The 72089-nt window shown below is 39.2% G+C and overlaps 3 protein-coding genes and 1 long non-coding RNA gene across 4 annotated transcripts; 1 reads left to right on the forward strand and 3 right to left on the reverse strand.

Annotated features, from left to right (window-relative positions):
• Positions 1-7698: 7698 nt before the first annotated feature.
• LOC140246711 (uncharacterized) lies at positions 7699-8766 on the forward strand. The gene has a single exon (XM_072326049.1). It carries the CDS (start codon positions 7699-7701, stop codon positions 8764-8766), a length of 1068 nt encoding a protein of 355 aa, XP_072182150.1.
• A 5836-nt stretch (positions 8767-14602) lies between these two features.
• On the reverse strand, positions 14603-17254 carry LOC140246712 (uncharacterized). The gene has a single exon (XM_072326050.1). It carries the CDS (start codon positions 17252-17254, stop codon positions 14603-14605), a length of 2652 nt encoding a protein of 883 aa, XP_072182151.1.
• Positions 17255-20796: 3542 nt separating this feature from the next.
• LOC140226518 (uncharacterized) lies at positions 20797-24674 on the reverse strand. The gene is made up of 3 exons (XR_011900977.1): positions 24579-24674; positions 22557-22715; positions 20797-20842 (listed from the first exon to the last, which is right to left on the reverse strand). It is a non-coding gene; the product is annotated as an uncharacterized lncRNA (long non-coding RNA).
• A 19422-nt stretch (positions 24675-44096) lies between these two features.
• LOC140246713 (uncharacterized) lies at positions 44097-45023 on the reverse strand. The gene has a single exon (XM_072326052.1). It carries the CDS (start codon positions 45021-45023, stop codon positions 44097-44099), a length of 927 nt encoding a protein of 308 aa, XP_072182153.1.
• Between the last annotated feature and the right edge of the window lie 27066 nt (positions 45024-72089).

Below are 72089 nucleotides of genomic sequence, written 5' to 3' on the forward strand. Positions count from 1 at the left end.
TAAATTTGAGATATATTTCAACATTAGTATACCTAAGACCGAGGCAGGGAGAAAACGTAATAAACCTATAAAACATTGGATAACAAGAGGGATTTTGAATTCTATAAATAAAAGAAATAGTTTTTACAAAATAAGTCTTTATCAAGCTAGCCCTGAAAATGTTTCTAATTACAAGACATATCGAAATAGATTAACCAGCATTATCAAACAGTCCAAACAAATGTATTTTTTCTAAAAAGATAGATAATGCTCAAGGTAAACGTTCAACTATATGGAAAATAATCAGTGAAATTCTCAATAAGAGTAAATCATCATCTGATTCTCAAGTATTTTATAAAGATGGCAATACTGTAAGTAATCCGGTAGATATAAGTAATATGTTTAATGAGTATTTTGTGCATATTGGTCCACAACAGGGCTCTGAAATTGATAAGAGTAATTGTGATTTCGCAGATTTTCTGCCACAACCAATAGATTCATCCTTATTTTTAAACTCATCTGATTTTATTGAAATATTAAGAATTGTTTGCGCTTTTAAAAATAGTTATTCTGTCAGTCATGATGAAATCAGCACCAATTTACTTAAGCAGATTATAGGTAGTATTTGTCTTCCTTAGTCCATATCTTTAATCTATCTCTTTCTTCTGGTATTTTTAAAAGTTCCTTCAAAATTGCTAAAGCAATACCGATTTATATATAAAAAAAAAAATGATCCCACGTGTGTAACTAATTACCGTCCCATTTCTATTCTCTCTAGTTTCTCCAAAATACTCGAGAGAATTGTGTATAATAGGTTGTATGGATTTTTGTGTCAGAATGATTTCTTCAATCCTGATCAATTCGGTTTCCGAACCAATCATTCTACTGATCACGCGCTAATGCAGTTATTTGATAGAGTATCGAGTGCCTTGGCAGATCGCAAACATGTAATTGGTATATTTATGGATCTGAGCAAGGCATTCGATACTCTTGACCACAAAATATTATTATATAAGCTACGACATTATGGGGTTCGCGGTACTGCACTTACATGGTTTGAAAACTATTTGTTATGTAGAAAACAATTTGTTTCCTTTGATTCAGTATCCTCCAATACACTACCTGTAACATGTGGAGTTCCCCAGGGTTCGCTCTTAGGGCCGTTATCGTTTTTAATTTACATTAATGATATTTCAAACGCATCATCTATGTTTCAGTATATATTATTTGCCGATGATACAAATGTGTTTTACTCACATGCTGACCTAAACCACCTAGTTGCTACTTTGAACAATGAATTACCGAACTTATCTACATGGTTTAAATGTAATATACTGGCACTTAATTTAAGCTAAACTAATTTTATTCATTTTAAATGTAAAAAAGCGGATCTACCAGAATATGAATTGTATGTTGATGGTGTATCTCTTGAAAGGAAAATATGTAATAAATTTCTTGGTGTGTATATAAATGAAAACCTAAAATGGGATGATCATGTAAAACACATCATTTTGCCTATATCCCAAAACGTTGGCCTGTTAACTAAGCTTCAGTATTTTTTACCAACTCATGTATTGTTTACCCTGTATAATGCCTTAATCTTACCATATCGTATTGCAACATTATCTGGGCAACCCACAAATGTAACACAGACCGTATACTTCTCGTACAGAAAAAGTAATACGAGTGTGCAGTCGAGCACGCTCTCGAGGTCACACCGACCCATTGTTTTTCCAGCTTAATCCCTTAAGATAAATGATATAAATTTCCTCCAAAAAGCTGTATTTATGTTTTGTCTCAAGTGAAACCTATTGCCTCCAATATTTTAACATAATATTTCGGTCAAATTCAGAGATTCACTCTTATCCAACCAGACAATCCACAAATTTACATTTATTCTTACCCCAAAACTGCACTCGCGCATCATTCTATCAGACACTCCGGCCCTGACACTTAGAATTCCCTTCCAATTGAAATTAAAAACATGACCACAATGTATCCATTTAAGAAGGCTGTAAAACTTCACCTCCTTAAGCAGTATTCCCCAGGATAACATTCTGATTCCTTTATTGTATTATATTATATGTATATGAATATGTTCGTGATATATAATGCATGGATGTGTGCATACATATATCGATTTATTTATCTATCCATATTATGAATATGAGTATGTATATGTATGTATAGGATAGGTACATCATTTATATTATATGAGCATGTATGTGTATGATGTGCCTTACCATTACTGCGTACATAAAACAAGCACGATATATTTTATTCAGTGTCAGATAACAATATGTATAAGATATTTTGTATTCACACATTATTATTTTCATAGTGCATATTCGGTCATTACTCCGGCAAAGGCAACTGAACGTGTTAACTTTAATATAATTATCATATTGTATTTATCATCATTATATTATTGTAAAGTTGTTGGAGTGGTACCCATACACTCTTTAACTTTCCCTATTCCCCCTACCCTTACCTATTTCTCTCTTTCTCTATTCCCTATTCTATTCAGAGTAGGTAAGCATATAGTCTCCATACCGTCAAGCCTCGGCTTATTTTGGAGACCCTTCTGTTTAAGTTCCATAAGCTATTAGTATGTTTGTATTTGTCTTGTACAATTGTACTAAAAACTATGTGTCGATATACTGTTTGTCATAAATGACATGTACATGATCCTATCTGATGTAACGGAATGAAGCAGAAATAAATCAAATCAAATCAAGTTCAGCACTTTCACTTGCTCTTTGACCTTTTGACCTTTGAGGCAAAAAAAAATAAAAAATAAAAACAAAACTTTCAAGTGAATCTCTATGACGTTATACATCCATACACCAAGTGTAAAAATATAATCCTGTTGGCATAGTGAAATGTTGACGTGTTGCCCTTGACCGTTGTCCCCTGACCTTTGACCAGATGAACCCTAAATTCTCTAGATAATCACTGCCTGTCAGGACATGTATATATACTTTGTTCCATGAAGATATGTTGAACAATTTCCAAGGTACGGAGAAAAAAAGTGAAGTTTTAATATTTTTACTTGACGTTTTGACATTTGACCTTTGACCTCATGACCCAAACTTTCACCACATAATTTTGATTGGGTAATACATGTATACACTAAGTTTCAAGAAAAGATTGAAATTTTATGTATTTCATCTTGACCTCTTGACCTTTGGCCTTGCGCATGTGCACCCAAAAGTTGATATGCACAACTTCACCCACTAATACACATACATGCCAAGTTCCATTAGGATATCTCAAAAGGTTTTGATAGTTACGCTGTCCACAAAATTCATAACGGATGGACGGAAGGACGGAAGGACGGGCGGAAGGACGGACGAACGGACAACCCGAAAACATAATGCCTCCGGCACCACTTCGTGGCGGAGGCATAAAAAACCCGTCGGGATATGGGAAGGGAGAATGGGGAGGGGGGGGGGGGAGGGGCAGAAAACCAAATCAAACAAGATAAAAGCAAAACAGGATGATGACGCGGTCAAAAAGACAATGTTTATTGTGTTCACACAATATAATTTTTCCATATTTTGTAAGCCGAAATACCAACAAATTTATCAAAAAGAAAAGAAAAAAAAAACCCAAAACAAAACGTGATGATGACGTGGATACAAACAATATATTTCGGCTCACTTGCTCGTACTAATTTCGAGTATAATGTTCAAGTCCTCAGTTTGTTGGTCTAAATCGTTATCTATGAGGCCGTCACTATATCTTGATTAGAATTGTCAGATTTCATAACCACACAAAATATGACATGAATTCCATAAGCTGAAATACAAAAATTTTCGGCTGGCTCGCTGAGCTCGCTCGCCAAAATTTATCAAAACAAAAAGAAGATACGAACAAAACATAATGATGACGGGCGGTTTTATACAATTTCGACTCACTCGCTCGTTCTAATGTAGAATATTTATTCAAGTCCTCAGTTTGCTGGTATAAATCGTTATCTGAAAGGCCTTCACAATCTTGATTTGAATAGAAATATTTAATAACCCCCCCCCCAAAAAAAAATGACAAGAATTCCATGTTTTGTAACATGAAATACAAAAATGTTCTGCTCGCACGCCAACATTATCTTATCAAAATTTATTACATTCATATCAAAAGATCCCTTTTAAGTGCTTGAAAATACATAACATGGGGATGCTTTTTTTAAGTCCCTACAGGAATGGGGTTGGGGTTGGCAACTTTTTCAGAAATGAGGGGCGTCGGGCGCCGTTTTCCCTAGATACGTCACTGATGTTGCTAGACCGTTGACATTTCTTTCTTCATATCGGTCCTAATTATCGCTTACATGCAGATTTACCCAAATGTTTCTCACTTTTATGCACAAAATAACTTTCAATTATGCCCTATGTTACTTCACAAATTTAAAATTCTCTCTCTCTATTTTTTTTTTTTTTTGGGGGGGGGGGTTCTGATTGATAAATGATTAACAGCCGAATGACGTTGATTAAAGGCACATAATTATTCTTCATTGAACTCATCCATTATATTTGAAGATCGTGAAGTCCTACAACTTTATTTTGACTGCGTTCAGAATATCAAAGTCAGCAAGATAGGTTTCAAGTTGACATTGACTCAAGGTTTGAAGCAGTCTCTATTTTCTCTCAAACATTTTCCGTGATATGTCAAATCAAATGCATTACGGCCACGTGATAGTAAGATGACACATTTAGATTTCCTAGTACTATTCGAACCTTGACGTCATGGGTTTTGGTTTTAAAAGCTTCTACTTATTGTCTCCTTTTTCAACTCAAAGTTCACTCATAAAGTTTAATATCCAACAGTTTATCACAGCCGATGCAAAGTCATATCGAATATACTTTACTGACCCATAATAGCGAATCTGATCAAGGCTGCCCTTTTTTTTGCCGGTAAAACCTTCAACTACAGTGTAATATGAGACACTGCACCTCAAAACAAACAAAAAGTCGCCAGATATGAATTTTTAGTTAAGACCATATTCTGAAAGAGCAGACTTTAAGCTTTAAAGTGATGTATAACTCAAATCAAATGGACTCTCCTAACATACCTAAATATTGGAAAGAAAGCACAAACTCAGGAAAAGTGTGAAGTGAGAAGAGAGGCTCCGAAGTACAGTGTCTATTCAAGCGCTTAATCTTTACCAAGCCGTACTGGCTGTGCAATGAATGGGACAAGAGACAGGAAGTAAATCACCAGAGTAACAACAATGAAGGGATTATCAAATTAAACTGAAATTAAGCATGCCTCATTAACACATTCTGTCCATAATTAATGCCAACTTTCAAAGCAGTAGCCCTATCCTTTCAAAAGTTATTAGAGTTGAAAGTGAAGAGTGTGGACAAGGTTTTTCAGAAATGAAAAAGGGATTCTAAAGACACACCTCATCACACTATTCTACCAAAAATGTTCGAGATAAACTGCTAAAAAAACACACTTTCCTGCCCGTTTTATGATACCAAATTTCAGCATAATGTAAAAGAAGACCCGCTCTTTCAGAAAATATGAAAAAGTCAAGTTTGGCTAGGTTGACCCATTTCACTTATTTTCAGTCCTCACGCAAAATCAGTGTGTGCGACTTTATGTTCGTTTTGAGGTGGACGGTGACATATAGGTGATAATAATTATGCATGCTTCCATACATTTTGTTGAGATCTCTGCAGTTCCTCAGTATTCACAACAATCTTACACCAGCCATGATAGCAAACTGACTGAAAAACTTGCATTTCCGAAAAACTCGTTGTGCTGTCATTGTAGAGGGGTGAGGTTATTTTTCCAAAAGAAGATGATGATCTTTCCGACCGTGAAATATTATGATTGATTTTGCTTTCCTTTTTGATGTGCCTCACACCTTCTTACCTGAAACACACCATTTGCATGGTAAATTCGTGGTAGCAAAGTAGTTCGAATTTGTTTCGCCTTTGTGTCTATTGTTACATAGAGTTAGGCAATTTTCCATTACCTAGCTATGTAATATAGTTTCCATTCGTGCTTTAGTCCTTTCCCTTATACAATGTAGTTCAATAACCCATAGCACAGTAACCCCAACACCTGTCCATCACCCATCATGTCAATAGGAGTCTTTATGTCAGACCACCAAGGTTAGTTTCCTCCTAACAACCCCACATCAAAGTATCCACTCCCATTGTGGTCAGAAAGTTATCACCCCTTGTCCAGTTCCCTTCCTGCAAATCCATCTCCCATTACCCTCAACACTGTTCCTTTGTTTCAGGCCCCAAAATGAGTAAGACCACACCCTACGTTTCCATGCCTACACTGAATTGACCAATCATATTGTGTATGGACCATGTGCTTCTCAGGATGAGAATTTCCCCCAAGTTTTAGAGATAGTTTCAGAAAGTGGAATCGACACACTTCTACTCCAGGCTTCAGCCAGATGAGAATGTAGCATTTCATCTGCTCTTTGAACATGTGATTTTATCTGTGTTACCGGCATTGGAGATATTTGTAACTCTTGTAACTTCTATGTTACACGTTTACTATTTTGCTGTCTGAGTTTCGGAACTCAGAAATAAACACTTCAACTGCATATTATATTTGGACTCCACAACATCTTTATTTCGTTGATGACTTCAGGGTAATTGCATGTTTGAATCTGTACCTCTCCACAATGTCATAACACATGGCAACTTCGATCCCAAATGGCGCCTAGCGCGCCAATACACAACATGGTGGAGAACCCGTTTTTTCTTCATCGTTGATCATCTATACATCTTGGATGTAGGCCTACTGGACAATTTAGCACAACCTGGAGTGGAGGACCTTTCATGACTTTTTATCATCAATCAGTTATGTGTTATTGCCTTTATGTTACTTGATGTAACATTTCATCACGGTAATCGTGGAAAAATATTGTGGTGGAGAGCATTGAGAGGAGTCGAGTTTATCTTGAACTCAACGAACTTCATGTAAGAGTATACGCCGATTGCCGCACAACCTTTTCTCCTACGGCATGGACATCGGACTGCATCATGAGACGCCGTGACCGACGCTAAAGATTACGCAAAACACCGAATCGGAGGCAATTACGCCACGACTACAGCTACAGCCCCGCGACATCGCCAATGACAACGAGGACGACCCCTGGGCGATAACGAAGATGACGAGGACGACCCCTGGACGACAACGCCGATGACGACGAGGACGAGTGACAACAACGGAACAACACTTCCAAAGACAAAGACAAAAGACGCTCAACCTGGACTTGAATCACACACACACTGGACTTGATATTGGACAACAAACTGGAAAAAAAAAATACTACCACACTTTATAAACACGAACAGAATTAGTTTTAAAATTTTTCGCTTTTAATCATTTGGTGATTTAGAATTTACACTGCTTTTGTTTTTGGATTGCCCCCTCCGCCCCATCCCTGACTCCTGGTCAGTAAGTGAAACTTTCTTTATTGTTCCATATGAAAGTGTGAGTAGAAAGTGTGTGAATAAGTGGATTTTGGGTCTATATATAATTTTTTTAAAACAATTTCTGGCCTGTTGTCTATTTTGTGTGTTTGAATTAACATTATACACATTTTTATACTTGTTCATGTTACTTTGCACTTTTTTTGTTTTGTTCAAACCCTTTACTTTGTTAGATATCTCTTTGTACTTCTCATACTATATAACTTGTTTCAATCATACCCTTTTGAACTACCCGATTACTTGACTCATTACCACAATGACTACCACCACCACGACCACACTTAGACAAACTGACTTCCAACCGTCCAAATTTACCGGTGACCGACTTGACTGTGACGAGTGCACAGCGCACATGCTGTCATTCGAAGACTACTTAGACGCACATGATATTGACCAGTCCAAAAATGACAATTTACCGACCATACTTAAAACATTTAAACGGACGTTAGCCGGACAGGCGCGACTATGGATCGACAGTATTACCCCAAAGACATACGATGACCTAAAGACCAGTTTCAGACGTCGATTTAGTCCTGCTAAGTCGTCATATGCTAGGGTGACCGACTTCAATACGATGACAATGACCGACGGGGAAAGTGCAGAAACTTTCCTGCAAAGACTCCGACAGACCGCAACCCATATTGACTATGGGGAGACTCAAATTAGGGATAGACTACTTAACTCACTGACCCCCGACTGCCGTGCCGCCGTTCTCATGTCGGCACCGACCACAACTCAGACTTCGGACCAAATAGCTGCAAAAGCGCAGCTATTTCTGGACTTGCGTAAGGACACGACCCAGACTACACATAAAGAAGTCACATTTGCGACTCAAGGTGACTTAGACAGACTGACTGAGGAAATATCCTCATTAAAATTGACAAGACATGACGACAAAGTGAACCCTGACAATAGATATAGCCGACATTCCCGTCCCCCAACCCCCCACCGCAGCACTAGTCATACCCGTAGCACTAGTCGTGACAGACCCCGTGACACAAGTCGTGGACGTGACACTCACAGACACGATAGAACCTACCGCACTGACCGGAGTAACAGCCGCGGACGTGACCGACAACCCCGTCCAAAATGCTACCACTGTGGCATTGCCGGTCACATGTGGCGGCAATGTAGGAAACGACTTCGAGACTTAGAATACGCCAGTAGACAGTACCATCCCCAATCACGCCAATACGGCCCACCAGGACATGATTACCATTACCCCACCCCACCACCACCCCACTTTAACCAACAACAACAACAACAACAAAACTTACATGCGGGACAATACTATACCGGACCACAAAATCAGGGTTTTCAGTAAGGGAGGAAACTTTCAGCGCTCAGAACTTCTCCTCCCATGCTAACAGGCCCAGTAATGACTCGAAATCGACATACTTAGGGAATGACGATGTTGACATACAACTAAGTGACAGAAATTTTGTGAAGGGACGACTTGACACTGGTAGGAACATTTTCATTTTGTTTGACAATGGCGCGACTAAGACTCTCATTTCTGACAGATACGTGAAATCTACCCCTCATCTTTCCAACCTGAAAAGACAAAAGGTAGCCCCTACACGGTTTCGATTAGGGAACGGGCAGTTTCTTCAATCGCAGTCGGCGATTACATTCAGAGTTACTATTCAGGGACACAAATTTGAAATTTCTGCCCTCATTGTGGAGAATCTTGTTGGTGTTGACCTGATTTTAGGGACGAATACTTTATCGGACTTAGACGGGACTTTGACATTCAGGAACAATAGGTTCAAGATCAAACGGAAACGAATACCTTTCTCCCCGACAAACAATGTGACTATCAACCCTAAGGACTCAACACTCATGACCTTACAGGGACAGGCGCCCCCACAATTCCGTAACACTGACGTCATACTGACTGCAAACGACTACCTTGGTAGACATTGCCCCTCTACCATGGTTGTAACATTGATGAAGGGCAGGACTCAAATACTTGTGACTAATACTTCTGACCGACCCCTCCAATTCGCAAGAGGCAGACCAATTGCATACCTCGACATGGCATGCCCTATAACTGTGTCTGAGCCCCTTCCCACTGACAAATTGAATGTGACCTTAACTGACCAGCACACAGACAATATTTACAGCACCCAACTCTCTACCCCAGGCCTAGACGGTAACCATGGATACCAGACTAGACAAGACAACCTCAAGAGATACCCCCACCTTGACCCCAGCGACCCGATTGCAAGCATGAATGAAGACCAGATAATTAAGGAACACATTGACTTAAACAACAGCATACTGTCCCCTACTGAGAAGGCCCAATTGAGACAATTACTAAGAGACAATAGGCCTGCATTTTCCTTGTACGGCGAACTTTCCAGCTGCCCCGACTTTGAAGTTGGCATTGAATTGACTGACGACACACCATTTTTCATACGCCCCTACTTTGCCACAGAACCCGACAAACGACAGATTGAAAAGGAACTTACGAAACTTGTGAAGCTAGGAATACTAGAAATCGGACCACAATCATACACATCACCAGTACTACTAGTAGCTAAAAAGGACAAATCGGAAAAACGTGTTGTGACTGACTTTCGACATCTGAACTCAAAGATCAGACGAATAAACCACCCCTTTCCCCTACTGACAGAGACCCTTAAACGAATCAGACAAGCAGAGACTAAAGTAATGAGTGTCATTGACCTCAAATCCGCCTTTCACTGCATACCCCTCTCAAAATCTGCGCAAAAATACACCGGAATTGCCTCATTCCATGGAGGTAAACACTACTACTACAAACGACTAGCACAAGGACTTAATGTTTCCCCCGGACTTTTTCAAGCGAAGATTGATGACATTTTAGGAACCATCCCCAACTCTAGGCAATTTTGCATAGCCCATCATGACGACATAATCCTGTTCAGCCCAGACAAAAACACTCACAGACTACACTTGACTAAAGTGTTAAAGGCCCTCTCTGACAATGGACTGAAAGTGAGCCCAAAGAAATGTAAACTGTTCAGGAATGACGTAGAGTACATGTACATGGGACATAGAATTACTATTAATAAGGACGGTGAGGCATGTTTTCAACCTATGAATAACAGATGTGCCTCCATACGTAACATGACTAGACCTAAGACCCCCAGACAAGTAAGGAGACTTGTTGGAGCAGTGAATTATGTGGCAGGATTCTTCCCACACATTCAAGCCATACTTAAACCCCTGCACCAACTGACAAGAAAGAAAAACAAATTCATGTGGACTGACGAACATGAAAAAGCTTTCAACAAGATTAAGGACCTAATGACCAATCCCCCAGTACTACACATGCCCCAGAGCACAGGACGCTTCACTTTGTACAGTGACACCTCACGGACTGCAACTGGTTCGTACTTGACCCAAATCATAAACGGACAAGAGAGAATCATTGGATACTATTCAAAGGTCTTACCCGACGCATGTCAAAGATACAGTGTTACCGTCATAACACATGGCAACTTCGATCCCAAATGGCGCCTAGCGCGCCAATACACAACACTATGACAATTGGTCATACAAGCCAAATTGCCTGTGTCTCTCAGGACCAATTAGCCACTTCTTGGACCGCATCTGCCTTCTATGTTGCTTGCTTTCCCTCCTCCACACTGTTAGAAAAAAATCAACAAGGTTGTTTAAAATTTTAAACAACCACAAGTTAACCGGTGAATCGCTCAACTTTTGTTTAAAAATTAAACAACACGTAGTTGTTTAAACTTTTAACCCTTTGTTGCTTAAAAATTCTAAACAACTGTTGTTTAAAAGAAATTTAAACAACTAGGTTGTTTAAAAAAGTTGTTTAAAAATTTAAACAACTGTTGTTTAAAAGTCATTTTATACAACTGGGTTGTTTAAAAAAAGTTGTTTAAAAGTCTAAACAACTGTTGTTTAAATGTAATTTTATACAACTGAGTTGTTTAAAAAAAGTTGTTTAAAACTCTAAACAACTGTTGTTTAAAAGTCATTTTATACAACCGGGTTGTTTAAAAGTAATTTTATACAACTGGGTTGTTTAAAGCAAATATTAAATATTCATGTTTAGAATTTAAACAGTTCTTAATCCCATATTACTGTACAACTCACTTGTATATAAACACAATAACACAAATGTTTATTTTTGGGGCCAATTATATATTTCAGCACATTTTCACTGTCTATATTGCTGACATCGTATCATTAGAAAACCTTCAATCGGTCAATATGTCCATCGATGTGCAAACTTATTACAAATAACAAATTGAACCAATCAAGAATTGTCTCATCCATTTTCAGAATATATACAGAGTAACAATTCTTCTTATACAGTTAACCTTTGATAAGTCGAAGTTCTCGAGAACCGAGAAAAATGTGTCGACTTGCGCGGATTTAGTAAAAAATATGCAGTTTGACTGCAAAGGAAAAATCACGAGCTTTTGTTATGCTTGAGTTAAGTGATTTCCCAGCTAAATTGACCTCGACTCATCTAAAGATTAGTGCATTGTCAAATGTACATTTTGATTCCACTTACATACAAATTGGGCGCTTAACGCCGTAAAAATCATATTTCACAATATTTCAACTATACTGCAATGGCAAATTGAATTTGAAACATTCAATAATTAAAGAATTATTATTATGCATAACATGGATGTGTTCAGCTTGAGATTATCTATACCTGTGCCACATTGAATATTTTGTTGCTTCATTTCTCATATTGTGTGGGTGCATGTGGACCATCAGTTGCCCTCAGATGGGTCCAAAAGGGCTAACTGAATGAACAGTACACAGAGAATGTAATTTTTCAGAATGCTTTTACAGTCCAATGCACACCTTACAGACACATTATCCAGTTTTATAGTGATCATACCCTGTATTACGGAATGAGGGAAATTCGTGACACTGAATTACATCACCATCACACGAAAACTTAAAGTTATAACAACTTTATTCCTCCCTCTGAATTCCTCGGACGGCATGGTCCCAGCGTCACTCGAAAATGAGCCATCTTCTTCTCACAATGGGCCAAACAGGCCACACCTCTTTGTATAAATGCATATTCATGACATATCTCCCCTACAGAAGAAAGTTTGCCTATCTTTGATGGTCATCACTTTCTAACAAAAAATAGAAATGAATATGCGCTTCTGTATTTGATTTACTTACTTATAACGCAACGTACAACGTCTGCATGTGTATATTCCTACTTTCCAGTCGGATTATCAAACCAATAAAATCGTTAGCTAAACTACTAAACTATGCAGGCTTCAAACGAGCGATTACACACAAAGAATCGATCGTTCTTTTTAAATCGATTAATTTCGATGATCGATCAACTCTTTACATCGATCTTACATCACTTGGAAACAATATACCCACTACGTTATACCGGTTGTACTGTAATCGATTATTACCTCGTTAATTTCATACAACAGTGTAGACCAACTTACTGTACCGCCTTTACATTTTATACAAGAGACATCATCAAACTTTCACTGGTTGGTGCAAACGAACACTTATTGTAACGACATTCACATCTGTATGAATATTTATGACGGCAATGGCATGCTACGTGCGCGACGGTACCTGTACGCAAGTCGCTTAATGAATATGCAAAAAAAAACGAACGAGAACGGCCTAGCACTTACTACGTTGCTACGCAACAACCTCATTACCTATGTCGGAATGCGGGTACCTCATTAAATATGTTCGCACTCTGAAAACGGATCAACATCATACCTATACACATAAACATAAGCATTACAGGTAATTTACAGGGATGACAAACGTCTGTATGGTTTCCAATGCACTGAATATTGGCAATATTCACTCAAATAAAGTCAAGTGTATGTTATGATGCAATTAAAACAATGTCAAAATCCTGCATTGAACTTGAAAACATACAATAAAACATATTGTAGCTGTATATCACAATTTAAATGTGTACAAAACATGCATACATAATGGTAATGCACTATAACAGGATAATTATACCTCCTGCATCATGCTTGAAGCTTACTGCTCTAAAAAAAGGTATATGTGCAGTTGTATGTACAGCCTGTACTTTCACGCATGTACAGTACTGTGCATAATTATTCATGAAAATTTTTAAACATACATTGGAACAACAGGTTCACTTTGACATTTTCTTGCACACATGTAACTTTCCACAAACTGCTTCTATGAAATACACGGTATGGCTTTCTCTGTGTGCATAAAAATATAGCTGTCTATGTATACTATCATTATACATTACACAAAATAATGCTTTACACACGTGTGATGAGTCAATCTTTTCCATGCCATAATCTTCCTAACCTTCACCTGGAATTATGAAAGATGGTATTTTTTTTTTTAATAACACTTTTCGCATAGAATCTTTGACTCATCGTACTGACCTTGTATCAGTATGACAATAGGAAACAGAAAAACATATTTTTGTGACACACCTCGGTACAAATCTTATACACGAAATACACTTTGAATCAACTTCTGACAGCCCAAAATTAAATAATATTTCTGACACAATTTCCCTTCTATCTTTTTCATAAAGAGAAAAATACAACCTTGAATTTCCAAATGGATGACCTTATGTCACAAATTGTACTAAACAGCATACGCATCCTCTGGTTTTACAAGCAAATGAACTTTGGAAGTTAAAATCTCTTTCTGCATCATAATCTGCATCTTTTCTTCATACAGAATTTGGTTGTGAAGATATATGTATGAACTACATTTTGTACATACTGTACAACTAAATACAACATTCCATTTGTGGGTTTTTTACCTGATTTGACAAAATGTGAAATCACAAACCAAAAAAACATTTACTTCTGTATGATCTAAAATTTGTTTACACAACATGACTATACATTATGTTCATCTTTATGACTGCATGCATAGCCTCACAAAAATGATAATGTTGACATATGAATATCAAACAAATTATACACTTGGTATGCAAAAACACAAAACAAACAAACGTGTATCATACACCAACACATTCCAGTCTTTTGGAAGTTTGAACAATGTATGAACATTGACTTCCAGCTATTAAGCGTCCAGCGTTGAATTATTTTAACGGACATTGTCACAATGTTTGTCACAGTTATCAACGTTCATTTTTTCGCTCTTACAGAAGTCTGCGTTCATATCATTTATGCTCTGGAAAGCGCATCAGCGATTATGTTGCCCTTTCCTTTGATGTGAGTCACTTTCAGTCCATATGGCTGCAGAAACAGGCTCCATCGAAAGAGTCTCTGGTTCTTACTGCGAAATCTCTCTAGGAAAGTCAACGGGTTGTGGTCTGTAAATACAGTTACTTCAGGCGAGTTGCTCAGGTACACCTCGAAATGTTGAACTGCTAACACCAGACCCAAGCACTCCTTTTCTATGGTGGAGTATCTCCGCTGATGTCTGTTCAACTTCTTGGAGAAGTAGCTGACAGGTTTCAGGAGACCAGATTCGTCCTTTTGTAGGAGTACAGCTCCAACCCCCACATCGCTGGCATCCACGGCGAGCTGAAAAGGTGTCTCGAAGTTTGGCGCCTCCAGCACTGGATCCGACATCAGCACCGCTTTCAGTCTGTTGAATGCTGTCTCACAGGCTCCTGACCAGTCAAATTTGACCCCCTTCTTGAGAAGGTCCGTCAGCGGGGCTTCCACATCACTGAAGTTTGGCACGAATTTACGGTAAAAACCGCACATCCCAAGAAAACGGCGGAGCTCTTTCTTGGAGGAGGGGGAGGGGTAATCTATGATTGCCTGGACTTTGGCACTACGTGGAGACACACTACCTTGACCTATCTCAGACTCTGGCAATTGATCAAGCAATATCTCTGGATTAGACATCACCTTGGAATTGTCTACCCTGGGAATCATACCTGACTTGAAGTCTAATTCAGGCAGACTCTCTGCATCACTGGGTACATCATCCTGTACATGAACCGCAGCAACAACAGGAGAGTCATTCATGCTCTTACCACCTGCATCGATATCTGTTTCTCCCTGTGCTTCAATCAAAGCAGACTGACTGAAATTTGGCTCAGAATGAACAGCTTCATCCATACTCTCACTCGTTACGGCGAGAACTGTACCGTTCAATGTAACTTCAGCTTCATCATCTCCAGTCTTGTTCTCTTTCTCTCTCACTGCTTGTGCCCTTGACACGACACACAATGGAACAATACCTGGGATTTCCTGCTCCGAAGTTTCTGTAGCTGAATCGCTAACAGGTTGAAAACACACAACGGGTGATGGCACTACTTTACCACCAGCCAAATCATTTCCCAACAAAAGAGAAATACCTCTCATCGGCAAATTGTCAACAACACCAACTGTCACCAACCCAGACACAAGTTGACTCTTCAACTCAACACTGCACAGCGGGATGGGTTTATATCCCATATTGACATCCTGGATAAGAACCCGTTTGCCACTGAAATCGCTTTCATCCAATGACGACTGGTCTGCGACGAGAAGAGTTTGTGTGGCCCCTGTATCTCTCAAAATGGTGACAGGAATCTCATCACCCCTACTGAATCTGACCACACCACAGGACACAAAATCCTTGTACCTCTCATCAATCTCATCATCATCTTTCATGCACTGAGTCTGAGTTGGTACACTCTGACTCATTCCATGCACTCCACTTGACACACGTACAAAACCATTTGGCTCTGACTTCTCTTGTTTTCCAGCATTTTTCAGCTTTAGCTTAGGGCACTGAGTTTTTACATGTCCCTCAGACTTACAGTAGTAGCAAATGAGCTTTCTTTCATTCCTAACACCACTACTCTGCTGAGCACTACCACTTGCTGAATGAGCCTCACCAAACTTCTCTCCCTGGGAAAATTTCCGCCTAACAGGGGGTGACCTCTTCACCTTATGCATTAGCTCATAACTGTCAGCCACCATCGCAGCAGACTTTACGGTGGATTCCTTGGAGTCGTTTACATGCGTCCGCACGTCAACTGCCATGCCACGTTTGCACTCTTCAAGGAGCATAACTTCTCTCAGTGCCTCGTACGTAAGATCTATCTTCAAAGATCTAATCCAACGATCGAAAGCGACCTCTTTTCTTCTCGCCAATTCAACATGAGTTTCACCTTCGGATCGTCTAATGTTTCGAAACTGTTGTCGATATGCCTCTGGCACCTGCTCGTAGGACTGCAAAATTGCATCTTTCATTTTCTCGTAATCGAATGCATGTTCACAACTCAGAGAGGAGAAAACCGCCTGGGCCTTACCTGTCAGCACTTGCTGAACTAACAACGCCCATTCATCCTTCGGCCACTCTAATCTCATTGCTATCCTCTCAAATGTGAAGAAGAATGAATCTAAATCCTTCTCATCAAATTTAGGCATCAACTTTGTTCTACTTGCCAAATCAGAACCAATCGACCTCTGACCTCTGTTCTGCATAGAGTCTCTAGCCTGCAAATTTATTGCTTCAAACCGCATCATTTCCAACTCCATTCTCTTTCTTTCCATTTCACGCTCATGCTCTGCTGCTCTGAGCCTATCTCTCCGTTCTTCCAACTCTAACATTTCCTTTTCACTCAATTCATCTCTCTGACTCTGTGATTTAGGCCTACCTTCCCCTTCACTGTCTGACAATTCGACAGCAGGCACAGTGCTTAACTTTGCATGCTTAACTACGGCATCCAGAATCTCTGCTTTACGTGTGCAACCGGTCAAATCTACACCTAGTCTACTAGCTACAATCTTCAAATTATCCTTGACCAGCCCTTTCAACCTGGTCACGGTCAAACCCTGACCAACGAATGCTTCCACATCAAAATCGGCCATGATAACTAGCAGCTGCGTATGCTGTGGCTACATAATACGACCGTACCAAAAATGGCAAAATACACACCACCAAACGCTGTCACAGCAAGCAAACGAATGGCAAATTCAGGCGACCACGAATGGGTCCGGGAGACCAACCAATATTAGTAAACTTAGTCACAAAACGTCATCTGCAACAAAGAGGCATACAATCAACTCCAGGTCACCTTACCCTAGAAATAGAGGCAAATTACACCAAACGCCCCACCAAACGATTGTCATGCATCATCCAGTGCAGTGACCACAAACGTGACTACAATCTACTCACCACATCAAAATGCGTAGCTGGGACCAAGCCAACGTCTCCCCAACGACGATACCGTCGACGAACCTCAACATCCAAACACAACATGACTGGAATGTCCAGTTCCTTTGGACAAGCCCCCAATTATTACGGAATGAGGGAAATTCGTGACACGGAATTAAATCACCATCACACGAAAACTTAAAGTTATAACAACTTTATTCCTCCCTCTGAATTCCTCGGACGGCATGGTCCCAGCGTCACTCGAAAATGAGCCATCTTCTTCTCACAATGGGCCAAACAGGCCACACCTCCTTTGTATAAATGCATATTCATGACACCTGACAAGACAGATAAATCTTGAATGAGTCTTATTTCCTGGAATAATTATCTGATTTTCTTAGAACCACTGACTTTGTTCTTGAAGTGTTTGTCACTATTACATCCGCTTGGAAATCTCATAAGCGAAGCATAAGGGAATGACCCTCTAAGGATTTGCTTTTCTGTCCCAATACTGTACTTTGTTGCCCCACTAAGAAAATATTACTGAAGGTATTGCACTACACAGCTTCTCTATTAACTAGATAATTTTTAACAATGTTCAATTTGATGTAACATTTTGAATCATTTCAGTTGCAATGCTTTGGGGGAACATCTGCAATAGTAAGTCAGGGGTTATTAGATTATATTTCCTTGACAGTACAATGATGACTGTAAATATACTGCAGATGGAGAAATCATTCACATTAAGAAATAAGTTTTATCTCTTGTGAAAATTCTACTCCATACCCATATTCAGCATATCTGAACAGACCAAATAACATTAAACAGTACATTGTAATCATAATGAAATTTACTCCTGTTTACTGGTGTAATTTGAGAAGTCATACCTGCTACCAACACATAGAGTTGTTTTTTTTTTTTTTTTTATAACTGGGATGTGCCAAGTACAGCACATCTGTCCAGCAAAGATCATCTCTGTCACTCCTGTGATAGAGATGACAGTAATGAAGATTACTCTATATACAATGAAATGAATTCATAATGGAAATATACATTCTACGAAACAGTTCATCTTGAATTTTATGAAGGCCACATTCAGTACAGAGTGTCACCTCCATTATGCTCAACAGATATGAGGTTTTAATTTCACAATTGCTATATTTCTGAAAATTGACTGTCATGCTTCAGTATAAACCTGTGAAGATCTTGCCCAATATTTCATTAAGTCACTACTATGCAAAATACCCTTTTTAATTCATTTCTAGCCCATCTTTATCACAAGTTTTCAAGGGCCAACATTACCCACTAATAGAAGAATCTTCTCATGACCTTTGATCTTTCCATGTGACATGTATCCATTACTTATTGAGTTATAAACAAATAAAACATAGATACCAAACCTTTGCTTTGATGAATGACCTAAAAGTCAACTTTGTCAATTAAACTTCTGATGACCATGAAAATCTCATTCTACGCATCTAATCTTCCTGATTTGAAGAGTTCAGGTATGTCCTGATCTCTCTCACAGAATTGGATGTCACTTTACCAGGCATTTTGTACACAACTGTCTCCAAGAACTGCCAGGCAGCAAAACATTGAGCCTGGTACTCTAAATCTAGGACATAATGCACTTTGAATGCACAGTCCACAGCCTTTGTCAAAGTTGGAAACAAGAATCCCTGTCTCTCTACAATAGGGAGTTTTCGCAAGCACAACGCGGCCGGGAGTTGAGCGTGTCGTGTGCGAAATTTGCTTCTGCACATGATCAAATATGAGGAACGTCCCGTCCGGGGGAAAACGAGTACGGTACTTGGCCAAAATAGCGTTCGGTCCCAATGCTGGGCAGGAGTGAGCCAGCCAGTCAGCCAACCAATCAGCGATCTTGTCCCCACGCCTCCGTCTTGTACAGGAAAGCAAAACTGCATAGATATGGGGACGGGAGTCAGAGTACTGGGACTGTCACATGTGATCGCTTCCTCGTATTCTCGGTCTTCGCGTCGTGTAGCGAAAACTTCCTAATGACAAAGGTTTGCAGTGGCTTCTTCCAGGATCCTCCCATCAGCAAGATGAAGGGCTGTGGTCTCTGCTTCCTGTCAATTTGTCCAATGCAGAAAGCCAGGTCTGTGCCCTCCTGTAAAATGAAATGGAAGTGGAAAAGAAACATGCATATACATCTCGATAAAATCTTGAAATAATCTACGCAGAAGTGTTGGGTTGAGGCATTGGTATAATGAAGTCCATCAGAACAGATATATTTCCCACACCTCTCCAGTGTTCAAGGTAGAGTTCATAATAAAGTGCCTGGCCAAATTCTGCAACATTTCATTTGCAAACATATACCCTAAATTGGGTATTTTATGTAGTATATAACATCCATGTATTACATTTTCTATTCTTGCAAGGGCTAACCATGACCTGGCTGAATGAATTTTCAACTGTGTGGCCTACGGGAACTTCTGAAAGGCAATTAATTTTATTGCTGGCAAGACCAGGCAAAAAGTATTATCAAACAAAAACTACTTCTGAATTGTATTTCATTATTTTGGGTAAGTTACTCTTTCCAATACTAGTAGTATATCAATTTTGTCCACTTACATTGTAGGAACATTAAGGAGTATGCGAGGTCTTTTTTCTTTTTGGTATGGGGGGGGGGGGGGAGACACCCTGTATCACATTGGATGTATATGAGTGGTATGTGGTATATTTCCAGCATCTTGCTGAATATAATGATACCATAGGTCAAGTGCAATATTTATTAATGAATGGAATATTCCTTATTGGCGACATTTGGGACCAATTTTGCATTTCATGCGAATTTTTCCCCCTTTTTATCAAAATGAAAAGGACATATTGATATTGGACAAGTGTGTGATTGAGCAGTCAGGCACAAAATAAAGTAAATATGTATGTTGACTATGTAATATAAGATTTTTTTTTTCATACCAAAAAAATTATTGTGATTCACAGCATACATTCGCAACATAGTAAATTTGCATAAATATGTAGAATCCATGGACTAAACTAACAAATGAAACAGCATAAACTGGGAATTTCTGTAACTATGGACCACAGCTTGATGATTTCTATATTTTGTATTGCAATGTCAAAGTCCATCTCATCATTTTAATAAGAGGGTAACACATCACTTGTTTTAGAAGATTAGCCTCCGAACAGTTAGGTACTTACAGGTTGAAAGTCGTAGAATAACTCCGACTCCTGAAAGGAGCACTTGCCCCACACCCTCGCAGTCCAGCCTCGGCAAACTAGCGGCAGCATACTGAAAGCAAGCGTCTCTTTTTCCTCTGTGGAGCAAAATGTATGACACAGGGGGAGTATTTTGAATGATAAGTACAAATATACCCTTTAAAAATATTAACACAATCAAGGCTGATAAAGAGAAATGCTGACAAGTATCAGCTCATATTCAGATGCTAGCTTATGTACTTATATTGTACTTGATTGCAACCAGGATTACTAACTGTGTGTGTGTGTGTGGGGGGGGGGGGCTGTTTTAAAGTTGTTTGGAGGGTATTGTAGAAAATACTACACATTTTGAATGAGGGACTGATTCTGGCAACGGCATTTACTACCAAGACGGGCAATTGTGGATGAGTAGAGCCAAACTTGTAAGGCCAAGCATTAGAATTATAATGCTGTAATAATCATCATGCTATTCTACAAAGCAGCAATCAGAGTTACCATGAACTTGGATGAAAGAAAGTTGAATGGTGTTGACAGCCAGTGCCTTAATAAGAATAATCTTGCACTACTGTTAAGTGCTTAACAAAGACTATTGCAATATGAATGACATTTGGGCTTTTGCAGGAGGTTCATGTCATATTCTGGCATTGCATAAAGCAAGATCAGTTAATATGCATATATATCTTAATTAGATTAGCAAGAGCAAGGGATGTTCAAGGTCCAGTGATTTTTATTCCAAGTAGTAGGAAAATGAATGCAAAAACTTTAATAGTTCATAAAAGACTTCTCTGTTAATGTTATCCTATAATGACAAAAGCTTGATTATCATGTGAGTTGATCAGGCAGTGGAGAAGAAAAGGGGAATGGTAGATGAAGGAGGCAAGGACAAACCGTCCAGAAGTTTCAGTGTACATGAACTGTGTGGCCGTGGGGTGCTATAATGTGAGAGAGGGGCAGGAGACAGCCTCTCCCACATAATTGTCCAAGCTGTAGTTACAGTCATTAAAGCTGCACTACCGCATGTGATACAAGGAGCGAAAGAAGCTTGTATGAGCACAATTAAAGATGTTCTGAATCCACATGTCGTCTCTTGAGGATTCAGTTCCAGCAGGACGAGGTCCAACATGAGCTAAGGAGGGACAATCTCTGCCTGACTGGCCTGCCAGAGGGGGCTGAGGAGACAGAGGAAGAGCTTACTGAGGGCGAGTCAAATGTTGCCAAGGAAGTTGGCTTAGACATTTGGAAAGAGGACATCTCATCTTCATGATCTTGTCATCATCTTGGGGAAAAGGCAAGAAGGAAAGAGCAGGCAGATCAAAGTCCACTTTATTGCAAACAAAAGGAACAAACTGTATTCTCTGCATTCTAGTCTGAAAGGAAAAGAGAACATGAAAAGTGTGTACATCAATGAAGATCTAAAGGCATGCAATATGTCACTCGATCAGTGCATGATAAATGCCAAGGAAGCTCATGATGTCGAATCGGCAACAAAACCAAATACGGGAACATGACATGCAAGTTGAATGATGGACAAAGCAGAGTCATCAAGAGCCCGGATGATCTCTTTGATATTGGCTTTGAAATTACAGATCCACTTCAGTTTTTGCAGGTTTTTGCGAAAGTCTTAGAAATTAATTAACAAGCATTGAATGAATTTCTCGGTCTAACAATTTTTTTTTATAGTCATGTACATACTGTAAGTATTTTGTTAATGTTGTTAATAAATTCACCTCAACTCAAATGCAAAAAAGGAAAGGGTGGTACTGGGGCTGTAGATTAAAATCTCTACAAAGAGCAATACTATTTAAAATGTACCTTGGGAAAGGCCATCGGTGTCACCCGTGTGACGAATAAGCAGCGTTTGCTACGATGGACATCTTGATTCCCCATACTAGAGTACTTTGTCAGCATACATGGCCATGCTGCAAACATCCTGTCTTCAGCCATGATCTCCTGGCTGAAGTCTTGCTTGATCTGTACAAATTAGGGAACAAGATTGCATTTGTAATCATATTAAGGGTGGCTCAGAAAGAATGCTATAAACCAAATGGAAAAAAATATAATACTCAAGTAATAACAAAAACATAAATGATGGAGTGAATTATGCATGATCATTAGCTTCTGCAAAAATGTTCATTCTATAAACATTTTTCTCACAAGTTTGTGTGAATTTGCACAATGTGCTTCGTTTGGCATGGAAATCTTGACAGACTGAGAAGAAAGCTCCTAATCTTTGCATAGAAACTTATTTGAAAGTGACAAAAGTGCCAAAAATTGGTTCCAAACCACCTACCTACACGAAACAAATAGAACTCTACTAAGGTGGTACATGTATATTATTACTACAGGCATTAAGTTTACATGTGGTGCATAGACTATATTGTGCGTTAAAAACACCACAATCTGTTTTCTGTCTTTATCTTCATTTTCTATAGGGGTTCTAGGCCTTTTTTTCTACTGGAAGCTTACGTAGACCTTAATTCATCGAGCATCATTGATGGCAATGATGCTCAGTAAAGAATGAATTGCTCCAGCAAAAGTAGCAGAACTTAACTTGCACTTTACTATTGGATTTTAGGGGGTTCGTTATGTTTACAGCAGATTTTGGTTGTACGGTTGGACCTACTACTCATCGACCGCCTAATGTTTATTTGCTTGATAAGAATATTGAACACTGAAATGCATGCAAAAATCTTGACCTACGTGATTGAGAAAATCCAGAGCTAGGCTATCAAATGCCTTTGTTCCCTTTTCAATTCGAAGTTTGAGTGCAAAAATATCGCCATCGAACTTGCGTGGCCTCGTTTCAGCTCCCCGCGGTAACGCTCCTTTAGATCGACCGCTGTTTTTGCATTGACAATGCACGCAAACCGAGTTGTATTGAACACCGTGTTGTACGAAGCTTTTTAGAAACTTCCATAGACATTACATTACGATTCGGTGAAAATATTCATTCGAAATTTTGTCCTTGATTAAAACCATTAACTTTGTTAATGAACGGTGAATTTTTGCGTTTTCCCACACCATCCTCATCAACAGTCAAAGCCAATCCATTTTTATGTGCTTTGCGTGCAGTGAAGTGCGTACTCAGTACTACTCTACCGCGTTCAGTGCGGCAATTAATACACGGTCGGTTTATTACAAGAGGGTGGTCGATGTAGTAGGGCTATCATACAGCCGACCATGGCATAAAAGTTCTAAATTATGAGGTAGGAAATGAACGAGACAGGTCATTGTGTAATTGAACTTAGTTAGCACTAGCACTAGCAGTCTAAAATATAGGCCCTAGCCCTTGACTAGGCCCTAGCATTGCCCAGCTAGGCCCTAACCGTCACGTTAGACCCTATGCCTAACTAACTTGTTAGATTTCTACATCATCGAACTCGGACACTGCGCCTACACTAACTTGTGCATGATGTGATACGGTGCCTGTTACCATGGTTACAACTTAGAATACTGTAGGCCTACAACGAATAGGCTACTGTACTGTGTCAACAATGGGAATATTCCGTAGGCCCTACGCTGATTTAGATGATTAGTTTTTGTAAAAGAAATTCGTATTTTATGTGAAGTTTTGAAAATGTATGTAAGGATTGAAGTGTTTATACAAGCACGAGTTGGTTGAAAAACATAATGTACGTACCGGTACAAACGACCTAACTTAACGTTTAAACGTTAACATTAATAGTTAGATCTAGTATTACGTTACATGCATGAAGGCGAGACGTAGCGCAGCCCGGCCAAGAACCCAAAGCGTGAGCCGTGACTAGCTTCATACATCATGCAAATTACAGATGGGCATGAAGCAATGTAACTATCAGTTAAATAAATAAATACCTTGGAATGACTGGCAAAGTTCTTCTATAGCTAGACCCCATTTGCTGAGAATGTTCGTGACTCCATATACACGTAGCTGCATTGCAGTCATCGTCACCGCCGTCCATCATGATGAATAGCCGCGCTACTGTATAGCTAGCTATACGTACATAAACGTGTGATGTACGTGTGTGTGTGAGGCGCGGTGGCCGCCCGGCGGCGGCGATCGATTGCCATGCGACGAAGGATACATGCAGGCCCGCTGATTGGTTCATGACTATCACATGACTTTTGCCCATCAATTTCTAAACAACCGTTGTTTAATTGTTTGGACAATCATTCCGAATTGTTTTTAAACAACCGCGGTTTAAGGCAATCAAGCTCCAATTTTCTATATTTAAACAACATTGTTTAGAATTTTAAACAACAATATTTTAAACAACGAAATTTTACACAGCGTTCTAACAGTGCAGGCGGCAGTATACTTTTGGAGGGCCACGTTGGCATTCTGCAGCAACGTACTTTACTTGAATCCTGGCGGATCGAAACGCGAGGAAAACGACAAGTTCAGTAAAGATACAGAAAAAAAAAATGCAACTAAAGCACAAGGGTCGGATCGCGCTATCCGTTTTTGGCGAGAAAAAAAAAAGAAAAGAAAAAAAAGAAAAAAAAAACAAACAAACTTGTGCATGCACAAAGTTTTCTGACCGCTCTGACGAACATCACGGGAAGGCAAACATCCATCCAAAGGAAAAAAAAAGGACATGAAACGGATTTCAACGGATATCAACGGATGAAAAAAATCGACCTTCGGTATCCATGTGTTTGCCTTATCCGGCAAATTGTGACATGCAGGGGCATTAGGAATAATATGCACGATATCCATTAAACGTTCATATCTGAAAGAAATATTCAGTGTTGATGCTGCTTTAACTTACGTTCTCTCATCCGACTGGAGTCGACAATAATCTCGTTCTGTATCATTGGTGGGCCGTCTTTCCCTCCTACGTGTTAAGGACCATATATTACCCATGCTTTTTTGTGATGCATTGACGACTGTGATGACTCGGATACCAAAGCCCAAACTTCACGAAGACGAAACAGGACTAATGGAAACTGTTAAGGAAGGCGATACGTCTTTGTCTCCTACCGGCGATTCCAGATGGCCAGTTAGTCTAGAAGAATCGGAACGTGGCTATATTCCATGTCCTGGAATGAAAGAAACATGAGGACCAAATTTTGAGGAAAAACGAAATAAAAAGATGCAACATCTATTAACTTGTAGCACTAGATTGGCTTTTCCTTCTGGTTCTGGAAAAAAATAAATGTAAAGATTCCTCAACTTTGAGGTTTTCTACAGCCTCCCTGATACACACACACACACAAACACACACACACACAAACACACATACACAAACACACTCATACACGTCCATTGTCCCTTTGGGCCCCAGGAGGGCATGGTTTCCACGTGAACAACGTAAATTTCACAATTTTATGAATACTTTACCTGGGAAAAACTAACTTCTGTGAAAAAAAAAAAAAAAAAAACTGACCATGCGTTTCAGGATGCAGTTTAAAAATGTTAATATTTGGTCAAAATTTAGTTTTTTTTTTTTATAAACCCTGGCCCATTCCCCGATCTGTCATGAACAACATTAAAACTATAGCCACAATCGTACTTATAGGTACGGCGCTAACTTAAATCTATCACTTTTGGTTCTATTAAAGAACATTATTATATATTTTTTTTTTCAAGTTGATCGCGCTTGGGACATGGTGTCCATATTTAAAAAGTTTACTATAAATTGAGAACCCATCCCTTTAGCGATAACACCTGCTATGTTTGGCAAAAATCAGCCCTGGGTTTTCAAGAAGCTGTTATGGTTATATAAACGCAAAATGTTCACCCACAATGCACTACAGCAGCAGCTGCTGCAGACGAATGATGGAAGCCGGACAATAAATGAAGGTTATTCATTGTACATTGTATTAGGAATAAGCGTTTTTACCTTGGCACCTACATACTATACATTCCTACTGTACATTCCTACTCCTAAAATTCATGCAGCAAAGGTAGATCATCAATGCATGGATCTATCTATTTATGAGTGGCCATGGCTGTGGGTGACAATGTAAAGAGTCTTTTTTTTTTTCTTGATGAAAATTAATCGATACATAATGTGATTTAAGATTCGTGGAACAATATAAAAATGAATCAGTTTGTAAGAAACACAATATAGCTAGGATTATTTCAATGGGAATCAATGTTTTACTGTAAAAACCGATGTCTTATCTCGCTTTGTTATCTATGGCAAATTGCAACACACCACTTTAACTACATACAGTGCATCAAACAGGTATGTAAAACTAGACTAGTTGAGTTAAATGTTCCATTTTTCCGTACTAAAAAAACCCGGAATATTTAACTCAACAAATAAAGACCTTCTTGAGTTCACAATTTACAGGTTTCCAAATGTGACCGTCCATCGCAAAACAAACAAAATAAAAAGTCGCACCCCTTGATTTTATGCGAGACTAAAGAAAGGTAAAACAAGTCAAGAGAGTCAATTTTGAGTTTTCCATATTTTCTGAAGAACTTTTCTTTTTCTACATTATCCCTTAGTTTGGAATCATATATTGAATGGAAAAGAGTGTTTTCAGCGGTTTTTCTACAACCTCTTTTGTTTTCGAAAGGTAGGCCTGGTAATCAGGTTTTGGCTAAACGCCCACTTTAATTCAATTAAAATCCGTTGCACACTTCTCACTTTCAACCCTAATAACTTTTGAAAGGATGATGCTAATGCTTTGACATTTGTTATGAACAGAATGTGTCAAGAGAGCACGCTCAATTTCAGCTTGATCTCATAATCTCTTCATTGCTGTTGTTACAGTGGATTACATCAAGTTTGTTGTTCCATTCATGGCACGAGAAGCACGGCTTATTACAGATTAGGCACTTGAATAGACCCTGTACTTCACAGCCTTTATTTTTTTTTCTTTATTTTTCTCAGTTCAATCTTTTCCTGAGTGTGCGCGTTCTTTCCAGTATTTATAAGGGTTAGGAGAATCCATTTGGATGAAGTTCATTTTACATCATTTTAAAGCTTAGAGCCTGCTCGTTCAGAATCTTGCCTTACTAGAAATCCATGCTAGGCGACTTTTTCTATGTGTTTTGTGGTGCGAAGTCACAAATACTGTTTTATTCTATACTAAAGTATTCTTACCAAATAGAAAAAAAAAAATGCATGCAAAAAGGATGATACATGTATGTCTTTATGTTTCTTTTTTTATTTCTGGTCAGTGGGAACAGTTGCTTGTTTCAGGCAAATTTACTTTCCACTTGTAATTATTTCGTCAATACGAATTTGCCTATCCCTGTTTTGTAGTCCTCATTACAATTTTCCCAAAAATAATTCTGTATTGAGGTGGGCACGCTAAGTCTACATTCAAGGCATCGGAGGCCTTATTCAAAGACTAATATTGAGACTACCGCGTGCTTCATGGGCGTATATCCGTGTCTGGAGGGATGCACCTTTCTTTCTCTCTCTCTCTTTCTCTCTCTCTCTCTCTCTCTCTCGTTTTGTTACAAAAAACAAATCAATAGGAACAAGTTAACCAATTAATACGTTGTATATAGGTCAGGTGATTTATAAAGAGATCTTCCTGCAAGTTACGCTGTGTAATGCATGTTGTATAGTGTCACGCATTTTGATTCAGATATTTGATGTAACATTATATATACATAGAATTGAGTGTTTTTCAGTGCTTTCATGATAATCGTACAAGTCTATGTGAAGGATGTCTCGCTAGCGCTATTGCAAATGACTAGTTTAGCAAGCCCAATCCCAATTGCTTTGCATACAGCGGAGTACTCTCTTTGCCCATCATCTTTTTTCTTCTGACCTTCACATGTCTATTCTATACTTTCACCATTTTGACCTAGTGCTCACTAACCTTGTTCTTCTGACCTGCACATGCCATTCTGTCCTTCCCTCGCTTTGACCTTGCTCTCACCTTTAGTACTTTCACTTTTTCCCTTCTCACTGTGACTATGCCTTGTCTTTAAGAACTCTTGCCTTGCTCTCCTCAGTTCAACCTTGTCCTGACTTTCAGAGTCCTTATACCCTTACCTTTCGCCCTTGCCTCTCAATGCTTTTCAGCCTGCTCCTTACGTCCTCTACACTCACTGTCCTTCAGCCTTTTCAGCTTGCTCTCTTTCCCTCTGACTTTCACTGTCCTTCAGCCTTTTCAGCTTGTTCCCTTTCCCCCTGACTTTCACTGTCATTCAGCCCTTTGTGTTTGTTTCTTATCCTGATCTTCTCCAGTCCTTGTATCCTCTCCATGCCTATGACTTTCAGCTCCTCATCTATGCGCTTAAAGACGTCCTTCTCCTGATACTCCGCAGCGCGATAAACGTCTTTCTCGCGACCTTTACGACTAGTCCTCTCTATCTCTCTCTCGAACAAGAGGGGTTTGTTTGGAAGCGGTATATAAAACAGAATCTATGCTTATCTTAAAGTTAACTTGCATGAAAACGTGCTTGCTTAGGAGACGGAGTGGAGAGTGTGTCCGCTATAAAATGAAACCCGTGTTTGAACAGCGAGAGAATAACCAACGAAAGGTATAAAGAGCCAACCAGTCCAAAAGCGGTCTCCTGTCATGTTAGCTTTTCGTATTAGTTAGTCTAAGTCCTTCACCGCATCGCACCTCTAATGCCTGGCGAGACATTCTCAATATCCATCTTTAGCTGTAACTGTGTTCAAGTGATTTACCGTAATAAACCTCCGTATCCGTTATTTCTGCCTGACGACTGTAATTTCTATTTGACCCTCGGCATCCTTCGACAATAAACTTCATCATATAGCGGGACTATATTTTGGGACATTCACAGAATAGAAAGTACATTCTTCACATCTTAGACAATGATAAATAAGTCGCCGTTACAATAGTATGTACATAAACCGTGAACACGCACGACACGGATTACGAAGCATCCAGACTACAACGGCTACATTGCGGTAGCCTTTAGCCAACTCCGTCTGCACGCTTTAACCATCTGCTCTGTGACTGAAAAGAGACTAATCGCGAAACAACAAACGACCACACCCGGGTGGCGTTTTTTTTTTTTTCCATACCACAGCGAGGCAGGAAACCAATGGGCTCATTTATATATTTTTGCACATGCGCACTACCTTTACCAAAACTCCTGTTGCTCATGAATATACATGAAATTTGCTCGAACATTGGAATAGCATGTGTCCATTGGCCAAGACCCGAAAAATGGGTTGTTGGTACCACCTGAGGTGGCAAAACCTTTTTGGTGTCAGTTTGTTTGTCAGGCATATCGTCGGTGGTTTCACGAACCGACGCTATTTCGTTTTTGCAATTCTGAGAAAATCACGTTTAAAGATCTCACAAGTTTTAGACAACGTTTTCAATGACTTTTCCTGTCTTGTGTGTGAAAATTTTGACAGGGTGATGAGAGTGGAAGTTGTTCTTCCTATCCACAGTGTAATTTTAGTGTGAATTCAAAAAAAAAAAAAAATACGATATTTCTGTCCACAAACTCACTGCTTCGGTTCGTAAATCCATCGTTTCTTGCGCGCACCATTATAGGTTAGGTACTTAAGCGCGGGTCTCACGAACCGACGTAAGTTGTATTACGCCGGTTCGTGAGACCCGCGCTGTAGGGCCTGTACAATAGGTAACGTGCAATACGCGTGTATTTACGAACCGTCGCTATTTCATTTTCGTATGTGTTTACATACAAATACTAGGGTTATACCTGCTTACCAACAATAACCTTATTAATTGAAATTAATTGTCATGTAATGATTGTTGTGATGATTATAATACATTTAGTGATAATTAAGATGATAATACAAGCCAGTTTCTCTTAATTGTTCTAAAAAGCGTGTTGTCATTGTTTTCATCTTCATTTAGTATTGTTATTAGAGCTGTCGTTGATCGTTCCAAAGATTTCTTTGCCCCCCCCCCCCTTTTTGTGGATATATTATTTAACATTTTTGCATGTGGACATCTATCATTTGGTAATACATGTACTCGGTGTACTGTGTTTGATATTTTTTACTTTTTCCTTTTTTTTTCCTTTTTTAACTTACTTTTTTATTTTTTTCACATTATTTTTAATTCCAATTCAGTTCATTTCTTTCATAATAATTATGAATGTTTGTTCTAAGATAAAGGATACCGCTTAATATTTGAAAAAAAAGACGTGCCAGTCAGTAATAATTACTTGCATTTACTCATCTTTCATACTCATGCACTCTGTTATTTCTTTCTCTGAAATAATATATTAATTTCTTTATTTCTTAGTATTCCACATATTTGTGACTTTTACTTTGTCACAATTTTTATCGATGTCATTTGGCTCGCATGCGAATTCACTCATAATTCCTCATTTTCCATCTTTCTCTTTCCTGCTGAACAGATTCTATGATAGCTGCACTTGATCATATAAAATCATAAAACTCATCCTGCATGCACTCTTCGAAACTGATAAACTCCTAAAAATACATAAATATCAACACTATCAGAATTTCAAGCTTCATTTTAAATGTATAATAATGGTCATGATTTATCATGCCTTTTGCAGCAATATATTGAAGAGGTACATTATGTAATCGAAGAAACATAGGTCCTCAATAAAATATCAAATTTGAATTATTCAGAGATGAGTAATGACAATGGGAAGGATAACAATTGTGGAAGAGCTCCATAAATCAATAAATATCTAATGGCAAATGGAGATGGAATGAAGATTCAAGAATATGTGTAATTCAAGTTCATTATTATATCAGTTCTTGTGTTTTCACAAAAAGAGGAACACAGTTCGAACATGCACACCAAATCTTACAATGTACATTTACATCTATAGAGTGCGAACGGAACACATACAAGAGAAAGAATAACATTCTCAAATTAATATATGAAGAGCTCAGTTGCAAAAGGTACTGCATCCATTTTCTATCAAAATCCACTTTTTGGTCTTGATGTACTCATTTTTAGAACCTCTTTACACCTATACTAACAAAAAGCTGAATTTCCAACCAGAAAGTGTTAAAAAAATACATTTAAATATCACTTGGGTTGCAAAAGGTACTACATTCATTTCAGTTGGGTTGCAAAAGGTACTACATCCACATTCTCCAATGGCATCATCGGGAAATTGACCAATCAGAGAGCAGCATTGGCTTGACCCTCTACCGTTGTCTACTGACTTTAATCTGTAAACAATAGAAGTTGGCTTTTGGCTTTTTGGCTTTCTGTTAAAATCACCACCCAAATCTGACCAATATCTTGAAAAACTCATCACATTTCGATCAAGCAATGTAGGAAAATGAAGAAGAACTCATTGACAAAACAAACCATCCCAGGAGAAGGATCATGAATTAAAAGCAGTCGACAAGAGTAAAGGAGTAACGGCGGAGAAACTGGAGAAATTACGCGACGCTCATGTAGTCCCATGTACTGCATTTACTGTTAGTTACCGGTACCGTGCGTTACTGCTAGGGTGTTGACTTTGAGCCATAAATTGTCCCCAGAATAAAGTACAGACACTGTGTAGGTATGGTCTATTTCTTACATAAATAGCTTCACAGCCAATACGTTTTTGACAACTACAGTTAAACTCGCCTAAGTCGACATCGCATATGTCGAATAATCGCGCAAGTCGATAATTTTAAAAAGTCCCGATTTTTCCCCATTGACTTACGTGTATTAATTCCCTCATAAGTCGAATTTTTTAAGTCGAATACTCGCTTAAGTCGATGAAATTCCAAGAGCACTTTCACGGAAAAACCATTGAATTCACTGTGCCTAAGTCGAATAAGATTTTGTTGTGTAATAAATCACTGTCAAAATCACGAGACGCCAATTTTTGTTTACATACAGTACCAAAAGAAACTGCGTAAATAAACATTAACGTTTCATTAACGCAAGCGGTTTCACCTGAATCGTTAGTAACGCAAACTAACGATCGGGAAAATTAACGTTTGTAGCAACGATGAGTAACGATCCCTAGCGCAAATTAACGATGTTTCGTTAATATTAACGATAGGTAACGCAAGATCTCACGCGAGATTTTGGTTTTGTAACGAGACCTGGTGAAAGGACGACGTAGCCCCTGCCGAGTGTAGCGATGTATGCCTTATATTTAGCGGAGTCTTTTCGCGAATCGAATCACGATTTCGCGAATGGTTAATTTGCGACCGGGGTCACCAAAAACGCACGCCGGGCCACCAAAAAAGCCGAATGTTTGCCTTCAGTTTTGGAAATGAAGCGGTAACAATCGGCTCCATAAGATGCTGAATAAAATAATGTCAGATGTTTGCTCTTTTAATTTTGGAAATGAATAACGGTAATATTCGATTCCGTATAATACTAAAATAAATGTCGGATGTTTGCTTATACTTTTGGAAATGAATAATGGTGAGATTCAGTTCCGTACGGTGCTGAAATTAATGTCAGAGATTTGATTTTGCGTTCGGAAATGAATAAGGATAAAAAAAGTATCCGGAAGATGCTGAAATAAATGTCGAATATTTGCTTTGACGTTCGGGCTTTGACGTTCGGATATGAAAAATAATGATATTCAACTCCATACGATGATAAAATAAATGCCGGATGTTTACTTTTACGTTCGAAAGTAAATAACATTAACATTCAGCTCCGGAAGATGCTTAAGTAAATGTCGAATTATCCCTTTGACGTTCGGAAATGAATAACAATCAACTTCGTACGACGATGAGATAAATGTCGGGTGTTTGCTTTTACTTTCGAAAGTAAATAGCAATAATATTCGGCTTCAGAAGATGCTAAAATAAATGTCAGATGATTGTTTTTACGTTCGGAAGTGAATAGCAGTAATATTCTTCTCCATGCGATGCTAACTGTCGGATGTTTGCTTTTAAATTTCAAAATGAATAACAGTAACATTTAGCTGCATTTGATGGTAAAGTTAATGATTGATATTTGCTTTAACGTTCGGAAATGAATAACAATAGTATTCAACTCCGTCCGATGATAAAATGAATGTCATATGTTTGCTTTTATGTTCGAAAGTAAATAGCAATAACATTCAGCTCCGGAAGATGCTAAAATGAATGTTGAATGTTTGCTTTGGCGTTCGAAAATGAATTACAATAGTATTCAACTCCGTACGATGATGAAATAGATGCCGAATGTTCGCTTTTATGCTCGAAAGTAAATAGCATGTAACATTCGACTCCTGAAGATGCCAAAATAAATGTCAGATGATTCATTTCACTTTCAGAAGTGGACAGCAGTAATATTCGGCTCCTTACGATCATAAAATAAATGTCGGGTGTTTGCTTTTGAATTTGGAGATCGAATAACGGTAATATTCTGCTCCGTACGATGCTAAAATAAGTAACAGATTGTTTCTTTTACTCTCTAAAAAAAGATCGAGTGAAAATATTCACTCTTGACAGAGTGAATAACAGAAAAGAGTGAATTTAGAGTGAAATTGGAGTGAATTTTGAGTGAAAATTTTCATTTTCACTCGTTTTCGAGTGACCTCAGGGATCACTCCAAAATCTTCGATTGATCCCTGAGGTCACTCCAAAATGAGTGAAAATGAACATTTCCACTCAAAATTCACTCCAATTTCACTCTAAATTCACTCTTTTTTGTACTCACTCTTTCAAGAGTGAATATTTTCACTCGATCTTTTTTAGAGAGTACATTTGGAAATGATTAACGGTATCAATCGGCTCATTTAGATGATGAAACAAACACGCGGATGTTTGCTTTCACGTTCGGAAATGAATAAGGATGATATTCAGCTCCGTAAGATCCTAGAATGAATGTCGGTTGCTTGTTTTTACATTTGAAAATGATTAACGGCAACATTCGGCTCCGGAAGGTGTTAAAATACTTGTAAATGGTGGATGATTGCTTTTACAATCAGAAATAAATAACGGTAACTTTCGGACCGAACGTAGGACCGATTTAGTTTTGCTTGTTGTTTTTGTTTGTTTTTGTTTTTTTCGGGCCACCAAAAAATAAAAATCAATCATTTTGGGGCCACCAAAATAAAAGTTAGTGTGGAGCCCTGGCCTGCATCAATGTGGATAAGGTGTCTTGCTGAAGGGAAAATATCGGGCACACCGCTCCAGCTCTCGGCTCCAGAGTAGACAACAATACGTCATGTACATTATGCGTGTGGTGTAACTTTAAGTCGATTTTTTTCGACTTACGTACAAGTCGAAACTCGCCTAAGTCGATGCGTTTTGCTCAGTCCCGAGAAGATCGACTTATGCGAGTTTAACTGTAGTCTGAAAGCAAAGTTACTTTGTTACAATGGCATGAAATCCTGACATCCCTACCAACAGTGCTTTATCTGTGGGTATGCTGTGCTATTCTATACGTGCATGATGTCAAGTACCAGGGTTTGAAAGTACATAGTGACATACAGCAGCTTTGAACACTAGATATATATTCATTCTTGTAAATGACACCTTTTACTTATACAATGTCACAAAGGTAATACCTAATGTGCGTTCAGTATAGGTGGTCATATTACTCATCGACGGTCTTGATTTTCATCAGCTATTAGATTATCAGATTTCTCTTACCTGATAAAGAACATACAAGAATGAAATTCATGCAATGAATTTAATTACAGTGTTGAGAGAATACAGAACATTCAGATGCTGCTTTTCCACCTTTTCCCTTAGAAGTTACATTGAAAAATATGAAGAAAAGATAATGAATACAGTATTCTTGAGACACGCGAAGGGAGAATTCACAGAGAGAAAAATAACCAACAAGGAAAAGTAAAAATTACGCGGGTGCGTAATGTCCCCGCCGGAAGTAGCATTTTGTAGCAAAATGTACAATAGGCCTATAGGTCAAAAATCAAGGTCAAAGGTCAAAGAAGTCAAAGGTCAAAATTATGTGTAGAAGTTTTGAAGCCCTCACCTAGTGCCATCACATGAAGCAAACGGAATCGAAATCGGGTTAGAAATGGCGAAGGAGTAGCATTCTGTAGCAAAATGTACAATATAGGTCAAAGGTCAAGGTCAAAGGTCACAACTGAAATTCTGTGTAGAAGTTTCAAAGCTCCCATGTAGTGCTGTCATATAAAGCAAACAGAATCAAAATTGGCTCATAAATGACAGAGAAGTAGCAAATTGAACATTTTGATCACACACGGAAGCACAGACAGACAGACAGATGGACGGACACACGGACACACACACGTACGGAGCCCGTTTCATAGTCCCCTACTCGAACTCGTTCGGCGGGGACGAAAATGTAATACATAGAGGGAAAAGATAAGAAATCATGAGATAAAGCTCGTGAGAGAAAAACAAAATGAGGAAAGGGAAAAGAGAAATCATCTGGTGAGATATTGTGACCCCTTCCCATCTATTACCGTTCACGCATAATGGATCCCCCCCCCCCATGCTTATGACCAATAACTGTCATTCATTCAAAATATTAGTCAGCAATGGAGAAGTTGGGCATTCGCGATGCACATTGGTTTGTTATTCTTGATGCTAAATAGGGCAGGGCATTGTCAATTACCTAGGCCCCCTTGACCTTGTATCCCATCCCCATCAACACCATTGCTGAAAAAAATAAATCCGCGAAACATGTCATAACATCACACTGAATATTTCTATGGCATGCGAAATTTCGGTTTCAAAAGGTACTACATCCACTTTCGGTTGCAAAAGGTACAATATCCACAAAAATATAAAAATGTTTAATTCATGAAAAATAAATGAATGGACCTGGATTTTCTTAGAGAGTGGTTTTAGTGTTGTATCATCTAGCAGTATAATAGGGGGAAATATCATTCCAGTCTGAGCTTCCTAAATATGACAATTAAAAAATCACGTTTTTCTCAGAACTTGAAATTATGGATGTAGTACCTTTTGAAACCGAACTCTTCATATCAAGCATAACTATGTATATGAACACACAAAGATGTTGCTGCATATGCATGAAGCTTAAGAGTGTTGCAACACCCATATGCTCAAATGGAAACTTGATGTATATCATACAAAAGAGAAGAGGTACTGCATGTACATGTACAGTGTAGTTACACTATTCACAGGACAGTAGAGAAAAAGCAAGAGAGAGAAAAGGAAATGGGTGTCTAAAATAGGTCAATGTAAGGAGTGCCAAGCCAATTATGTCTCTAGAAGTCATACATATGAAAAGGAAACAAATTAATCACAACATAAATGATCGTGCTCATGTTAACCAATAATTAGCATCTAAAAATGTGTGTAGAAAGCCCATAACATCAGCCTTTCGCCCCGTATGCTTGTTACACGATTATGAGAAAAGAGAAATTTTGGCCGACCCTCCCCCCCCCCTGTGTATCCTTAATCCACCAGTTCTATAAACACATTCTGAGAATGTGTTTTAGTACATGAACTAGCAAATTCACAAGAGGGATGGGGAAATTCGGCCAAAATTGTGTGTGGCTAAAATAATTAAAAAGAAAGGTCATCAGCAAAACTACGGGGTGGATGCAAACGAATTTTCATGTGATGACTAAAAAAATGCAGCTAAAGGAAAAAAAAAAGGACGGTGGAGAGGGGCCAAGACTAATTTGACTCCCCTCCGCCCCCCCCCCACAAAAAACGCCACTGTTTTACAGCACCTTTAAAAGACTTTTTTTTTTTGTTAAAAACAAACGTCTCGAAGTAAATAATTCCATATAGTAGGCGAAATGTAGACCGATACAGTGTACAAAGTGTACATCCCAAAGCTATCAAAAAAGACAGATTATGAATATTATTCAAAGTAAGAATTTCAGTGCGTTTAATCATCTTTAGTTGAGTTGCAAATGACATGTACATATTTAATAAGAGTAGTAAACTACGAAGCGCCCCAAAGCCCTTCTATATTTAATTATCATGTGTAAAGGTAGTGCTAGGGCACTCCGGTGGTCTAGTGGTTATGACGCTGGTCTAGTAATCCAAATGTGCACTTAGAAATCTATCAAGAGTTATCACAAGGTTATGATTACCACGCAAAACCTTCAAGATTTATTATCATGAAATACATACCAATGAACACTTCCAAAAAAAAAATCTAACATTCAATATCCACATGAAGCTTGCCTTGATATTAATGTCTCTCTGTAGTGTTATTAAAGTGTAGCAAAATTGTAATTAGGACATCACAGAATGGAATGCATTGTTTTCACCTTCAATCTTAGAATTTCCTTTCATGTTTCCACTTTACAATCACATTTTACTGTAGATAGACCGTCCTTATGTTGTCGCCCTTCATCCCAATTTCTCCCTTCTATCCTATCTGTAGATTGTCTTCTTTCCTAAGCCATTTTATTTACATTCCTTGATGATAAGCACGATGCTGTACTTTTTGTTCTTCTCTGAAACAGTCCAGGTCTTCGCTACTGCATGGCATCAATCATCTGAAAGAAAAGACAGAAATTAAGAACTTTCGATTAAAATCAAACATCATGATACAAGATACAACTTTCATTTTGAGAAAAAGAAATCCGCCAACTAAACTGTAGTTGAGATTATTTTGCTCTATTTATATTAAACATAAAACAAATTGGTATACAGGATCAAAGAATGTCAAAAAATACTGCTATTCGTCTTTGATGCATATTCGAATTGTCTCGCCTGTTACATATTTTAATGATGCAAGATCTTATGTCTAGCACTTAGTAAGTCTCATGTAGAAATTGAATTATTATTCACATGCATAAATCTACATGTCCTTGTAAACAAGGCATTGCTTTGAAAAAGCTGAATATTACTAACTGCATTTGGGAAACAGTCTACGACAATCAAACTTGTTTATTATCAGAGACTTTAACATCTTAATTAGACCTAGACTCTACATTACCATTGTATTCACATCCGTTGATGATGTACACGACCCTGTACTTTTCCTTTTCTTTTCTCAGACAGTCCAGTTCTTCGCTACCACATGGCACCAGTCATCTGAAAGAAAAGAAAGAAAATAAGAACTTTTGATTAAAATCAAACATCATGGTACAAGATACAACTTTAATTTTGAGAAGAAAAAAAAAATCAGCCAACAAAACTGAAGATGAAATTATTTTGCTCTATTTATATTAAACATACAACAAAATGGTAGGCCTATGCAGGATCAAAGAATGTCAAAAAATACTGCTGTTCGTCTTTGATGCATATTCAAATTGTCTTGTCATTTACACATGTTAATGATGCAAGATATTATGTTTAGCACTTAGTAAGTCTCATGAAGAAATTGAATTATCATTCACATGAATATAAATCTACATATACTTGTACACAAGGCATTGCATTGAAATAGCTGAATATTACCACCTGCATTCGGTAAACAGTCTACGACAATCAAACCTGTTCTTTTCAGAGACTGTAATATCTTAATTAGACCTGGACTCTACATTATCATTCAGCTTTTAAATGTATTAACCATTCACCTATAAAACAGTGGCATTGTCATGTGCATCATATTTCTTTGATACTGCACATATTTTCATGAAGTCTGTGCAAGAATGCAAATAAAACACGTCTGCTGTTTGGTATTTATAAAAAAAAAAAAAAAAAATCACTAACCTGGAAGTCCTTGGCCTTAGGAATAACACGTGGCGAGTTAGCAGGGATTGACGTTAAAATAGAATAAGAATAGATCTACTAAATAGGCCTTTGCCTCGTGAATGTGTGGTCTAATTATAGACTAAGTGAAGTCTAGACCTTTCACTTTTAAATTACACAGATTTTATATTACTTAGATCTAGACTACATCTAGATCTAGACATCTAATACTATTAGATCTTGGCAACTTTTGTCTTTGTGACACGAAATTAACACGTCACGGATGATATTTCGGCGATGTCCAACGGGATGACAGTACCACTATTACTAAATCAGTAAGTTGACATAGATAACTAACATCAACTTGTTAAAGTACGTTAGAGATGGCACCATATACAGTATACAATAACCGATGACACTGACACTGACAGATCTAACGACTACATTTAGACTAACGTTAAAGAGTTAGACTCGCCATCTCAGCAAGTCGGCCAAAGACAAAGTCAATACAGGGCTAAGTCAGTGTTACTGTTATGTTTGATAGGCCTAACAAATGTTAACGATTACTCGGTTAGGTTAGGTTTACCAGGAAGAGTCCTGGTTAAGTCAGTCGAGGGACATTTCTTAGGAAGTCCTTCGATTCCAAGAATAAATAGGGTGAAAGAACAAAGGGAAAAAAGGAAAGAAGAAAGGACAAAAGATTATGTATGGCTGCTGTGGAAATCGATAGCGCCACTGTATCACTATCAATCACGCGTAAATATGTAAACGCCCTTTGGTTAGGCCGCATTCACAAGTTTTAGGGGAAAAAAGCCCCACCGCTGTGCTTAGGTACTCCACTCGAACTAACGTTAGACATATCTATACACAGTACGGTACTAGGGCTGAATTCACAAGTACACTATAACACTGCACTGTACAGGAAAGCCTCGACTAGCGAACGCTATAGGATGGAGGTTGCCATCGTCATCAGTTTGGGAGAGGCAGGCCCCCAGTCCTCTCAGTGATGCATCCACTTCAAGGTAAAACTCCTGGTCAAACCGTGGGTAGGATAACACAGGCGATGAGGTCAGTAACTCCTTGAGCCTGCAGAACGACATGTCTGCCTCAGGACTCCATCGAAATCCGGCATCCACTGAAGCACCATTGTGAGGTCGCTGCCCCTTCCCCGCTTTCCGTTGAGACGACTTCTTCCCAACCAGACTGTGGAGAGGACCTGCAATCGCTGCAAACCCAGGGACAAATCTCCTGTAATAGGCCTACTAAAGCCACCTAACCTGTAGAGTACTCGTAGTGTTTAGGTAGTATCAATAGACCACATACTGTCATAGATGACATCTACACCAACGCTGCACACTGGCACTGGTCCGACGGTCCCTGTCCTGGAAAAATCACTGTTGGACACTGACCAGTAACTTTTTCAGGAATGGACCAGTAAAAATTGGGGGAAAATGCGTGGACTCTACCTACTATTACCACTAGTCTAACGTGTCAGATGTATAGATCTAGAGCTAGACTAGAGACTCTATGTTAATTTGACTTGGTCTTAGACTTCAGCTGATCTGAGTTTTAGTAACTGGTATTACAAGTAAAGTCTTAACTTTGCATAGACTTAATAGTTCGACTTGAAAGTTAAAGTGTAACATGTTTAAATTTATTCTTTACTCTTCCCTTGAGTTTGACTTTTAGACTTTTTACTCTTTTTTTTTTTTAGTTTAGTAGGCCTACTTTATCAATCTCATGATTTCATTTTCAACTCAAGTCAAGGCTTTAGCCACGAGTGTCTTGACATCTTGCATGTCTTGCACACAGACGTTACGACTACAGTACTCAGTAGTCTCAGAAGTAATGACATAAGTTGAAAAGAAACTATAAATAATATGATTTGGGATCCAATTTGAAATTGGATGGCGTTTACAGACTAGGCTTCATAAGCATCACGAGATTGGATACATGGGGACTACACTCTACCGCAATTAATGGTTATGGTAGTCCAACTGAAACTGTTATTTTGAGCATGATGTTAATAGGATTAAAGCTTACCATTCACTTCACTCGTGGACAGTGGGCTGGCTTAGGCCGTCATTCATCTTTCAGAAGGTTTGCTTCTCACTTAACTATACACAGCCCAGTCGCCGCTGTACATACGTAGCGCGACAGGGCTGTACCAACGAAGCTCCAAACACGAAGAGGGTCCAACGATCGCATGCGATCGGATTGAATTTTGATACTTCAGATCATTTTTTTGTCACTTCAAACTCATCTGACGAACAAAATGATAATGAGACTTCATATCTATGCTATGAATATTGAAATTTAGACTTAATAACTTACCTAAAATGATGGTTATATGCAGCATGTGTGAACGGTTCACGAACGGTACATCGTCTTTCACGCCAGGCCATTTCCAATATCCGGGAGGTCACATGATCTGAATGCCCTTTCAAAAGGTCGCGCTGTCGACCGTGCTGCTACACCAACACTCAAGCAGCGCATCGCACGCACGCAAAAGATTTCCGCAGAGATCAAGGCGCCATTTTGAATTCTGCAACGATGAACCCTGACGGTGTTAGGGAATCCGCCAGAAAGTATCATTTTTTGGTTCCACGGACTTATCACGAGGGCTCTCAATGGACTTACGAACCTTCTGTAATACAAGCATGCACTTAAGGTGAGTAACGTTTGGTAACGTGTACATTGTATATAAAGAACGTATGAATTTTCATAAGTTTTGTAGCTGTGTTGTGGTTCCCCACTTTGTAGGTGCCCGCTCGTTGGTCAGACGCTGTATTCGCGTAGCGTACTAACAGCGTCTGGTCGGGCTAGTTCTCACTCTGAGATGTGGACTATATAGGGCCAAAACCTAATTAGAGGCCAGTAAGTTGAACAAAGCTCAAAATAATGCAACTGCGACGGTTCGTAAAACCCGCATTGCTCTTCACCCTAGCAATTCGGGCATTACGAACCGGCGTATCTTTATTGCATCGGTTCGTGAAACCCCCTTTTCTCAATTTCTCGATATTTCGGGTACCGTTGTTTTTTTTTTTCTTTCTTTCTTTGATGAAATTAAGAATAATTAATTTTGTGATCTAAAATTTTGGGATTTGGCAGAGTTTTGAAAGCACTTTCATTTGGTACCAATATCTCGATTTTGAAAATTTTGACCAAAATCGAAATAGCGTCGGTTCGTGAAATCACCGACGATATTGTGCTTATCAAGATATGATAGCATTTCCAAATGAGTAGCTTAGTCATAATAAATGCTTTTTAAACCAGTTTCGTCTCGTTTTTATATCCCTATATTTTTTAATCGAAACTAACCGCTATACAAAGAAGAGCACAGTCTTCCGTATGTCAACAGGTGTTCTGTTGTAAACGCGATGCGCTTAGTCTTTATTCAAGGCAGCGAAGGGAATATCCAAAAGGTTATGATGTCCTCAGCTGTCACGCGGTGCGCTTAGTCTCAAAAACTCATACAGTCCCCACGGTACACGAAAAGCTGTGAGCGGGATTGATTTCTCATGCATCGTCACCTGGAAATATCCATGGGATAGGTCAAGGGAGCTGAAAAACTGGGCACCTGACATTGCTTCCAGAGTTTCCTCAATGCGTGGTAGAGGAAAGGAGTCCTTTATTGTGATGGAATTCAACTGTCTGTAGTCGATACAGAGCCTGAGTTTGCCCGACTTCTTGCGAACCAGGACAACGGAACTAGCATACGGACTAGTTGACTTCCTTATGATATTCCTGTCCAATAAGTCCTGAAGAAGTTCCCGCACTTCGGCCATCTGTTCAGGATGGATGCGTCTGTAAGGCAGTCTCACCGTCTTTTCCGTCGTCAGCTTTATCTCATGGGGTATGAGATCACACAGTCCTAGGTCAAGGTCATCAGTCGAGAAGGCATCCTTGTTGACTTGTAGCAACTCTTCCACCAGTTGTGTCTGTTGCGGATCCATGTCAGGTAGTTTTACACCAACAGGGAGATCATCTTGACTGACATGCACTTTCCCAGCCGCCATGGTACTACTTGTGGGATCATCATGCTGAACACAACTCATTGATGCTGCAACTCCCTGCTCTACCAACACCTCAGACACGTCAACCTCAATGGTCTCTGCCTTACACCGAGTAAGTACTTCCTTGCGGCCATGCACTACCACAGCTGAGGCCACCACAGTGTGGGGCTGCAGTACAACATCATCTGTGCCGTTGTTCATCACAAGGATGTCAAAGCCCTGGCTTCCAGGCACACAACCCTCCAGTATCTGCAAGCCCTTGTGATTCTTGTCTCCTCCTTCCACCAACCATAGACCTTCAGACTCGTCTTGTTGATCTGCATTCAGAGTGCAATGCAGTGCCCTCACGGATCCAGGAGGGAAGGTTTCTACGGAAGGACCCGTTACCACCTGCGTTTTTCCTTGACGGCTTGGTAGATGTGTAGGGCCCATGAGGGGCATCTCTAAACTCCTTGCTGCCAAGGCAAGATCACTTGAGTCCTCCTCTGACCTCAACAAGCTTCTCAGCGCATTACATCCTAACAAAATTGGATAGTCTACTTTGTCGGTTCCATGCACCACCTTCTGGGGGACAACCAGGAATCCAACCATGGCACTGTATCTTCCTATGGAGACTGGAGCCTGCACGTACCCTTGCACTGGGATCTCTCTTCCTTCCACACCCACAATTCTGATGGAGGAATCCACTACCCCAATCGGTCCTAACTTCTCCAGCTTCGCATGGAACACTTCAGCAGGGATAAGGGAAGCCTCTGCTCCGGTGTCCAACAGGCATCCAATCTCTGTCGACCCAACCTGAGCCTTCACCTTAGGGCTCTTTGCAATCAAGAGGTCACGAATGTTGACCTCCTTTATCCCTGCAGATTTTGCATCTGGACACGCCATGGGCAAAACTGTTGTCCTCTCTGCTGTGTTGCCCGCAACAGCAGAGCTCCTTAGTTTCCCTGGTTCTGTGTCTCCTGCTCCCTTCCCTGTGGACACTGCTTCTTATAGTGGCCCTTCTGGCCACATTGGTGGCACTCAACCTCTGACAGAGGTTTGCGTCTAGGTCGAGACTGGTGCAGCACTTGTATCTCTGATCGCAGATTGGCAACCTCTTCCTTGAGGGTGGTTACAACTGAGGCCAACTCTCGCTGCGAATCCACCAGTTGTTGTTGGAATGACTGCTGTGTCGTGACCTCAGCTATCTCACGAATTCGCCCAGTCCGTCCAGCTGGTTCAGCCTCCTGGAATAGCAGAAGGGCCTCCCTCCTCATAGCGGTAAATCCTTTTGACTCACTGGCCAGCTGAATCCTACGCAGCTCCCTGCGCACAGACTGTTCCCTGGCTCCTTGAACCAGCTGATCGCAGAGAGCCTTGTCTCTCAGTTTCCCCAAGGCCTCAACTTCTCCTTTGGTGTCAGCTGCTGCCTCCATTCTGCCGTACATTCTGAGGAGTGAGCGGCTGAATTCAGACAGAGATTCACCGTCTTTTTGTTTACGAGCATGAAAGGCGCTACTCAGAGACTGAAATGTCTCGTCCTGCCCGAAACACAGTCTAAGCGCTTCTTTGATGCTGTCTGGCTTCAGTCTTTCAGTCTCGGGTAGACACATTACCTCCTCCCTAGCTGGGCCAGCAAGATAATCGATGAGGACACGTGCTTTCCTGTCTTCTGAGAGGTCCAACGATCCTGTCGCCTCTTCGAATTCTTCGATCCACTCTGTCAGACTGGGTTCCCCAGATCTATATGGGGGTCCGCGGAACTTGGACAGCCTTCCCATTGGAATCCCTGTCAGCCCTACAACTTGCTTGAAGAGCTGTGCCATTGCATCGGCACCAATGGAGGCACTACTCTCAACAGATGTTTTCTGAGGGGAACTCATGCCTAACTCTTGCGACACTAACTGAAGACCTCTACGCTATCACAAATACCGCAAATCCTCACATATACATGTACAGCAATAATTGTCAATTATCACAATGCATGAATCACACAACTTTATTACACCAAAACAACACAAATGAGGTACAGTCTCTGAAATTCATAGGGCTAAGGCTGTTCCTTGTTTATCCACCGAGTCTCGTTCCACTGTGCAGTTCATCGATGTCCAGCTCCACTGGGCTGCATCCCACTCCTGACACCACTGTAAAGACGCGGGAAATTAAACTGCAGCAGACACACCATGAATGTGCAGTGAACGGGTCTCTTTATTCGTCACTGTCGAGGAACAGCCTCTGTTCAACAAGCAAACAAAAAAAACATTACAAAAGCAAGGTGCAACATTGTTAAATTCAATCGGTGTGAGATGAACGCATCTCTCTCCATCTATACACAAGAAAAGGTTATGATCAAAACCATCCAGTCTAGTCAGTGTAACAACATTAAAAAAGATGTGTTTCAAATCATTCACTACTGTTTAAAGCAATCAGAACTCGCTTTATAAAGAAGGAAACCATGCAGTTCTCCGTATCTACACACAGTATTGGCCTACATTACACCTGTATATGTATTCAAAGTCACACCTCATATTTCTAATATGGATTTGCATCACGGAATACCAATCATGATAAATGGCATACATTCTGTACCGTGGTACTGTACCAAGCAACTATCCCCTGCATACTTAGCTGCAGTATGATGCATTAATTGCTACTTCATCCCTACTTCTTCCACACAAGAACCAGTACAAGCAATTCACATTCCAATAAAAGGAAACAAGTGCACAGACAACCATGCATTTAGTCATATACACTCCCCTAACAAATGAGAGATCTAACACCACTTCTAACGACACATAGCTGACTAACATGAGCAGTATATAATGGCATATTATGCAACCGAACAATTAACCATCTGGCCTCTTTGGCATACGAGCTGAGCTTAGAGTGCTATTAAAATGACTTTATAACATTATATCCTAGCTGTGTCATATCCATCCAGTGAGTGCTAGCTCAAACCATTTGTATATCACTATGAACACACTGTCCCAATTTATACACAATGACTGACATCAGTGTACATTCATCTCAGTGTCACTCACCAGTCCTGCATGTACCTCTCAGCGTTTACTTAGCACCATGCCGATCCCTGCCACAGAGCAACTTGTCGCGTTACAAATGGACAACTGGCCCTAGAAATATGAGGTATAAATATACTAAATACTAACGTGCACAAACCATGCCAGTACTCATTGTACTTATCCTCATTCACTTAGTGAGTTTGGTAACATAGCATTAAGAATGCAAAAGGCTATCTACATCATGAAGACAATTTGTGTTCAACTAACACTTCTGAATAAGTTGATGTGCACATCATAACTTCACAGTATGTACATCACATCTCAGACCACATGCTCATAACTCTATGCAAACACAGAGCACCTGACCTTGTAAGTGACCTTGAGCTAAATCAAAACTATCCCTACAAGTACAAGCACAACTCCACTTACAACTATTAGAGCAAAGGAAATGTATAATAAACTGTATACTCTGAGATCCATTCTCACATCACCCTTGGAACCAAGTTAAGTGACTTCTACTATCCTCTTTTATCTACAGGATATACCTCTAACAATATTAACAACAAGTCTATTGATCAGAAATGATTTCACAATATGTGATTTGATTACTGTGCCTCAAGTATGCAGCATATCACTTTCCATGTTTGTTTACTACACAGCTTAGTGCACCAGATCTAGTACAATGCAAGAACTCTTGGGCAAGCCAAGTTACATCAACACAGATTGTAGACTTAAGGGTGTATCCCCCATATGTCACAAGAGATGAAAAGTTACTAGATAAATCTATGATACTCACATTCACTGGTGAGGGATTTTAACCTGTGAAATCTGCCTTTAGACACCACATAAGGTCGCTCAAATGCAGTCTTTGTCTCAAGAAAGTCTTGAACACCTGGTCATTGCATTGTTCCACACAACCAGTTCTTCTTGGGTGTGCAGTGTGTGTCTTGAAACAGTGCATTCACAATACATACATACACACATTTACCTGTGTCCCCAACTCTCTGAGGCCAACGCCAAGTTCATGTAACAATGTCAAGGAAAAAAAACAAAGTGTTAGTCTACGATACTAGACCCCAGTATCTGGTCAACTTTACACCACTACAATACCATAGAGCTGCATTTTACAGCTCTATGGAACATACAGAAAACAGTCTTCTTTGTATAGCGGTTAGTTTCGATTCAGAAGTATAGGGGTATAACAACGAGACTAAATTGGTTAAAAAATCATTTGTTATGACTAAGCTACTCATTTGGAAATGCTATCATAGCTTGACAAGCATATCTATGCCCGACAAACAAAATGGCACCAAAAAGGTTTTGCCGCCTCAGGTGGTGCCAATATCTGGCTGGCCCATGGACTAATGGATGTATGAACTGGGAGGCTATTATGTGTGCCTAACAAAACATGATTAATGAACTGACATAGCAACGCACCTGGCTCATTGTATAACGTAGTGAATCACCTTATATTCTTCTTTGTAAGCCCCCAGTTATGGCCGACATGAGTTACAAATACAGTATTTTGAAACTGAATGCATATGAAGAGTTTGTTTGCAAAAACCGATAAGTCCATTTTTGAAGATTTTGAAGTACGGTCTCTGTCATAAAGTACAAAATAATACCTTTTAAATGCTATATTGGTCACTACATAAAGGTACATTTTTGAAGTTATGGTCAAAAGAAGCATTTTTTTTTTTATTATTATTCTCTTTCTTTTTCTTTACCTTTAATCGCAAATATCTCCATTTGACAAATGTGAAATAGAAATTATCATTAAATTGTGGAAGAAGATGACATGACCAAGCATCAATTGAACATTAATGCAAACCTACCTCATGTTTAGTTTGGACCGTCTTCAAATCATTGAATTGCACGCCAAAGCGAAGAAAGACAAGCTGTGTAAAAACTCTGTAAATCATTCCTTCGATTTGCCATAGGGAAAAAAAAAATCTTTTTGTTCTCATTAATGCTTACTCTCAAATCGGAATACTCCGATGATCGAAATTCTCGTGAAAACAATGGAATCGAGAGAAGTCGTTGACCATGCGTATCACAGGGAACTTGCTTCCCGACATAGTTATGAATGGCATAACGCAAATCTCTCGTTTGAAGAGGCTACACCCCCGTACAATCTACGTGCCAACGATCGAGGTCTCAAAAACCGAATCAAGATCTTCGGAGCTAAAGTTGTTCTCCAATCCAAGAAGCCATCCGAATCGGGATTCACTTGGACAACGTGCACCAGTTAAACAATGTAACAACGATCGGTTGGCTGACGATTCATTCTGTAATCACCTCTGAAGGTAATTCCCTTCCCTAAAATGTGTTACCCTGATTTACCCAGATTTTGTGTATAACGTATAGTTGTTGTTCTTTTTATATATGTTACTCTCTTTTTTTTTTCCTGGATAACACACACACACACACAAAAAAACATTTGGAAGCAACATTCCCATGAACATTCATTCTGAGTTGATGAATAGTTTGTTCATATAATCATATCACCTAAAAAGAACAGGAATAATGATTTGTTGCTTTATAGCAAATAAAAATTCCGCATTTATATAACGGATAAATATTTTTGAATGAATATAACAGTTTATGATTATCCAAAATGTGCCAATTTCATGTGAAGTTTATGTATATAGCGACATGCTTGAAAATCCATCGAGAAAGGTCATTATTTTGGTTCCCTTCATTACAAATCTGTTTTATTTTTCTCCCAGCAAAGGATTACAATGGATTGAATGATTTTTTTCTTCTCTTTGACCTCAACGAAATATGACAAATGAGTCATAAGCATGCTCATACACAGCGAAATCTTTAATGCACTCTAACAGACGATTTTTTGAAGTCTGAAAAGAAAAATGATGCAAAATGCTTACATACAGGCCAAACGTTGGCATCACAGTGGTATGTTTTCAACCATCGGTTTAGGAAGCTATTCGCAACAATTAGCCTACAAAACTGTGAGCAATTTTGTCTATTAAAACAACAGACTCTATTTCTTTAAAGGCCAAATTTATTTCACATTGCCGTGAAATCGCAGGTGAATGAACCCAAACTGTTATGCTACTAATGTCTATCTGAGATAGAAGTGAAGTCCTTCTCACCTGTCCTCATGTTTTAGTGCTTGGCAATCAATACTTTTTGTCCCCATACGTCTTTGAATTTCTCTCATGTGATACAACCAGTCCATAGATAAAAGGTCTTTAACCTACATGTATGCGGTGATTTCGTCTTATATCTTTTGTGTTTTATACATTCTACCAACTATACCACCAAGCTATGATACCAGCTGCTCTCAATTCTTATGATTACTCCTACCACTTGTCAAGCACGCATTTCATTTACAATTGAGATTATGTCCCGCAAAACCTGACTGAACTGTATCTGGAATTATCATTGTATTTCACATATCCACACTGCGTGGTCTTAGGCTATGACTCTATAAGAATGAGTTTGGTTCCCGAGTTCACGCAACTCAAGGGTACGTCGTTTTACTCGATGTTGAATGATTTGATGTGATTTGCGTCAATCCTTTTGGCGAGTCATTTGATAGTATAGATCGGAAATTATTTTTGCTACTCATTGATCCACGGAAAATATGCATGTTTAAATGAATGTGGTTAATCATATTTCATTTCATTTCATTTCATTTCTTTATTGTCCAAATTATGTATAAAAACATGGCATGGAAATTTGATTTTGTCACACATTCATAATCACATATTGACAACAGATAAATAGCAAATAATATCACATTACATATAAAACATCAAATGAATACTCAAAAAATACAGGGAACCAAACATACATCACAACATAGACTAGCACCATGTGTTTAACGTGCATGTTTAACGTGCATATTGTGCATGTTTAATAAGATTACTCAATCTTTTAACCGCATAAGATTAGTTGTCATTGTTTTCTTTTGTGGTTATCCACGCGTATTCCGGCCATGTAAAACTGAGTGATCCTGAGTAATTTAATCCCCAATATGCCTTTTGGTCGTCATTTCCAGCCCCTTAATCGTCCCATATTGTTATTTTGTCTTACACCTTATTCCGTCTTATATATTTTCTTTCTTACACTTTATGTACAATACGTATGAAATTCAAGGGCTCCTTAACCCAGTGGAGAGAGGAGCTCCCTCTTCCCTGATTCTCTGTTATACATACCATTCTAGTTGCCAATACGTAAAACGAAAATAATCAGTGAATTTTTAAATTGGCAACACTTGTGTCGGGTAGAGACATCCCCTGCTATTCATAAGAATCACTTATTTTTCGTTAAATTCTGTTTCTTTACCGAAATATTCACATGTACATGCATAAACTCTGATTTCGAAAATCGCTTACATCACCGCTCATTTCGATAGTTTCGTAAATCTAATGAGGTAGCCATGGACGATTCCTCCTCCTTCTTTACATGGTATTTTTTGGGGTTTTCCTTTTATTGAATGTAAAATATTCAGTGTATTTCACTGTTTGATTTAAAATCATTTACATTGAAATACACGATAGTATACTAGTGTGTTATATTCTTCCCTTTACATTTTGTAACCGTATAATAATTGGAGGCGACCCTATAGGGAACAATTGGAATCATCCTGTACCAACGTCTCCTACATGTATATCATTGAGTCGGTAATGGCATATTCACTTTTGTAAACATAAGTTATGTACGTTTGTTAATTGTTCCAGCCGAAGGGACGTTCTCCGACCCACCACATGCCTCACAAACAGGGTCCCCTTTCAGCGCATAACATATACATGTATGTTTCATTTATGACCAAAAATATCATTTTTTTTAACTATTGAAACTAGATCAATGTATTCTATGCATGCCTCTGTCATGCCTCACCGAGGTTTCCATGATTACCGGACGGTGGCCTGCATGAGGTTGCCCCGAATGCAGAATTTTGTTTATTGTTATAATGTGTTCTGGTACGTCGGGTTGACTGGGTGACTTGTTGCGGAGGGTGGAGGGGGGGGGGGGGTGATCCATGGGTTCATTGACTTGACGTCGATGCTAGACCATAGTGTACTTACATTGATTTCTCATTGCAATTTTGATTTCGGTTTCAAACTTTATTCTTAAAATCTCTAAAGATTCTCTCTCTTCCTCTCTCTCTCTCTCTCTCTTTACCAACCGCGGGTTTTGCCGGTATTCAGTGGTAAAATTTACGAGAAACTTTGCTGGTCATGTACTCTCATTACCGAAATCGTGATATTGTACTCAGTTCAGTTATAAAGTTTAAGTTTATTTTCTACAGTTAATATTAGAACCGATAAGTTCAGAGCTGGTTTATTGCCGTTTTCATTCTCTGTTGCTTTGCGTAAGGCAGATAGTTACGGTCGATTATTACTCTTCAATACTTTTTTTCTTTCTTGTGTTTTTGTATGTCTGTGCTCTGCAGTCCTGCAGATCATGTCAGTAATTTTGTTTCAGTCACTCCTCTATGGTCAGTTACAGCACGTCACGCACCGATGCACCTCATCGTATACATCCCGTGTATACGATGTGCACTGCACTTCCCGTTGCACCATGATAGGCCATTATTACGTAATGTCACTCATTGTAAATGGATTCTGATTTTGGAATAGATGACCAACAGCTAGTCAACCACACAAGCCAGTATTTCACTATCAATGAATGCAACAGTCATTTTTTTTTTTCAATAAGACAAATCGGATTTGTGCTAATTTCAGTTTAATTCACCTTTATTCAAGAAGCTTAACTAAAGATTTTGATACGTTTGAACTATTTTTCAGTTCCCTCAATGATTTTCCATTCTCCATTATAGGAGTCACCGAAACATGGTTGCACACCAATTCCCCGGACCTATTTGGCATTGAAAATTATAATTTTGTTCGTAATGACAGAAAGCATGGCATAGGTGGTGGGGTTGCCATGTACGTTAATAATCAGATTAGATTTAAAATTCGAAATGATTTGGGTATTCAGGGAGCAGAAAGTTTATTTATTGAAATCTTAAATGATAATGAGAAAAATATTATAGTTGGTACCATTTACCGTCCTCAACAAAATGACGTTGAATCTTTTATTTACAACTTCGACCAATATGCTAACGAAATTTTTAGAGAAAGAAAATCCATTTTTTTTTTTTTATGGGAGATTACAATAATATAGATTTATTACAACCCACCCATTTCCATGACACATTATTTTCCAACTCACTGCATCCCCACATCAATAAACCTACCAGAATAAATAACACCACCCATAGTAAAACATTAATAGATAATATATTGTCTAATGTTATAACTGAAACCTGTACGAACGGTATTCTTTATTCAGATATATCTGATCATTTACCGATCTTTATGATTAACTCTTTATGTGCCATGGTGGAAACCCCCTGTGTGCCACGTTATTCTGAGACATGAAGGTAGTCATGCTTTGAGAAAGAATTCTGTTTTTCCAAGTTGTATAACTTCTAAACATTTCTGTTAAGATGGGCATAATAGTAGCCAAGTTAAGAGGAATGCCAAGCTTAGTTTCGATACAAATTGTATGACGACCCTATTTTCCATTTTTCTTTTGAATGACCAAATGCTACATTACTGTAAAGGCATGACTTTTGCACATAAAACCGTGACAGAAACTTAGAATATACGAGCGAATCTAGTTGGGAGCATCGCTTGATAGTCGATCACCACATAGAATGCAAGCCGTATATGAGAGGAACAAAAGCACGAGAAACGCTTTCATTGTGCCGCGGGATTAGTATACAAATGATGCACAGGATAGAGTGCGTTAGTGTAGGCGTATAGTGCACTCGAGGGTATTGACAATTCTTAAACATGCACGAGGCGAAGCCGAGTGCATGTTGCACTACATTGTAAATACCCGAGAGTGAGCTACGCCTCCACTAACGCCACGAAATAATCCTGTGCATCATTTGTTTTATAAAATGGGTCGAAAATTCGAAAACTAACAGCATTTTTCAGCGTTTTTCACGTACCTTTGTGGGTCAAGACGTCCGAAGATGTTCGTCCCAAACATTTACGCACGTCCCACTCGGAAATCCCGCACATACAGTATAAGTATGATGGGGGTTGGGTTTCCGGACACTTAAGTTCCCGCATGAAAACTTACTTATTTTACATAGAATATGCACCCTTTACCTTTAAGACTTGATATAGACTCCTCATATAGGCCTACTAGACAACATACTCTGAAAACGGCGTGAGAATTAACCTGCTAAATCGTTGGACTTGCCCTTCAAAGTGACTCCATGTACGCGTCCGGTCCCACAACGCTTGGTCTACTGTACACTGTACGTATGATACGTACGCCACACATCGTTTATGCACAAGGGAAGAAAGGCCGGCCGGCCGGCAGTCCGAACTAGAAGTTGTTTACAGGATTGACAACGCGTATGCATGCAATTCAAAGGAGCCGCCGCGCGCACAGACAATCGGCAATAGGATTTAACACGCAGTGCAATGGGACTGAGTAACCAAAGCACACGTCACTCATTTCAGCGCTTCCTATTGGCTACATTCTTGAACCCATTTGATAACAGTAATTAGCGGTTTATCGATCGGTCTTGGCGGCTTTGTTTGTTGAGCAGAGTATGCGAAGTTGGCACGCCGTCGACTGAGTCGGACGTGCGAACGTGGCACATAAAGAGTTAAAAGACGAGTTTTTAATTTATATTTAACCTTCAAACAACCATTTCAAAGAGGCTATCGCCCGGATCGGTTTACACTCTATTACCACTTGGTCCACAGCCAGTTGGTCTAAGAGACTGTTTAATATCAGTTGGTCTAATAACCAGTTGGTCTAGTCATCATTTCGTCCAATTCCTGTTTGGTCTAATTGTTATTTGGTTTTATTACTATTTGGTCTATAGTCAATTCGTATAATAATAGCCATTTGGTCTATTTTTGGTCTATTGTGAGTTGGTCTAATTCCATTTCGTCTAATCATCAAATGGTCTAAAATAAAACCAAATTTGTCCAATATAAATTTGGTGTACACATCAATAAAAAGGGCCCCCCCCCCAAAAAAAAAAAAATATATATATAATGATAATAGCCCAGTTGGTCATATATAGACGAAACGATGATTGGACCAAATGGTATCTGATTAGACCAGGAGGCTGGCTATTAGACCAAATGACAATAAGATCAATGGTTATTAGACTAAATGGGTGTAGACTAAATGATGATAGACAGAGGCTAGACCAACTGTGCAATGGACCAAAATTAATGTGTAGATCTACACGAAATTTATATTGGACAAATTTTGTTTTATTTTAGACCATTTGATGATTAGACGAAATGGAATTAGACCGACTCATAAAAGACCAAATCGGTATTTGATGATATAAATTTGTGTTAGACCAAAAATAGACCAAATGTCTATTATTAGACGAATTGACTGTAGACCAAATAGTAATTAAACCAAATAACAATAAGACCAAACAGTAATCGGACGAAATGATGACTAGACCAACTGGTTATTAGACCAACTGATATTAAACAGTCTATTAGACCAACTGGCTGTCAAGTGTAGACCAAGTGTTAATAGAGTGTAAACCGATCCGGACGATAGCCTGTTTGAAATGGTTGTTTGAAGGTTAAATATAAATTCAAAACTCGTCTTACAATAGTACATGAGAAAAAGTACCAACGCACCCTTTCGGCAAAACCGGGGGGGGGGGGGGGCTGTGGACGAAAGGTGGGGTTCCAGTCAACGCGACGCGACCCAACGCTCCCAACGCACCCTTTCGGCAAAACCGGGGGGGGGGGGTTGGACGAAGGGTGGTGTTCCCATTAACGCGACGCGCCACCACCCAACCCACCCTTTCGGCACAAGCCATTTTCATTTAAAGGGGAAGGCTAGTAACTGATCAGTGGGAATCGGTGGAAATGCTGGGAGATGATTGTTCCAATCCTTATGGGATTCATTCAAGAGTTCATTGTATATCTATTGTTGTGTGAAAATGATTTGCTTCAGAACGGTCTCATATTCAAGTAATGTGCAGATTAATGCTCCGTCACTGACCAGGGACGCTAACCTGGAAGCATTAAACTGCACATTACTTGAATATGAGAACATTCTGAAGCAAATCATTTTCACACAACAATAGATATACAATGAACTCTTGAATGAATCCCATAAGGATTGGAACAATCATCTCCCAGCATTTCCACTGATTCCCACTGATCAGTTACTAGCCTTCCCCTTTAAGTAATCCAAAGCTTTTACTTGCTCAAAAGTCGATTAGACATCACGGTCCGGATACATGGAACACTCTTCCTGAGGAGTTGAAACAGCGTGCCTCCTTGTTTTCATTCAAAGCAAACTTAAAGAAGCATATTTTATCACAGTATACTTAAAATACGAATTAAGCACGAATAATTTATATGACTTATGTTTGTCTCCCGATAGTAGCAACATCGTAAGTCATTCCCTCTTTCAGCAAACCAATTTTATCATTCCAAATCCCAGCCTATCTGCCCCTGTGCACTCTCAAGCACTCGCACACACATTCACCACCATCACACATCAGAGTTTATTTTCCCCTGCTATCTCCGCAGCAGAATTTGTATTGTTTACCAATTTACCTACCTACCTTTTCCTCGGGCCGGCCATCTTTTCAAGCAATGCTTACAATGGCGGCCCTCTGCATTATCACTTCTTAAATATGATATTGTTATTGTAATCCCAGCTGCATAGACATGCATACTGTAATATCATCAATTTCCTTTTATATCTTTGTTTATGCAAGTCAAATGACTCTGTTTCAAATATACTTTGTATGTTTCCCATGTTCACGATTACTCAATCTTTGTATATATTGATTTCCAGAAAATAAAGTATCTATCAAACAAATAATGCCAGTGTATATCTTGGCAATCAATGACTTAAAAACCAAAGATATAAAACACCTGTTTCTTGACCCTGGCCTAATCTAAGCATCAGTCATCGCCACAACGCCGGGGGGGGGGGGGGGGGGCACCGCGAGAGGAGGAGATTGTTTTGGTTTTGGCATGGGCTATGTAGCTCCTTCTTATTCCTGTATTTTCGTTATTAACGGGCCAATTTTTTTTTTCGTTCGAAATGTAAAATGGATGACCATAGAATTTCTCAATAGAATATAAAATTGAAAACTTTTGAAAGGATAGAGAAAATTGAGTTCACTTTAGGGCTTTTTAATTTTGTATTTCTTAACCCCGGACTTTCTCTGACCCAGGACTATTGTTAGTCCCGTACCAATTTTTTTCAGCTTTTTACACTCGCCAATTAGTCCCGTACTATCTCTTGTCCGGGGCTAAGGAGAAAACTGACCTTTTTACACTCGTATTTCTTAGCCCCGGACTTTCCAAACCACATGAATATTCATAATTACGCTGTGTACTGTACACGTACACGCACGCACCGGCAGCACTTGATTACCTCGTTTCTGATTGGTCAGTGAGGGTCGGATTTCGTCTCCGTCGCTTAGCCCATGATTATTTTTTCCGTTCTGTTTACACTCACTTGCTTGGCACCGCAATTGCGGCGCTAACCCCTGCTATTTTGCAGGGCCAGATAGTACCGTACTATCGGTGGGGCTAGCCCACTTTGGCAAAAACGAGTGTAAACAGAAAGTGGGCTAAGGATAGTCCCGTACCAACGGTGGGGCTAAGGGGGCGGTGGGGCTAACCCCCCCCCCCCCCCCCCTTAGCCCCACCGTTGGTCCGGGGCTAAGCAAAAATTTACAAGTGTAAAAAGCCCTTTTAAATGGTCTGCCACAGGCAGATATCCTTATCATGCTCTTACGTAATACGACAGCTGCTGTAGTCATTAAACCCTGGCTTGGCCTCCAGGTGTGTCACGCCTGAGCAGAAAGTTGATTTGCAATGGACAAATACTTCGACTCCCAACGATCAAACGAAGAATCGTTAGGGGGTGTAGCACCCCATCAGCTTCGTTAAAGTGGGGTCTCGCCTCAAACGAGGGATTGACGGCATTGCATGTGCAAATACTTTGTTTGTAACACATGTTTGATTTAACGTGTTTAATGATATATCCACAAGTTAGTTCTGAATACTATTATGACCCGAATAATGTGTATAGGGACGTACTCCCTTCCCGTCTAAACTTTTTCACGGCAATTTCCTGCTCTGGAAGAGATCATTGATAAATTGTGTGCCTGTATTTAAATGTAAATATCTGCTTGTCGGTGTTAGGTATCTGTTCCGTGACCAATTCAGCCATCTGCATGGCAACGGCCGTTTCATAAAGAATAATAGGTGTATTTGATGTGCGATGCAATTTTTGGTAGGAAAACTGAAGGAAAAAAAGCCAAAAACAATCAACTGATGATAGACTGGAAGCGGATGTCATTACCAAGAGCTGAGAGGACGGGTCAGCAGCTTTGAAGTGTCGTGGAAAAAGCTTTTACCTCCTATACCATAAACATAATGTATTCATTAAATGCTTAAACGTGATAGTGTTGTTCGAGCAAATGTGACCGTGCACCTCAAAACGAACATAAAGTCACACACATTGATTTTGCGTGAGGACTGAAAATAAGTGAAATGGGTCAACCTAGCCGTACTTGACTTTTTCATAGTTTCTGAAAGAGCGGGTCTTCTTTTACAATAATGCTAAAATTAGGTATCATAAAACGGGCAGGAAAGTCTGTTTTTTTTTTTTTTTTGCAGTTTATCTGGAACATTTTTGGTAGAATAGTGTGATTAGGTGTGTCTTTAGAATCTCTTTTTCATTTCTGAAAAACCTTGTCCACACTCTTCACATTCAACTCTAATAACTTTTGAAAGGATAGTGCTACTGCTTTGAAAGTTGGCATTAATTATGGACAGAATGTGTTAATGAGGCATGGTCAATTTCAGTGTAATCGAATAATCCCTTCATTGTTGTTACTCTTTTTTTTTTTGTCCCATTCATCTCACAGCCAGGACGGTTTGGTAAAGATTAAGCGCTTAAATAGACACTGTACTTCAGAGCCTCTTTTCTCAGTTCACACTTTTCCTGAGTTTGTGCTTTCTTTCCAATATTTAGATAGGTTAGGAGAGTCCATTTGATTTGAGTTATACATCATTTTAAAGCTTGAAGTCTGCTCTTTAAGAATATGGTGTTAACTAAAAATTCATATCTGGCGACTTTTTGTTTTGAGGTGCAGGGTCACAATTAAATTATTCTATTGCTAAAAAGGATAGAAAAAAGGTAAAACATGATTAAGGGAGCACACCCGAGAACGAGAGGCTACCATCTATATTTTTTCATAAGTAAATATAAGTGTATAAATATAACAATGTATACTAATGCGGAATTGAGTTTTGCCCCGTTAGGGACGGAAATTTTGCATTTTTAGTTATGAATTTGACAGCTTTTATACAAGAAAATTGCCCTTATTGTTCATTTTGGTCTTTAAGTAATAGATTAATTATTTGTTACAGGGGGACTTGGGGGGGGGGGTGGAGGGGAGAAACTCGTTTTGCTCCCTCCCCCACACCCTTTAAAAAATATATGGGGAGGGGGCAGGTGAAGCGACTTGTTATAGTCAGTCCTGTGTTACCGGCTTACCTGTTCTAATTGTGGAGATAAGCATGGGAGACATTTTGCCTGCAGAGAATGGATTTACCTTCATTGGAGACTCCATTTTTATGTCAATGGACATTGCCACGGCAAAGCTGTGACGGGCTGGATTCCAAGCTGGACTTTATCGAGTAAATCATCATTCGACGCATCAACTGGACGCGGTCGATATAACACTTGGATTCTGCACTTTTTGCAGTGGACATATGCCGTGGTTCTTTAACGTTGACGTATAACCTGGATCTACACGTGGACTATTATCACCTGCGCATTTTAATTTACGTCGGAGGTATAGTATTATTCATCGGTGTATTGCGGATCATTCATCTGTGCATCGAGCATCGTATTTGGACATTTCCAGGGAATTACATGGACCTTGTGATTTAAGATTTGGCTGTAATGCATGTAAGTGATACCACTACCGATTTATAATCGTTTTAAATGATCGTTACTGCACTGATCTGAAAATAGATTACTAGTCTGTACCCACAATATCACTGTTGATAGACCGCCTGAACATTAGTTGATTGCTTTTTTGTGCGATCGTTCTCAGTGTGATTTTGGTCGTAACAAATTGGTGTCTTGTGTCCGAAAAGAGAATTTAAAGCCAAAACTTAGAATTTGGAGCGTTCCGGAATCCACAATATTGGTACAGACAAAATACCAGAGAGTTGATTGTTCAATTGCATATTGTGAAAATGTCAATCAGTACAATATACAGGCATTTGTTCAGAAGACAGGTTTGTCCCTCAAAGATTTGCAAAGGTTACGCAAATGTGATTTGACTGCAATTGCACAGGATTTAAGTGTAGATGTTCCACAAGGTGCAAGTAAGGCAGACATTTTTGACTTGTAGCTGGTCACATGGAGCTCCAAGAAGAAATTGACACTCCAGATCGAGCTCAAATTTCTGATCAAACACGGCTTGATTTGGCTAAATTGGAAATGAAGGAGAGAGAAAGAGCAAGGGAATTGAGTATATTATAAGAACGACCCAAGTCCAATTTTTTGGCCAAATTCAGTTTGACATGGGAAATTGTAGCTTATGCATGGACTCATCTTGTCTATAAATGATAAATCCTAATTACCCCCGGAAGTGCCTGAAATAAATGAGTTAAATCTTATATGAATGTAAGAATGAAGGACTTGGGTCATTCTTACATTCATATCATAGTGCCCTCTCTCGTCCTTCTCTCATCTCTATAGCAGAATATCACGTATATGAATCAAAGAACGACCCAAGTCCATCACACAAAATGGCCTCTCCACAATTAATGTTAATGTTAATTGTCATAATAATATATGTTCTGATTTGTATATACAATGTTGCCTTCCCATCACGGTTAAATAGAATATTATTGGACAAACAAAAAAGATATGAAGTTTTTTTTACTTTACTCGAAATGGTCTTCCATGGACTTGGGTCGTTCTTATATTCATATACTCAAATGATAAATCCTAATTACCCCCGGAAGTGCCTGAAGTGAATGAGTTAAATCTTATAGTCATGTAAGAATGAAGGACTTGGGTCATTCTTACATTCATATAATAGCGCCCTCTCTCATCCTTCTCCCATCTCTATAGCAGAATATCATGTATATGAATCAGAGAACGACCCAAGTCCACCACACAAAACGGCCTCTCTATAATTATTGTAAATGTTAATTGTCATAATAATATATGTGACTCTGCACCTCAAAACAAACAAAAAGTCGCCAGACATGAATTTTTAGTTAAGACCATATTCTGAAAGAGCAGACTTTAAGCTTTAAAATGATGTATAACTCAAATCAAATGGACCCTCCTAACCTATCTAAATATTGGAAAGAAAGCACAAACTCGGGAAAAGTGTGAACTGAGAAGAAAGGCTCTGAAGTACAGTGTCTATTCAAGCGCTTAATCTTTACCAAACCGTGCTGGTTGTGCGATGAATGGGACAAAAAACAGGAAGTAAACCACCAGAGTAACAACAATGAAGGGATTATCAAATTAAACTGAAATTAGGCATGCCTCATTAACACATTCTGTCCATAATTAATGCCAACTTGCAAAGCAGTAGCACTATCCTTTCAAAAGTTATTAGAGTTGAAAGTGAAGAGTGTGGACATGGTTTTTCAGAAATGAAAAAGGGATTCTAAAGACACACCTAATCACACTATTCTACCAAAAATGTTCGAGATAAACTGCTAAAAAACACACTTTCCTGCCCGTTTTATGATACCAAATTTTAGCATAATGTAAAAGAAGACCCGCTCTTCCAGAAAATATGGAAAAGTCAAGTTCGGCTAGGTTGACCCATTTCACTTATTTTCAGTCCTCACGCAAAATCAGTGTTTGCGACTTTATGTTCGTTTTGAGGTGCACGGTAACATATGTTCTAATTTGTATATACAATGTTGCCTTCCCATCACAGTTAAATAGAATATTATTGGACAAATAAAAAAGGTATGAAGTTTGTTTGTTTTTTTTTTTTGTTTAATCGAAATGATCTTCCATGGACTTGGGTCGTTCTTATATTCATATACTCAATTAGAACTGGAGAAAGAGAAGATGAGATTAGAAATGGAAAGAGAGAGGGACAGAGAACAAACTTAGAGAAGTGGAAAAAGAAATTGAAATGAAGAAACTGGAAGTGGAGCAACAACTGAAATTGCATTAGATGGAATTGGCTCATGCACAGGCTATTGGAAATCGTGAAAGGGCTCCCGCTGAATTTGATTTGGCAAAAGAACAATCGATTGGTGCCAAAGTTTGAATAAAATAGAGTTAATGCATACTTTGTGTCATTTGAGAAGGTGGCTGACAGTTTGAACTGGCCACAGGAATTTTGGCCCATGCTCCTTCAAAGTGTGTTTGTCGGCAAAGCAGCAGATGTGTACTCATTTCTCTCAAAAGAGCAACCACGTGACTATGCTACAGTCAAGGAAGCAGTGTTAAAATGCTTATGAGTTGGTGCTATAGGCGTACAGACACAAGTTCAGAAATTCGTACCGCAAAACAGGCCAGACAAATGTTGAATTTGCTCCTGAAAAAGAAATGATGTTTGATATAGGTGGCATAGATCACTGAAAGTGGATCAGGATTTTGATAATCTAGGTAAGGTTGTTCTCTTGGAAGAATTCAAAAAGCGTGTTGCTTTCAGTGTGCGGTCACATTTGGATGATCACAAAGTGACACGTTTGCATAAAGCAGGCTTGATGGCTGACGAGTATGAGCTGACCCACAGAAATGACAACAAACCATCTTTCAGGAATGTCTCTGGAAACAAGAGAGACACAATTCAATCAAGCAATACAAAGAATGCTGGTTCTCAAAAAGGCACGAGTTCTGAAATTTCATCGGCACCAAAGCCTCAATCTGACAAAGGGTTCAGTACCAGTGCAAATGTCATCAAACGTTTTCATTGTAACAAGACAGGGCATGTAAAGTCACAGTGTTGGAAATTGCAAAACAAAACAAAGAAGGACATGGCATTTGTCATGTCAAAAAGTGTCCTACCCGAAAACAGTGTCCCGTTCAGTGAAACACAGGCCATTGGAAGTCGATCTCTCAAATTCAAAGATAGGACTAAGCAGGTGGATGAGAGCTATCGTAGTTTTTTGTTTGTTGGTGAGGTGACCCTATGTACTTCTGGTGAGGCAGGTAAACCAGTGGTCATCCTGCGGCATAAGGGGACTTCTCAGTCGTTGATGGTGGGTGGTGGTATGTCTTTTCCACCAGATAGTGTAGTGAATGCAAAAGTCTTGATTCAGAGTGTTGATGGCAGTTATATGTCAGTTCCACTGTACAGAGTGGATTTGAACTGTGATCTAGTTTCTGGTCCTGTGACTGTTGGAGTTGTTCCTAAGTTGCCCATGGCAGGCATTGATTTCTTATTGGGGAATGACTTGGCTGGGGACAAGGTGGTTGCGTCTCCAGTTGTTTCGGATAAACCGCTGGTGGTTGCTGAAACTAAGCAGTTGCACGAGGAGTTTCCTGGGATTTTCTCAGATTGTGACTAGGTCTCAGGCTCTTATAGCTGTTCAAGATGATGCGGATTCTGTTGATGTGGAGAAGAATTCCGGTGTTTGGTTGGCAGAAACCTTTTTCAAGGATTTGAATGATGGGTTTGCTGTATTAGGCTCCGAGGCTAACAGTGATGGGCTATTTAGCAGGTCTGCCATGGTTGAAGAAGAGCAGGCAGACTTTGAGTTGAAAGGCTTGTCTCAGACGGCGTGTTCTGAGGATGAGGCTGAAAAGGTCCCTGAGTGCTATTATGTCAAAGATGGCATTTTGATGAGGAAGTGGAGACCTCCCCATTGGGCAGGTGATGAAGATTGCACGGTGGTCCGTCAAGTTGTTGCCCCTCCCTGTTACCGCGGTGAGATCTTGAGGATTGCTCACGAGTTACCAGTTGGCGGTCATTTAGGCGTCAGAAAGACCGGATCATGAGGCATTTTTGTTGGCCAGGGTTGAATGTGGATGTGGCTGAGTTTTACAAGACTTGTCACACATGTCAGGTGGCTGGTAAACCACAGCATTGAGTGAAGCCGGCGCCACTGATTCCGATACCTGCGTTTGAAGAACCATTCAGTCGGGTTCTAGTAATTTCTGTTGACTTTGTCGGACCTTTGCGTAGGACTAGGTCGGGTCACAAGTACCTCTTGACAATCATGGATATGTCTACACGGTTTCCAGAGGCTATCCAATTGCGAAATAACACTGCTAAGACTGTGGTAGATGCTCTAGTGCAGTTTTTCACTTGGTATGGGTTGCCCAAGGAAGTGCAGTCTGACCAAGGGTCAAATTTCATGTTAGGCATATTTCAAGAGGTGATGTATTGTTTGAGTGTGAAGTAGCTGAAGTCGTCGGGTTATCATCCCCAATCCCAAGGTGTGTTGGAACTCTACCACTAGACCCTAAAGGCAATGGTTAGGGTATTTCGTGAGAAGTATCCCAATGATTGGAATAAGGGCATCCCTTTCCTGTTGTTCGCAACGAGGGACTCCCCAAATGAGTCGACGGGTTTCAGCCCATTTGAGTTGGTGTACGGTCATGAAGTTAGGGGCCCACTGAAGGTCATCAAAGAGAAATTCATGACTGAGGATGATGAGGTCCACCTACTTGAATATGTGAAAGGCTTTCAAAGGCTTGTGAGGTAGCCAGGGAACACTTTAAAGTGTCACAAGACTCAATGAAGAAAAAGGCGGACAAAAATGCCAAAGACCGAACCTTCAACTCAGGTGACAAAGTTCTAGTACTGCTACCCATACAAGATGAACCACTGAAAGCCAAGTGCAGTGGCCCATTCTGTGTTAAAAAGAAACTCAATGATACAAACTATGTGATCAGTACACCAGACAGACGCAAAGATCTGAGAGCAATATGCTGAAAGAGTACTACAACAGAAAGTCAGTTGGTGTGACATAGGTAGTGGATAGCACAGTAGAATTCAAGGGTGAAAAGTTTTACCCGACACATCACTGAGAGGTTCAGCTTATCCATTAATGATGTATATCTGCAATTTTAGTTTGACATGATTGTATAAGTTCAGAAAATTCAAGCAATATCATTGTAAATGGTATCCATGAAAAGAGAACATGGAATCAATGCAGCTATTGTTGCTTGAGTTGGGTTTTACCTCACATTCGTTGTTGATAATAATGAAAAATTGTGAAGGTAAAAAAAAAAAAAAAAAAAAAAAAAAACTTGCTACGGCAATGCTTTCTTTTTCCCATGGGGGAAGGTGTCACAAATGTACACACTAGTATGTAAATGTGTCGTATTATGTATTGTATGCATGGTTATTTTAATGTGTATGTACACAGGCTGACCAGATTTTGGAATATACATTACAGTGTCAAGACCTTTTCAATGGATTTTGATTTCGCTATTTGTTTGGTTTAGTTCTTGAATGTACGACTCAATGATTATAACATGCGAGGGTACGCTTATGTCACAGAGTGAGATCCTCGGCGAGAGAGCGAAGTGACCGAGCGGGGAGGGGGAGGTGCTGGAGGGGAATTTATACGGTAGGGACTTTTTGTAAAAACTGAGTGTAAAAATCGCGTTTACAGAACATTTTAATTCAAATTTCTAGGAAATTAAACGTAGGACTAGTTAAAAATCCCTGCGAAGGACGACCATCATAATTTATGAAAACTGTTCATTTCACTTCATGTACGGGCAGAGCGAGCGAGCCATATTCACTTTGCCATTCGTCTGATATGTATTCATTAAAAGTAAATATAAGTGTACAGATTATTACAATGTAACTAATAGTGAATTATGATTATTAGAGAAGAAAGATTTGCATTCTAAGTTACGAAATTGACAGCTTTTAGAGAAAAAAAAATTCCCTTATCGTTCATTTTGGTCCTTAAAGGGTGTGTACAGTTCTGGTCGAGGTGAGGATTTAGCTTTTAACGTTTTGCGAGATATTCAGAAATCACTCTATGAGATGTCAAAGAGCATGCAGTTCTAAGGGGTATCAAAAGTTTATTCGATGAAAATCGGTTTTGAAATGGCTGAGATAGCCAAAAACAAGGTGAAACAAAGAGATCCTAATAAAGTTGTGGCATGTCGCCTTTTATTATTAGCACTTTTTTGGATATCTCAGCCATTTGAAAACCAATTTTCATCAAATAAACGTTGAATCCTTCTTAAAATTACATGCTCTTTCATATTTCATAATAGGCTTTTCATTATCTCACTTAGGAATGTTCAAAACATGAATCCCCACCTCAACCAGTACTGTACAGTCCCTTTAAATAATTGATTAGTTATTTGTTACAGGGGACACTTTTTTTTTGGGGGGGGGGAGGGGGAGAAACTCGTTTCCCTCCCCCCCCCCCAAAAAAAAAACATATATGGGGGAGGGGGCAAGTGCCATCCCTGTCCCCCCCTCCCCCCCCCTCCCCCCCCCCCTCCCCCCCCCCCCCGCTTCCGGCGCCCTTGGCTTCTGTAACAGCACAAACTACCAACCTCTTTGAATTAAACATAAATAAATCTTATGCTTTAAGCAAAGTGAAAATATTTTTTTCTCACCAATTTAAAAAAATCGTTGAAATGATAATTGATCTCAAACGACTTAACACGGAGAGAGGAAATGTGTTTTGGATATAAAAGCCTGATTGTGGCATATATTACCCCTCACACCACTGATGACATAACCACACAAACCAATACAAATACCATGCAATCCCCCCCCCCCCCCCCAGGAAAAACGCAGTATCTACATTCAGTTCTATTTCTCAAAAACCGAGATATTCACCATTTTATACTTTTGCCAAAGCCCCTGGAAATACCTTCTTTTTAAAAATTCCTTCATTGTGGAATTATATTCGATCTAGCTACCAATTTTTCTGGAAAATATCATTTTCATTTCAATTTTGTTTGTTTTTTTAATTTTTTGAAAGAAAATTTTTGAAGAAAATGTAGATACTTTTGGGAAACCCCAGCAATTGACTGATTTCCCCAGGGAAAAAGTCAGTATCTGCAAAGGAACAGATTTCCCCTAGGAAAAAACGCAGTATCTACAGCGGAATGACTAGGATTAATTTTACTCATTATCATTGCTAATTTATCAACCTAAAATACATGTTTATAAATTCAAAATGTTTTATTATTGATAATAAATATGGCTTCAAATTAATGAAGGGCGCCCTCTTTGAGCAAGGACGCCCTCTCTTGTCAGGTAATACATTTCCTTAAAATGAACAAGAAATTATACAAAAATAATTACGTGAAGGCTAAATATACGATGTTTTTATGCCTCCGCTCCGTTAGGGCACCAGAGGCATTTTTTTTTCTAGTTGTCCGTCCAGCCGTCCGTCTGTCTGTCTGCCCATACGTCCGAACATCCATCTGTCCGTCAGTTGGTCCGTCCGTCCGTCCATACGAGATTCTTGTAAACATTATATCTCAAGGACCCCTTTGTAGATTTTCACAAAACTTGGCACAGAGATGCTCTACCAGGAATAAATAAAACTTATTAGATTTTGGCCGAGACCCACCGAAGTTCAAAGGTCAAAGGTCAACGAAATTTGTCAAAGAAAGCTATTTTCATCCCCTAAACACTGTAACTTGAGAACCCCTTGAGCAAATTTTCATCAAACTTGGTACAATGGTACACTACCAAGAGTAGATGAAGTGATTATATTTTGGGAGAAATCTGTCCCACGTCAAATGTCAAAGGTCAATGACCTTTGTAAAAAAAAAACAAAAAGGCTATTTTCACCCCGTAAACGCCATATCCTGAGAACCCCTGAGCAAATTTTCATCAAACTTGGTACAATGGTACACCACCAAGAGTAGATGAACTGATTAGATTTAGGGAGAGATTCACCCCACAGCAAAGGTCAAAGGTCAGTGACCTTGGGTAAAAAAGGCTATTTTCACCCCGTTAACACTATATCTTGAGATGAACCCCTGAACGAATTTTCGTCAAACATGGTACAATGGTGCGTACACCACCAAGAGTAGAAGAATTGATTAGTTTTTGGGAAAGATCCGCCCCACGTGAAAGGTCAAAGGTCAGTGAATTTGGTCTAAATATGCTAATTTATTCAACAATGCACTATGCGAAAAGGTGGATGTATACCAGTCGAGTGCGGAGTCAAAATTTTCAAGGTATGCCTGTTTTGCATTGATTGACATGTGCGTGTGTTTGTCTATCTATCTGTCTACGTGTGTGTTTGTGTTTTGTTATCAAATGAATCCTTTTGATATTAAAACAGTTATTCAGATTAAAACAATTATTCAGAAGTTATTAAAGAGTGAATTTTGCACCCCCCCCCCCCCCACAGTGCCAAGTTTCCCAATAGAAAAAGGAAGTATAATTACATGTACATCATGTGTGACCCTGCATCACAAACCAAACACAAAGTCGCCAGACACGACATTTTAGTTAAGAACATATTCTGAAAGAACAACGTTTAAGCTTTAAAATGATGTACAACTTAAACCAAATGGACTCTCCTAACCTATCTAAACATGGGAAAGAAGGCAAACATCCTGGAAAAGTGTGAACTGAGAAAAGAGGATCTGAAGTGCAGTGTCTATTTAAGCGCTTAGTATTTACCAAGCCGTGCTGGCTGTGTGATGAATGGGACAAAAAACAGGATGTTAACCACTGGAGTAACAACAATTCAATTCAATTCAATTCAATTCAAACTTTATTTCAAAAGAACATAAACATTTCACTTTCTTTGGTAACAGAGAATAAGGTTACCTATAATCAAAACAAAGTAAAATTGAAAATAGAACATAATTGTGGAACTTCGGGGTAACAAATAATTAACTGAAGTGATATAGACGATATAAAATCACACAAAATATCGAAAATGGAAGGAGCCACTAAAAAGGCAATGCTTGAAGAATGTGGGCCCTTCAGGTACAGAATGTCAGTAGAAAATGAACTGATGCAAAAAAAGGGGGGGGGAGATTGGGAATAAAGTCAGATTAAAAAAAAAAAGGGTCAGGAAGCCCAATAAGAAAACAGCGTAACGGACAGACACACATACACAGGCGAATGAACATTAAACGAGACTGAGACGACAAAACTTATGAAAGGGGACTTAAATACAAGACAGAACGAGACAAGATTGACATAATAGGAAGACAATACAGCGAACAGAAAGGAAAAACAGATCCAGTGATCCCCGACAGAACTATATCGAAAAAATAATGGGATGCGTGGAAGGGATACAGAAATATGGAAAATAGAGAGAAATAGATGCGGAGGTAATACAAGTAGAATTGAATCTACTCAGTAAGTGTCTCAGGACAACAGGGACGAGAAAATATGTGACAGTATATTATTGGTAATCAAAGTTCTTCGAAAAAAATTGAAATGAGCCAACAGGCTGATTGACTTCTGTAGGAACATAACATTGCAATAAAAAAAAAAAAAAACAAACAAAAAACAAAAAAAAAAAAACTTTAATCTCCTTTTAACTCTTTATGCACCACGTTCGCACGTCCGACTCAGTCGACGGCGTGCCAACTTCGCATATTCTGCTCAACAAACAAAGCCGCCAAAACCGATCGATAATCGCTAATTCCGCGGTACAATTAAAAAGTTTCTCACGCTTTTGTTCCTCTCACATACGGCTTGCATTTTCAATTCAATTCAAAGTTTATTTCATTTTTCGACAAAACATATGTTTCACTTCTTTTGGTAACAGAGAATGAGGTAAATAGAACATAGAGAAGTGAAAACACTTGAGGACCTATTAAAGTAGTCATACATAGTATAGTACAAAAGAAACAGAAGTGATCAAAGTGAAGTACATGTATACCGTTGCATAAAGTGCGAAAAATGGAAGGACCCACTAAAAAGACAGAGCTTGTAGTATGTGGGCCCCTCTATATGGTGAATGACTATCAAGTGGTGTTCCCAACTAGATTTTGCGTGTACTATAACTCTTTACGTGCCATGGTGGAAGCCCCCTGTGTGCCACGTTATTCTGAGACACGAAGATAGTCATGCTTAGAGAGAGAATTCTGTTTTTTCCAATCTGTATAACTTCTACAAATTTCTGTTAAGCTGGACATAATAGTGAGCAAAGGTAAAGAGGAATTTAAAACTTTGCTTCTATATACAATGTATAACAATTATATTTTATTTTTTTTTTGAATTATCAGTTGCTACATTACTGTAAAGTAATGACTTTTGCACATAAAATGTGACCGTGCACCTCAAAACGAACATAAAGTCGCACACACTAATTTTACGTGAGGACTGAAAATAAGTGAAATGGGTCGCCCTAGCCGAACTTGACTTTTTCATATTTTCTGAAAGAGAGGGTCTTCTTCTACATTATGCTAACATTTGGTATCATAAAACAGGCAGGAAAGTGTGTTTTTTTTTTTAGCAGTTTATCTCGAACATTTTTGGTAGAATAGTGTGACTAGGTGTGTCTTGAGAATCCCTTTTTCATTTCTGAAAAACCTTGTCCACACTCCTCATTCTGAACTCTAATAACTTTTGACAAGATAGTGCTACTGCTTTGACAGTTGACATTAATTATGGACAGAATGTGTTAATGATGCATGCTTAATTTCAGTTTAAGCTGATAATCCCTTCATTGATGTTACTCTGGTGGTTCACTTCCTGTTTTTTTGTCCCATTCATCGCACAGCCAGCACGGTATGGTGAAGATTTAGCGCTTGAGTAGACACTGTATTTCAGAGCCTCTTTTCTCAGTTCACACTTTTCCTGAATTTGTGCTTTCTTTCCAATATTTAGATAGGTTAGGAGAGTCCATTTTATTTGAGTTATACATCATTTTAAAGCTTGAAGTCTGCTCTTTCAGCATATGTTCTTAAATAAAAATTCATGTCTGCTGACTTTTTGTTTGTTTTGAGGTGCAGGGTTACAAATAGTGACAGAAACTCAACTCTTTATGTGCCACGTTCGCACCTCCGACGCAGTCGACGGCGTGCCAACTTCGCATATTCTGCTCAACAAACAAAGCCGCCAAGACCGATCGATAAACCGCTAATTACTGCTAATCCCGCGGCACAATGAAAGCGTTTCTAGTGCTTTTGTTCCTCTCGTATACGGCTTGCGTTCTATGTGGTGATCGACTATCCAGCGATGTTCCCAACTAGATTTACTCGTACATTCTATGTTTCTGTCACGATTTAATGTGCAAAAGTCATGCCTTTATAGTAATGTAGCAACTGGTCATTAAAAGAAAAAAAAAATGAAAATAGAGTCGGCATAGAATTTATATCGAAACAAAGTTTGGCATTCCTGTTTAACTTTGCCTACTATTACCCCCATCTTAACAGAAATTTGTAGAAGTTATACAAATTGGAAAAACAGACTTCTTTCTCAAAGCATGACTACCTTCGTGTCTCAGAATAACGTGGCACATAGGGGGTTTCCACCATGGCACGTAAAGGGTTAATTAATGCCAACTGTCAAAGCAGGAGCATCATCCTTTCAAAAGTTATAGGAGTTGAAATTGAAGAGTGTACACGATTTTTAAGAAATGATAAGGGGAATCTGAAGACACACTTAATCACAATATTCCACCAAAAAAAAAAAAAATGTTAGAGATAAACTGCTTAAAGGGGATGGCTAGTAACAGATCAGGGAGAATCAGTGGGAATGCTGAGGGATGACTGTTTCAATCCTTGTGGGATTCATTTAAGGGTACATTATATCGTCGGTGGTTTCAGGAACCGACGCTATTTCGATTTTGGTCAACATTTTCAAAATCGAGATATTGGTACCAAATGAAAGTGCTTTCAAAACTCTACCAAATCCCAAAATTTTAGATCACAAACTTGACTATTCTTAATTTTATCAAAGAAAGAAAAAAACGACTGTACCCGAAATATCGAGAAATTGAGAAAAAGGGGTTTCACGAACCGACGCAGTAAAGATACGCCGGTTCGTAAAACCCGAATTGCTAGGGTGAAGAGCAATGCGGGTTTTACGAACCGTCGCAGTTGCATTATTTTGAGCTTTGTTCAACTTACTGGCCTAGAATTAGGTTTTTGCCCTGATCCAGATCTTAGAGTGAGAACCAAACCTTCTGAATGATGAATGACGGCCTAAGCCAGCCCACTGTCCACGAGTGAAGTTAATGGTTAGCTATAATCCTATTAAAATCATGCTCAAAATAACAGTTTCAGTTGGACTACCATAACCATCAATTGCGGTAGAGTGTAGTCCCATGTATTCAATCGCGTGATGCTTATGAAGCCTAGTCTGTAAACGCCATCCAATTTCAAATTAGATCCCAAATCATATTATTTATAGTTTCTTTTCAACTTATGTCGTTACTTCTAAGACTACTGAGTACTGTACGGCCGTGATAAGGCAAAGGAACGTAACTCAAAATTTGGGCATTTTGAGTTATGAGCATATGGCTCCTAAATAAAATGCGCTCTTTTTAATGGTGAATATCTCAATTCTCAAATGTTTACCATTTCAGAGATAGAAAGCGTATCTTACACACCTTTTCACAACTTTGCCGTTTCAAGCTAGGCAAAACAACGTAACCTGAGATACGTATAGAAATGACAAAGAAATCATTTTCGCTGTTACGGCAAATGAACGTATCTTTACATACACTGTTTTTTCATGGTGGTTTCTCAATAAAAAAGAAGGAAATTGCGACGCCAAAAGAACGTATGTCATCATACAGCGCTTTGCTGTATAAAATCAGGGCCATGCGCGCTACAGTCAGCACGGCAAAACAACTTATGCAACATCGTGGCCATCGCAACACACGCTACACTGCATAACTCTATGTGTAAGGCCTACGGCTATGTGCTGCAGATCCATTTCAGCTGCGGCAGTGAGTGTACGTAGTGCCGCCGCCGCTTGCGACAAAATTCGCT

Source organism: Diadema setosum, chromosome 3 (genome assembly GCF_964275005.1).
Source record: "Diadema setosum chromosome 3, eeDiaSeto1, whole genome shotgun sequence".
Classification (NCBI taxonomy): Eukaryota; Metazoa; Echinodermata; class Echinoidea; order Diadematoida; family Diadematidae; genus Diadema; species Diadema setosum.

What these genes read in the sequence shown, in the direction of transcription:
- LOC140246712 (XM_072326050.1), bottom strand. Translation starts at nt 17,254, where the DNA reads ATGGCCGATTTTGATGTGGAAGCATTCGTTGGTCAGGGTTTGACCGTG.
- LOC140246711 (XM_072326049.1), top strand. Translation starts at nt 7,699, where the DNA reads ATGACTACCACCACCACGACCACACTTAGACAAACTGACTTCCAACCG.
- LOC140246713 (XM_072326052.1), bottom strand. Translation starts at nt 45,023, where the DNA reads ATGAGTTCCCCTCAGAAAACATCTGTTGAGAGTAGTGCCTCCATTGGT.